Genomic DNA, 72,089 nt, shown 5'->3' with positions numbered 1-72,089 from the left:
GCTCTTTTCTACTGTTTTTCTTTCAATCAACCGTTGTTCATAAGCCGTAAGTGAGTTTTGCAGTTCTTCAATTTTCAATGTCTCCAGGTCTTTACTCTCTTCAATGGCCACAACAATGTGATCATACTGAGACGTTAACGTTCTCAAAATTTTATGCACGATCTTCTTATCCTTTACAATCTTGTCACAGCCCCGCATTGCATTTACCACAACCTGAATTCTCCCGATATAATCCTCAATCGTTTCTTGCTCTTCCATACTAAGAAGCTCATATTGCCTTTTTAGTGACTGTAACCTGACTTTCTTTATTTTCCCAGAATTTCCATATCCTTCTTTTAGTATGTCCCACGCTTCCTTAGCTGTGGCTGCCTTCGAAATCTTTTGGAAAATTGCCGGAGAGACGCATTGATGTATCAGCATGCGGGCTTTGCAATCAAGTTTCTTGTTTTCTTTATAGATCTTTTTTATTTCCTCTGAATCTCCTTTTGTAGGTTCTTTAAGACCTTTCTTGACAACTTCATCTACCTCTTGATAACCCAAGATGGCATCCATCTTTACACACCAATCATCGTAAAGCTTACCATCAAACACTGGTAAGGTGCCTTGTACCATTCCTGCCATTGTCTTTCAGAACCTTGCTTTAGTCAACGAAACAACACCAGGTGATCGGAACCTGTTGCTTCTGATACCACTGATAGTTCAGAGGATGTATTTACAGAATGCAGAGAAGGGTGTAAAAGTACTCAGAGAATGAAAGAGGGAGAGCACAAGAATATGAGAGAATGAGTTAATTCTCATTAAGGAAATACTGCCTTATATAGGCAAAGTACAGAAAAGTATATATCTAAAACGACATAGTTTTGGTTTATTTACAACAATACGGTACTGATATGATAAATTTATTTTGTATTTTCGGTCTATAAGATAAAAGTTTAAGATTAGAAAATGTTTAAATAGAATTTTAGAAAAATTCTTTCTAAAAGATTATAGAGTGAGGTATAAAAATATTTAAAAAATGTTTATTTATAAAAAGTCTCTAAATAGGTTCACACAATGTCTAGAATCATAAGAATATTTTAGACACCTCTTAAGAATGAATTATAGCTCTTAGATTATTGTTGTGGTGGCGACATCCTAATCATTGATTGAGGATGTTGTCACTAGTATCAAGCCAAATATTAGAAGCACTCAAGATTACAACAACTTTTTTCCTTTTTCAAAATCTTTTGCATCTCTCAATTTTTAAACACTTCCTTCAAGCCTATAAAGTTTTCTCCCAACAAAGTGGTCTCGAGAGCCATAAGATCATCATAGAAATGGCAAATACCAAAGTCCCCTTTCAAGTACGTCTCAATACTCACAAAAAGAAACTATAACAATTGGACCTTAAGGATGATAGCTCTTCTTAGTTCATATAATGTGTGAGAGGTGGTCGAGAAGGGTCACACCGAGCCAGAGAATATAGACCGTCTTTCTCAAGCTCAAAAGAAGAGTTTGAAAGACTCAAGGAAGAGAGACAAAAAAGCTCTATGTCTAATCTATCAAGGATTATACGAAGATACTTTCAGAAGATTTATGGAGTCAAGTTAGCCAAAGAAACATGGGAGAAGCTTAAAATCTCTTACAAGGAAGTTGATCAAGTAAAAAAGGTATGTCTTCAAACTTTAAAAGGAAAGTTTGAAACTTTGCATATGAAGAAAGATGAACTTGTCTCTGATTACTTTTCAAGATTTTTAACGGTTACTAATAAACTAAAAAGAAATGGTGAGAAGTTAAATGATGTAAGAATTATGGAGAAAATTCTTAGATCATTGATCCAAAGTTTGAATATGTTGTCATCGTTACCAAAAAAACCAAAAACTTAAAGGCAATGTCAATAGAGCAACTTCTTGGTTCGTTGCAAGCTTATGAAGAAAAGAAAAAGAAGAAGGAAGAGATCGTGGAGCAAGGCCTCAAGGCACAAGTTGATTCAAGAAAAGAAGAAAATGTAAGCAACCAATCAAGACGAACTTATAGACAGGAACAAGGACAAACACAAGGATATATACGAGGACAAGACGGAGGCCTAACAACAAAAACCAAAAAGGAGAAAGCTCTATAAGAGATTGTGGGAGAGAAAATCTTATTTTAAGGTATGACAAGTCACTCATCAAGTGTTACAATGGTGATAAATTTGGACACTATGCTTCTGAGTGTATAACTCGTAGAAGAAATAAAGTCGAAGAAAAAGCCAATTATGTTGAAGAGTCGTGGGGGAAGGATGGATGGGAAGATGGTTGGAAATTATCCAACGTAATGTGATGAGTGCATATTTATGCCCACATTTATGCTTTAAAATTAAATTTTTGATGAAATTCATGTGCTTGAATGATTGATTTAAAGAGGATTTGTGATGATTGGAATTTTTGGGTTTGGGAATAAAAAGAGACTTAAAAAAGTGATTTTTAGTTGCATAAATTATTCTTGGATGTTCTAATATTTATTTGTGCAGCTGAAATTGAAACTTTATTGGTCCAAATTGCAAATTAAGGCCAAAATAGGATTTTATTTGAAATCCTAATTGGGTGAGAAAGAGGGTTGCCATGTGGCAAACTCTCATTGGTCGCGCCCCTCCTCGGTCAAAGCTGGTAAAAGTTGGTCAAACAGAGGTTTTGGTGCAATTTTGGAAAATTATGAAGGGGCTAAAGTGCAAATAGAGAAAATTTCAGGGTATTTGTGCAATTTTGGAAAGTCAGAAAATCTAAAAGATAAAATTCAGTTGTTGAATTTAATTTGGGAATATCAACAGAAAATATCTTCCAAATAATTTTATCATTATCTAAATCTTTTAGTTATTTGGAAGATATAGGATATAAGATAATTGAGTTAATATCTATCAAATATTCTTTAAAACTGATTTAATCTAATGAATATTTGAAAGATATAATATATCAACAAAAAATATCTTATCAACAAACTATTCAGAGTCCAAGCCCAATCAAGCCTATATAAAGAGACCCAAGGGAGGCAGAAAAGGGGACTTGACTTCATTCATTCATTCACCACTTCTCTCTCTCTTATTTCATCTTGTATTCAACTCCATTCATGGAGAGCTAAGCATCTAGGGCTATTCTGCCGTAATTCCATTATGGATTTTGAGGTTAGATTGAGTTAATGCAATTGTTTATTTTGATTATTGCTTTAAGTTGTTCTCTCTCTATGTCTTTCATCTCTCTATCAAATTAAAAGCAAAGATTCTTGCATCATAATGTGTTTGAATCTACATGCATATTGATTATATGAGTTCTAGGGTTTATAGGTTTAATTGAGAATCTACTTTGATTTAATTTAGGAACTTTCATATGATTAATTGGTTTTTACTATCCATTGAGAATGTACTTTGATTGGTAGTAATAATTTCAATTATAATCAATTGAGAATTTACTTTGATTGATTAGTTTTTAATTTGGTTAGGCGATTTTAGAATAGACATGATTAAACACAATAGGATTTGATTAAGAATGTACTTTGGTTGAATTCATTGTGAATAATCTAGAAAGGTTTTGCATTTGATTGAGAATTTACTTTGGTTAAATGCATGATCGCCCTCAAATTAATTAAGAATGTACTTTAATTAATTTGAAACTTAAATAATAATCAATTGAACAATTATCTATGAATAACCAATGATGAATCGATCTTGGAAAAGTAGTGGAATTAGCCTATTTCATTATAATCGTTTTTAAGTTTCTTATTTGTTCTTTAAACCTTCTCCAAACATTATTTTTATTCTTGAACATTGCATTGCATTCATAAGATTCAAATATTAAAAGGCAATTCCGTATTCGTTGGGAGACGACTCAAGGTTACTTTAACCCTATCTACTTTCTTTAATACTACTTGACAATACTGAAGTTGCCTTGAAAAGTAGTATTAATTTGATAGTTTCAGCGACAGCCTATCATAATGGTTGTAATCACACCTTATATATGCATCTACGATATTTTACAAGCATAAAAATCTTAAGCATTTATTTTATACCTAGCCATGCATATGTGAAAAGTGCAATTGCTTAACCATTTTTATTATCAAGTGTCATTTGTTATTGTTATGATTTTTGAGTTTTATTGGTCAACTTCTACAATTCACCTTTCAAAAAATAACATGCTTACACTAGGCTTTAGTAGTTAATTTAGTAGTTAAGATAATAATTAAATTCGCACATATTAACTAAGAAGAGATTTTCTTTCTTTATAGTTTTCAAATGCTAAAGTGTTGGAGTTTTTTCAGTAATGCTCAACATGTAGAAACTTAAACCACAGTAGCAACATTTTAAATTTGTATTTGAATCTTTGAATGTTAATTGGTTGCATCGGAATTCACCACAAAATAATGCAAAAATCAGTGGAAAGAAAAAGAAAGGTAAAAAAGAAAGTTTAATAATTCAGATAGTCCATATTTTAGGTGATTTTCCTCAAATAGGTCCATCACTTTTTTTTGTCTCAATTGGATCCTTATTTTTAAAATTTTGAAGCAATTAGGTCTTTGCCATTAGTTTTATACTAACATCGTTAAAAAGGTGCCACGTGTCAGCTCGTAGTTTTTTTTAAATTTTTTAAATATTTTTTTTAATTATTTTTATTTTTATTTTTTAAAACAATTATCACTATCAGGCCACATGTCACTACATTTGTTTCAATTTGGTCCCATATTTTTATTTTGTTTTAATTTGGTTCCTGTATTTTTTATTTTATCTCAATTTAGTCCTAATTTTTTAAAAAATTAAACAATTTTGTCCCTTTTCAAATTTAAACAAAATTTAATTTGTATATAAATATATACAAGTATTTTTATTAAAAATAATATTTTTATTAAATATTTTTAACAAAATTAAGTTCATTTAAATTTATATTTAGTTAATTATATAAATGTTAATTATGTTTTTTAAATATATATGAGTTAAAAAAAAACAATGAACAAATTAATGACGTGAAATTTCACTTTATTAAATTTTGTTTGAATTTAGAGAGGAACAAAACTGGTTAATTTAAAAATAATTAAATAAAATACAAGGAACAAATTGAGACAAAATAAAAATATAGAAATCAAATCAAGACAAATACAATGACACATGGCTCCTGACAGTGACACATAGCACTATTACTGTCATGTCACATTGTCATTGCTACACGTCACAATGTGAGCTTTACACATGGCACCCTCTTTATCGGTGTTAGTACAAAACTAACAACAAAGACTTAATTGATTCAATTTTTCAAAAATAAAGATCCATTTGAGACAAAAAAAAATGAGGGACCTATTTGAAAAAAGGCCACTAAAAATAGGGACTATCTGAATAATTAAATCAAAAAGGAATTTGAAGAAAGACAAAGAAAGCCACATGTAATAAGTCATAACATAATCTGCATATATCGAATTACATGATCCAGGATATGAAAATTTTCTTTGGATTAAATCATATTAAATAATCCAAAAAATATGTTTATGTGTTGGAATGTTTAATTCAAAATGTCTTACATATCCGATAATATAGTTTGGATTTAGGTTGAGCAACAATTAGGTAGGTTCATGTCATTTCAGATCTAGTTAAATGTGAATGGATGAAAGGTTATCTATAATGAGAAATATTTGAGACAAACATGGAGAAAGATGAGAAAATCTATCACACTACAACCATGGCTTCCTCCAACTTCTCCATTGTCCTTGCTTCTCTCCATCATCACGTCACTATGGAGACCACTACCATGCCACCACCTACGACATAGATCAAAGCATATCTATCACGTGCGACACAAATCAGAGCAGATATATTCACCGTCACAGCTATCCATCGCGCACACTCATCTGAGACGTAAAATCAGGCAGGAAGACGCTAATTCCATTTATTAGAGTAATTTCCATTAAAGATAAAGGAACTATTGCTCTTAAGGTAAAGGTTTAGTTTGAGTAGAAACGAAAACACTATGATGGCCATAGAAGAAAGTAAAGGTTGGGAGAAAAGAAAAGTGGTACGTCGAGAAAGTAGGGTTTAGAGAATATTTTACTTTTATAAGTAGTGATATTGCCCAGGTTGGATACCCACAAAAAAATAATTTGATATTCATACTCAATCCGTTTATAATTGTTTATTTATATAAGTTGATTCTTTTAATCTAAATTCGAAAACAATTATCCGAATCGATTTTATCTTTTTGGGTTTTATGGTTTCGGACTAGTTGAAAGTTTCTCCTCACCTTATTCCATATTACTTGGTCCAAAATGAATGCTTTAAAGATGTTCCAGAATTCAAACATATTTTCAAATCCAAAAATACATTTTGAATTGTACCATTCGTGTCGTACTTATAGTTCTCAAACCTTACACCCCACCCCACCACAAAAGGGTAAAGAAAGATAGGTTTGGGGACACAGTAAGGTGACAAAATTACCTTATCATATTTTATATAAATTTATGAGTAAAATTGGAATATACAATTTTTAGGGGTGAGGGAAGAAACAATGGGGGTGCAGGAAACAATTCCGGATTATTTGTTTCACGAACTAATGGGCTTTTTGGTTCAATTAATGGTTTAACTTGTTCACAAAGGCAAGGAGCGAGTATACGTATATATTTCATTCTAACTTTTTCTCTTGCTTTCTCGTATTGCGAAATTGGGAAGACATGGGTCAGGGAACACCCGGCGGTTTGAACAGGCAAGGTCTTCCGGGGGACCGGAAGCCGGACGGCGGTGACAAGAAGGAGAAGAAGTTTGAGCCAGCGGCGCCGCCGGCTCGAGTAGGGCGGAAGCAGCGAAAGCAGAAGGGGCCGGAGGCGGCGGCACGGTTGCCGACGGTGACGCCGCTTTCCAAGTGCAAGCTGCGGCTGCTAAAGCTGGAGCGCATAAAGGACTACCTTTTGATGGAGGAGGAGTTCGTGGCGAACCAGGAGAGGCTGAAGCCGCAGGAGGAGAAGGCCGAGGAAGACAGATCCAAGGTCGACGATCTCAGGGGTTCGCCTATGAGTGTTGGCAACCTCGAGGAACTCATCGACGAGAATCACGCCATTGTTTCGTCCTCGGTGGGTCCTGAGTACTACGTTGGTATCTTGTCTTTCGTCGATAAGGATCAGCTCGAGCCTGGATGCGCCATTCTGATGCATAACAAGGTAGGGTTAGGGTGTGATAGGGTTTTGTTTGTTTACTCCTGATTGGTTAAATTTTTATGGCCTTTTGATTGAATGTTGTTTCTTTTTGTGATGGATTTGGGGGATAGGGTTTAGTGGTTAGATTGTGTGTTTCAGGTAGGCGAAGTGGGGGTTTGTTGCGTGGAAATGGTGTGTGTTGTAGGTGAATAGAAGAATCTGGTGGTGAATAAAGGTTAAGATCTTTGAACTGCTCTTCATGGCAGAGCAGTCTTCTTTCAAAGAATCTCTGTCCTTATTCCGTACACAACCTTCGGGATGTTCGGAATTCTGAACATATAATTGCGTCTTTAATTGGGATAGAACTGTTACATTTCACCTCTGGCTGAAAACTTGTTTGGGTGTATGTTTGAATTTGATTATGTTTTTGGCGAAAACCCCCTTTCAATGGGGTTTCTATTCTGGTTTATAATCTGTTTTAAAAATATATTTAGTTAATCAAGGAATACACTAGGTCAGTTAATACATTTAAATTAATCATGTTTTGAGTACTTGGAACACGAATAGTATTCGGAAGGACTAAAAGTTTCATAGATAATGCTTGTTGAAGTAGTTAATGGGCATGCTATCATATTAAGAGCTGTTGAAGGTTTTTCTGTTCTTGTGGACAACATTTTGAGGAGTTATTATGTGTTGCTGTTGCCTGGTATAATCTAGTCATGGCAAGTTGTAATCCATGACACCGGAAACTATAAAGAGGTGAGAAAAGTTGTGAAAAGGTATTTTTGTTGGACTGTCTGTCTTTTTGGAAGAAATGGACATGGGAGGTTGACATGACTTTTTTTATGTTTCAATCAGTTATCTTTTCTTACACATTTGATATTTGATTGGATTCAAGAATGGTAATGCTTCTTCTGATCTTATCATGTATGGTTCTTTACCAGGTTCTCTCTGTCGTTGGGCTTCTTCAAGATGAAGTTGATCCTATGGTCTCTGTCATGAAGGTTGAGAAGGCACCTTTGGAATCATATGCTGACATTGGTGGTTTAGATGCCCAGATACAGGAAATTAAAGAAGCAGTTGAGCTTCCACTGACACATCCTGAACTGTATGAAGACATTGGTATCAAGCCTCCTAAGGGAGTCATTTTATATGGAGAACCTGGAACTGGGAAGACATTACTTGCAAAGGTGTGCATTTTTTTGTCTTATAGGGTGATATCTAAACATCTTTTCAACTTCTCATTTTATCTGTTTAATTACCGGGTTTGAAATTCTGTTCATCTCTACTTTCTGAAAATGAGGTTTTATTGATTATCTGGTTTATATGGTTTATTATAGAGTGTTTTTTAATGTCTGTCCGCAAAATTTATTTATTCATTATTTTTCTGTTTTCTTAAATTCTGTTATTTGTTCTTTATTAGTCAGCGGTTTTACAGATAATGGAGGACAACGTGTAAATGTCTTGTTTTAGACCCTTCAGCTTTTCATAATCATTTTGCAGAAGACTTGTCTTTTTTTAATGTTTAATTATTAATCCGTGATTGATGAACTTGATAGAATTTAAGTTCTAGGAATTAAGGGAGGAAATTGAGAGAATAGAAACTGAATAATATTTTCCAAGCATTTTGATGTATTATGTCACAAGATATGAACCACTGGCATGTTTTTGTCTAGATCATAATCCTAGGTAAACGAGGAAATATGGAAACTAATCCTGAAAGATATAAAGTACGTTTTTTCAAAGTTTTCTTCATTCAAAAAATAGTCACTTTTTAAACGTTTTTTTATTAGGCTAAAGTTAAATTGATATTGTGTTAGAATTTAATAGTCCTATGTCAAGTTGTTTATTCTTTGTTGCGTCAAACATCATTTAATTAAATCAAAAGTTGGTTAATAAGTAGCAGCTTGCTGTTCGCTTATGGAAACAGAAACTAACAAAATTTGAAGTAAATTTTATCTGTTAAATATTTTTGATGTTTTGCATAATGTTTACTGTAATTATAGTTTTATCAGTATGCAATTATGATGCATTTGTTGATCCTTGTATCAGTGTCAACTTTGATATTGTTATTCAGTTTGGTCTAACAAAGCCTTTTTACTTTCAGGCCGTGGCAAACTCAACATCAGCAACCTTCTTACGTGTTGTTGGTAGTGAATTAATACAAAAATACTTGGGAGATGGTCCAAAACTTGTAAGGGAACTTTTCCGGGTTGCTGATGATCTTTCCCCATCTATTGTTTTCATTGATGAAATTGATGCTGTTGGTACGAAGAGGTAAGTTATTGAATATTAGCTTCAGGAATCACTACTGATACATTATCTATCCTCGATTCTCTTGAGTTTTTTTCTTTTATACTTATCTTTGGAGAGGGGGTGTAGGGTGTGGGACAGGTAGAAGAGTGATATCTTAGACAATTCTTAGTATGTCTCTTGTATGCTTTGCAGGTATGATGCCCACTCAGGTGGAGAACGTGAGATTCAGAGGACTATGTTGGAGTTGCTGAACCAGTTAGATGGTTTTGATTCAAGAGGAGATGTGAAAGTGATTCTTGCAACCAACAGAATTGAAAGCCTTGATCCAGCCCTGCTGCGTCCTGGTCGAATAGACAGGAAGATTGAGTTTCCTCTCCCTGATATCAAAACCAGAAGACGCATTTTCCAGGTAGGTGTGCTAGTATTGTGAAAACGTAATTTCAGGTTTCACTGTTATATCTTAAATATGCATATTTTACTTTAATGACTAACAGTTCTTATACCTGTGAAATTTAGATTCACACATCAAGGATGACATTAGCTGATGATGTCAACTTAGAAGAATTTGTTATGACTAAGGATGAGTTCTCTGGAGCTGATATAAAAGCTATATGTACTGAAGCTGGCTTACTTGCATTACGGGAACGCCGAATGAAGGTTAGAATTATCTTTATATTTGTATAGTTATGGCCAAAACAATGTGACCCTGTCGAAATATATTATGACACTCTGTTGCTGTTAGGAATTACTAAGTTATTAGTATGGATAAGCTCATTTGATGGCTCAAATTCATATATTAACATAAGAAAATATATTGCATTGGTTGGTTGGATATTGTAAGTTTAGACACACCATTAAAGAAATTGCAAGAAAAATTGGAGGGAGTTGAGGTGGGAATATTGAGAAAATGGAACTGGAAAACAATCTTCCTTAAATATATTTCTTGTAATTTAGAGAGATTGCTTATTCTCATCCCAAGCCTATGTGGAGGGAGGGGAGATCACTGTAATTCTGGACCTAATTGTATTGTATTTTGAAGTGTTTCCTATTTTACAGGTTGAGGTCTTCTGCTTATCTATATTCAATTTTCTGTTTTGTTTTTGTTTACCCTCATGACCATTTTGTTTGATCTTCAGGTGACGCATGCCGACTTTAAGAAGGCTAAGGATAAAGTTATGTTTAAGAAGAAAGAAGGGGTGCCAGAAGGACTCTATATGTGAAGCATCTTTTATCATATACCCGGCCTTTATTATAGTCTTTTGTGCTGTGAACGATTTGTTTGAATTACGGTCGATTATGGATCGAAGTTGTCATGGGATTTCATCTCACCGAACTATAGTCACGTATAGTTTTCTTTTATTTAGAACAAATGGGAAAATTTCCCGCCATTTCTTCCTCGTCAATGTATGCTTTTCTGCAATATGTGCTGCTACCTTAAGTAAGAGTTGCTCAATCCAGTCGAGTAACACGATCAAGCTCCTGGTTATTGGGAATTGCACCTGATGAACAAATCCAATCCTCATATTATTCACTTAACTTTGCGTTCCAATTGTCGGTCCTAGCTACAGAGCAATCCCCATCACGGATTACGTAGTGCATGATGAGGGTTTTGAATCTACTAAAACAGCCATCCTCACGCAAGGAGATAAAGAAAAAACGAAATATTTTCTTAAAAAATTAAAGAATTTACTGTATCTTTTTTATCAGCAAATGTTAGTATTTTTTTTAGTGGGGTAATGAACTCAACCTTTCTTATTTTTCTTTTCATGCTCTTTAAACCAACATCCGAATGTTGAAGAGTTGAATCTACGACCTTATCTATTCTTATTCATTCTTATATATCTAATCATGATTTCTTTATTTTTCTTCAATCCAATTTCATTTTATTTATATCCAGTTTTCGTTATGTAACTATTAATCAGAGTGGATAAATAAGACCATCATTAATTGCACATCATTAATTGCACTGTCTATGCAAGATCATACTAGACTTTCCACTAAACGTGAACTCCCTTTATTCCTTAATTCTCTGTTAAGAGTTCAATAGTTTTTAAAAATTGATTACATTTACGTTTTTTTTTCTTAATTGACTTTCAAAAGTTGATGAACTCTTAACAAATTTTTGAAAACTAACAATCTTTTAATTGGATATTAGAAACAGATTATTTCTTAATCAACTTTAAGAATTGATTAGTTCTTAATTGACTGTAAAAACTGATGATTTCTTAATCGACTTTCAAAAATTGATTACAAATGTGCTTCAAAATACAAATCAAAATAAAATAAACAAAACAGAAAAAAAAAACAATTAACAAAATTTAACAAAATTTCAAATAAAAAATAATAACAAAATACAATTGCAATATCTAAAAAAAAACTAAAATTAAATTAAACAATTACGAACAAAATAACAAAAATCAATACAATTTCAAAATAAATAAATAAATGATTAAATATTGCAAATTTATTAAAATAAATAAAACATAAAATTAAAAATTAAAATTAAATAATAAAAAACATACAATTTAAAATAATAAATTGTTATTTTAAATGTTCTTTTTAAACAATTTAAAGTAATTTTTTAGTGTTATTTTAAATTGTATGTTTTTTTATTTAATTTTAATTATTAATTTTATGTTTTGTTTGTTTTAATAAATTTTCAATATTTAATAATTGTTATTAAAATAATTTTTTTGTTGTTTGAAATTATATTGATTTTTGTTATTTGTTTATAATTGTTTAATTTAATTTTTTATTCTCAGAAGTTATATTTGTAATTTTGGAGATTTACGAAGAAAAAAGGGAGACATGGAAAGAAACACCAACGTGAAATTAGTCTATTTCTATGTAGCCAAATTTTTTTAACATAACTAAATAAATGTGAACAGCCATATTAAGAAAATGCAGGGGCAGTATAGTCGGGGAGTGAAAGTCTAGGGAGTGAGTCTACACCTGAGAAGACTAGCACACAGTTTCTTGGGCCTAATTTATTACTAAAGCATTTCTTGGGCCTAAGAACATTCCAACATGTTACACTACCAAATTCTTCAGAGCATTAATACGATGGAAAAAAAAAATCCTGTGGTAAGCATCAAGGGAAGTACAGAAAGCAACAAATTCCCATTGTTAGAGTGGAGCATTTGTTGATTTCTTGCGACGCGACTTAATCCAGAACGCTATTCGGCTTAATTGTACGGAAGCAACGAGAGCGAGTAACAGAGACCAGGTACCAACTAATAGATAGCCCAGTTTACGAATTCTGTAGTAAATATGATTGGGACTAACCAAGCCCAATGCCCACATGTAGGTGAGGAGCATGCAGGAAGCTGCAGCGATCATCAAAATGGCCAAGATCCACATGACCACCCTGTTTTCAAGCGGAAAGCCGCTCATGAGAAGCAGCATCACACACAGTGACGAAAAGAAAGAACAAGAGTTGAAGAAAATGAACTTCATAAAATCTGGTGACCAAGCATAACCCACAACCGCCGTGCCTGCTTCGCAGAAACCGTAATCAGGGCATGTAAACCCATCTTCGGTTGTATCGCCTTGCCATACACCACCGGGTGGGCTTATCACTGACTGAAACGTCATCGTTGCAATCACAGTTGCTGCCACCATCAATTGCTCCCTCGTCTTTTTGTCTATCCAATTCCCTTCGTCTAGCAGGTATGTTCTACAGAATCTCTCCAATCTGCTCCACCTGTCCTCTCCTTGTTCGCTACTCATGTTCATTTTTGGTGATGGCACTGGGGCCGCTGATGCTTCTGGAAGATCGTTTCTGGGTAGTGAGGGTGCTGCTGATGTTTGTGGAGTATCATTGTTGGTTAGTGAGGATGATGATGATGATGATGCTTGGGGAGGATCTTCTTGCACAATCACAACACCTATGCTTTGTGAGGATGCTTCTTCCTGTCTAGATATTGACAGAGTCCTAAAATCTCTTGGATACTGCTCCAATGTCTCCATAGCTATTAAACTCTCCCTATTCAAATTTCTTGTTTCTGGACTCATTTCAGATACTGCAAGCAGGTATTTAATTATCTGCATAAGTCACACATTCACAAATGTTAAATATCTTTTCTCAATCTATCTCTCCCTTCTTGGCATTACATTTACGTTCCTTTAGAATTTTGTTTGCATTGAATTCCTTTAGAAATTCACTCAACTTTTTTTGTGTGTGAATAAAAAGTACCTTGATTTGTCTGTGCTTGACTGCTAAGCACAGAAGACTGTTATCTTCTCTGTCTTTGACTGATAGAAACCGACTGTCACCTCTCAGTGATTCCACTAGCAATTTCAAGGCCTCAAAATGGTTATAGCGAACGCACAATCGCAGAGCAGAGCCATCTTCATCACCACTCTCCACCATCTCAATGGAATCTGGCTTGGCTTTGATCAACTCTTTCATTGCTTCCACGCGCCCTCTCATTGAAGCAAAGTGGAGAGGAAGCATGTCATCTTTGTCACGAACCAAACACATTTCTGGGTTTGTAATCAACAGCTCTTTCACAACCTCAGTGTGGCCTTTGGCTGAAGCCAAATGAAGAGGGCAACGTCCTTCTGAGTCCAATTCAGTGGCTAAACTGGGACTATTCCGAAGCAGAACCTGACAGAACTCCAAATATCCAAGCAAAGAGGCTATGTGTAATGGGGTTTCAGTGAAGGGGCAGAGTGACACTCTGCTCAGAATAAGAGGGTCTTTCTGGACCAGTTGATTTAAGGTACTGACACATCCTTTCATTGATGCATCATAAAGTTTTCTCATTGCATCATCATCCTCTACTTTTTTGTCTTCCAAAATATCCATTGAAGACTGTTGTTGCAAGTCAATGTTCTTGGTATCTCAAAGGTTAGTATATCCAACAAATATTGATGAATGGGAGATGATAGAAAAACGCCTCATCTTTTAGTCTTCATCCATTCAACTTCAATAACATAATATTTTTATTTTAAAATATAAAATAATTTAATCAACTACAAAATTAAAAGTATTTTTTCTTACTAGGTGTTTCATTGGTGTAGGAAAATTTAAGATTGTCCACCTAAAATTTTTCTAATGAATGACCTCATAAAAGAAAAAAGACAAGAAAATTATGCTTTGAGCATTGTATGAAGAGCCTATACAATGTTAGAATGATTGAATGATTCAACAAATATTTTAATTAATAATGTATATTCCCGACGGCCACGGTGATTATTTTAATTCCAGCCGGCATGGTAATTGTTTTATTTTGTGGTGCTACGTGTTTGAATTTTCTTATAAATTGTAAAATGAAAAAGAGAAAAAAAATGGACAAAATTGATCATGAGATACTTTTATACTCATTTGATATATTAAGTTTGTTTTTCTATTACAAAAAATATGTTAAATAAGTGTAAGTATGTCAAACTACTATTTTTTTAAAAAATATTATTATAAAAATCAAGAGTTGATTTAAGAGGGATTATCATAATTTAATATCAATGTAATGTATGTGTAACTTGGAGAGTTATGTGTTATTGGAGTTTTTGTAATTTTTACTGATGAAAAGAGTTTGTAATTTTATTGAATAAAAAATTGCACTAGAAAGGTTTGTAATTTTGTCAACAAAAAATTACATAAGAATTAACAAATTTTTACTTTAATTTATGAATGTAGCTTCGCTTGAATAAATTATTTTCATATTATTTAGTAACATAATGCATTGTCCGGTCTTTTTCTTTACTTCTTGTAATGGAAAAATGATGTCTGAACAAAATTAAGACTAAAAAAGTAGAGTGAAAGATATTATTGATAGTAACATATTTCTTTTATCGAATTAGGGACTAGAAAAGGAAATGAGTGATTGGTAATTTCATTTTGACCATTTGAAATTTGTGCTGAGCAGAGACAAATAATTCAAGGATGAGTTGTTAAGCCCTGTGGTTTCATGCAGATTTTGACCAAATATTTATGGAGGTTTCTTCTTGCACCCCATATTTGTTTTTCTGCACCCTAACTTTTTGAAAAGGTCATTACTAACCTTTGACTTTGACTATGATAAAAAGGTTAAGTAGGGTAAAACCTCTTCTCTCTTTCATAACTTTCATCTCTTGCATGGCACCTGTAAATTGTGCACACCTAGTCTTCTCTTACTCTCTTGCACCCTTCTTTCATTCTCACTTTCAGTAATCTTCATCAACACCCTACACTCTCACGTCTTGCACTTTTTTGCATTCTCATCGTTGCACCTCCTTCTTCATCTTTCTTTGTGATATTTCTCGTCATTTGTCACCATTGTTAAGGTAAGCATGCCCTTAATTGATGTTCGTGAGGGGTAAGAACTTGAAATTCAGTTAAGTTTGTGGCGTGGACGCATCGAATTTCAAAATCTTGATTTAGGATATATACCAGATTGCGAAATTTAATGAGGGTATATACTATATTTCAAAATCGAGTTGAAGATACGTATAGAATTTTGAAATCCGGTTTTGTTTTATTTATTGGGAATATTTAATATGTCCTGCTTTTGTTATTTTTTTTTTTAATTTTAGTTATTTGATGTGTTTTGTTTTTTTTTTTTTCTAAGTTTAGTTATTTGATGTGTTGTTTTTAATGTCTGTTGGAATTTATTTATTAAAAAAATGACAAGAAAACAAGGTATCTTTACATACTGGATTGATAAGCTAAAATGACACCCATACTCGTAGAAAAGATCATGACATCTGCTTGTAGAAAAGGTGATCCTGAGTAGAGATGCTGCACTAGTTGATCTATAAAAAATTAATTTCAATTTACTTATATATTTTTTATCTAAATAATATATTTTGTTATAAAATATTTTAAATTTTCTACAAAAATAAATATCTCATAAATATTTTTCCTTCAAATTGTATTAATTTTTACAAATAATTAAAACTTCACTAATTTAAGAGAGAAAATAGATGATACAGTTTTTTTATAAACAAATATTAGTCATTAACATTATATTATTAGAATAAACCAAAAATCTCTCTCTCTCTCTCTTTTTTTTTTTTTTAATTCTTACAAACTAATCTTATAACTTTTAAGTGTTAATTTGAGAGTTCAACTCACAAATTCTAGGATGCTTTCAAATCATATAACTGTGCATGGTGACAGAATCTTTATCTGGGTTATGTAGATAAGTGATTCAATTTCACTTTCATAAATAATAGTAACGAAGTTCACATGCTCCTGTAACGTTTAACAAGAGAAAATGGTACTACATAATGAATCTGAAACACAAGACTAAAAGTAGGAAGGTATGATGTGGGCTAAAATGCAACTTCATCTGTTCTGCCATCTATCGAGTTCCTCGTCTCATATCAAACACTCTCTAAAAATGAAAGTTGAAGACAGGGAAAACTTCGTTGCAATAATTTACATGTTAGCTGTGTATAGAATAGATTAGCTTGCTACTGAGAACAGCTAAAAAGTTCGTTCTCTTGAAACTACAAAACTTTTGCACCTGTAATTTAGGTGTCGGAAAATCTAACCTGCAATGCACACGGTCGATTGTTAATTATGGTTGTCCCTGTTTTTGTGAAATATATTCAGGACTTTCAATTCACACTACCATTGTGACTGCTAGTGGAAAAAGCTATACAACTATATGCCGCACCATTTGAATAGTCACCCCCTTCATTGTAACTATAACAATAATTTTTCCCCTGATGAATGATAAAAACATTGAAATATTTAGAAGTAGCCATGTTTGCATTATATATTTAGAATTTTTAATACGTAGAAAGCTGCCGGAAATTATCATGCTCCGGAAGCTTATGACGCAAGAACACAGTAAGCAAAAATTAAAATTTAAGAACCAGATTGCATGGCAAACTATACTTTTTCAGTATGTTAATAAGGCTCGTAGAATAAATTCTCACCTGACTAACGGCTTTCTGGATTATCCCTACTGGTACTGGGCTTGCCAACATTTGGTTGGTTCATTGCCTGATTCTGCACACGCAAATACAGCTCAATTCATAAACGTTCATACTCTGCTCGATTAGACAATAAAAAATATAAGCAACTTTGCTAAACTTGAGTTTTCTTTAGTTAGACTTTTTCTTCCCAATTAAGAGGGAGCTATAAGTAAAATCAGAATTCAATATCTGATGTATGAGTTATCAGGAACATAAGACATACTTTTTAGCACACAATCAGAACATCATTTGCAGTGATCTCTAAGATGGGTACTACAAGATGCACAGAAGTAAAATAGTTTGTCATGGTGGCAGGAAATCTAATGGACGACCTCACGTGCAACAAATTACTTCACACGTAGTTTAAGAAAAAAATTCAAGTCAGAAATAGTATTAGAGGACAAAGTACCTGAATTACTTGAAACTGCATCTGGTGGGGACCAAGATATTGTTGATAAGGATCCGTGAAGTTTGGGAGACGTGAGTGGTTTGGATCAGGTGGACCAGCTGCAACCATATTTTTATCTGACTGATTTTCTGCTTGCATTCTGGAAGAATCGGGAGCAGGAACACGCGGCATGTGGAAAGGAGGCATTGGAAACCTTGGTCCCAAATGAGCCGCTGCTGTTGCTGCTGGCAAAGCAGAACCAGGTAACATATTGGGAAACGGCATCACAGGTCTGTTCATTCCCATTTCCATTCCCATACCCATTCCAACCCCCATCCCCATTGCTGGCATGTACTGCTGGATTCCAGGAAACATCATAGGTACCATGCCACATCCCATGGACATCATCTGTGTAAGACATGAAAGTACATAACATGGAAGGAATAACTTGATACACTATGTATAGAATACGAACATTGTAATACTAGTGTGCACTTCAATGAAAAATATTAAAGCCCTTCATCTAAATTGTATGTGACCTAGCACTGGAAGACGGTGCATTCAAAGCAAAACATGTTGCATAAAAGTAAAACATGAACTGAGCACAGATTAAACAGTCTAAGAAAATTATTGTCTCACACAATACAGTATCCATGGAAATGAATTAAAACAAACTCCATCTACAAAAAAACGAAGAGTCTACCTGCACTTGTAACTGCAATGATTTCAAGTACGAAATTGCTTCATCCAACATTGAAGCTTTGTCCGACTATGAATTCAAAATAGGGACCAGAATTAGAAAGAAATTATTAAGGAAATAAAATCTAAATTCTGCCCATTCTTGAGAAGTTAAAAATTTTACAAGTCCGTTTACCTTATTACATCGAGGTATAAGTTCTTGCAGAGCTCTCATCTTTTCATTAATCCGATCACGACGCCTCTGTGTGCAAATGCCAAGTGAAAGCTTTTATGTTCTGAGAAAGAAAGGCGTATAAAAGATGTGAACTCAAAAAAGAAATGAAAGTACATACCCTCTCAGAGAGATTATGGACCTCCGCTGCACGTGATCTCTTTGTAGATGTTGATCCTCGAGCTTGTTTCTTTGCTTCCGATTCAAAATCAACATCCTTTTTTTCCAGCAGGACAAAATGAAATAAGAATATAGAAGAAGAAATTAGTTAAATTTAAATATATCGTAGAATAACAGTTGGAGAGAAAAAACTGCTAGTGAGCTATTGACCTGTGTCATCCCCAATTGGTTGAAACAGACTATCTTATTAGGGATATTAGAACTTAGTTTTAGTTTAAGAAAACAATAAATTTGAAGAGGGAAAGGTTAACAATTTCATAGTTTTCCACAAAGTCATTACACATGTCATGGGTAATAAACGAAATCATCTCACACCACCAGGTCAGGAAACTTAAAAATGATAATAGGATATGCATATAAGCTTAGCTAATAGTCATAGCTGCATCTGTTATAGTTGGATTACTCAAATCAAACTTATATTTTACGATCACAAGATCATCCATTCATAGATATGGTAATTTCTGCTTTGTTGAACTACTAACATCTACGAAATCAAAGAGAAAGGGTGAGAAAATGTCTCTCCAGCACAAGCCATGTATAAACTGTGTGAAATCATGCCTCAGCACATTATTAATTGATTATTTACCTTTGACAATGACAACTTAAAACGCTGGAACTTAGTTACTATTTTTAGCACACACTTGAAAATCACTCCCTAACTTTAAACCAAAAAGGTTACTCCCTAACTAAAGTACTCATCAACCATACTTAAATTCGACCAAATGCATTCGACGAGTCACTTCAATCGTCATAATAATCTTGAAATTTGATTTAATGTCGTAGTGTTGATACCTTTACTCCTCCATTTGCATGCGTACCCTTCCAAGGCCCCTTCAGAACGAAAGCATAAAAGTAAAAGAAAACACTGAGGTTTAAGTGTTTCACAAGCAAATAGCTATTTATGTTGAATTGAAGTGTATCGCTTTGAATTTAATAAGTAATGACACGGTCATATATATTTACATTTATTTACTATATTATAAAAATAAAATAATTATAAAAACTAAAGTTTTATATATTTAAAAAAACATTAAAAAAAACAATATCAAATAAATGTAAAGAATTTAGTGTCAAAATATTATTTTTTAATACAAGTCATTGAGTCATTGATTCATGATAAATTAATATACATTTAACGTAGAAGTAAAATAGTCATAAAAAATAAATTTTTATACTTTTAAAAAAGAAAAAAAATAATATTAAAATGTAAAAAAAGAATTATGGGTCTAAAAGTATCATTTCTTCCGTCATTACTATGACAATTTTTTTACCATCTATGCCAAAATTATCAGCAGTCATTTTTATACAGAAAAATTATAGATTTTAATTAAACTTAACATATTTTTAACCATATCAATCCTAAATTGTTAAAAAAATCGCCGATTCTTTTTGTAATTCCTCAAAACTCATACTTAAATACTGGTTGTCAGTGTAAATTACGTGTCAAAATTAAACTTAAAGAATTTAGTTAAAATATATCAAAAGTATAAAAAATTGATTAAGGTATTTTAATTAATCATTGAAAAGAAAATTATTATAAAGAGTTATTTGTATGCATTATTAGTATAGACAATTACATTAATAAATATATTCCTTTAAATATAAATTTTAAAATAACTATTCAAATAAAAAAATTTTATGATTAGATATTAATGTTAAAAAGATTAGTATTGCGAATCTATTTAAATTTAATCCAATTTTAAAATATCTTCAATCATTTCCATGAACACGAAAGTTAGACATTCATGCCATCCATACACGTGTCGTGGACATGCGCAGCCACGACGGTGAAAGTGACGGTATCAGAAGTGCGCACGGCCACAGCACCGAAATGAATGCAGCAGGAAGGGGAGTGCTCACGTAAACCCACGTCACCCACCCGGCGCACGATAGCAAATGCCAACGCACACGAAATTTGTAAACTGTAACTATGATTTGATGTGAGAGCCAAAGAAACAACTGAGTCAATTCAATTCACTCACCTCGCTCTGAGAATCCCATTCCTCCGCCTCCCGACCCTTCCGCTTCCGCTCTTCCGCCTGCGCCACCTGAACTGGCTCGCCGCTAGTACTCGAACTGCCCGGCGACGATGCCATAGTCACGTCGCACATCATCGTGCTCCTTCCGTCACCGGCACTCGTCGAAGGCACCGGACCGCCGGCGCCTCCTTCTGTCGGTTCCGCCGCGTTCCTCACAGTTTCCGAAACTCTCGAAACCGCCGCTGCCGTTGCGGCCGGCGTCTCGCAGGAATCCACCCTGTGGATTCCTTCGCGGATGCCTTCACGCTCTCCTCGGCGGCTCTCGTGTTGTGCCGCGCGAAGTACGCGAAGTTCGGCGTCTTCGGTTCCAGCCGTCTCGGCAGCGGAATTGGAGGTCGAGGCGGTGCGGACATGGGGCGGTGGTCTGTAAGCTGAGACGTGGCGAGAGTTTGCATGGCGGTGCTGTTGTTAACGGTGGGCGGTGAGTAGAGGAAATCGGCGCAGAAAGCCTGATCCAACGGAGGTACGTCGTCGACGTCGATTGGATAGTGTAGCCAGGAAGCCATTTCGCCTTCTTGCATGAAGAGATGTTGATTGAAATTGTCGAGCTGCGGTCGAATCTCCCTGGCCTCGGAGGGACCGGCGGCGGAGGCATCGTGGGAGTTTCTGGGCGGCGGCATCGGTTTTCTTAGAGAACGGTGGTTCTGACTCTGCATCACAACCTGGCCGTTATGCCATAGCAGCTCCATGACGTCGTCCTCTGCACTGTTTCAATTTTCATGGGTGAATTAATTAATTAATTAAAGAAAAAATGGAAAAAGAAATTGTGAAGAGCGAAGAGATAAGTTAGATACATAGAGGGTTTGTTTTGGCGAGGTAATCCTGAAGGCGTGAGAATGGGGTATTGGTTATTGTCGTCCATTTGAATATCGAAATCTTGAACGGAGTAATTGTGATCGGTGATATTGAAAGTGAGAAGAGAAGTGAAAATATAAAGAGTGAAGGGAAGTCGGTGAAGGTGAAAGAGGAGAAAGAAGTTACAGTTGTAGCTTAGTTGGAGGTTGTGATATTTTAGTTATTTAGGGTTGGTTGCAGAAGAACATGGTGTGGTTGGTGTCTTGGCTGCCTCCTACCTGCTCTTCTCTCTGTGGCTTTAGCAACACTTCACAAATACATACCCACACCAGAGATAAGATGCGAAGCTAAAGGACGAAAGGGATTTTTCACTGTTATTCACTTCTGCTTTTTCTTTTTATCATCACAGACAAAAAACTATTTTTATATATCCTCACCAATTTCTTTTTCATAAATTCTTTATACTGAGTGAGATCCTTTGGCTTCTTGATTTTTAATTTTTTGTAATGTGTGCTAATTAATAATGAAGGTGAGTATGGAATTAGAGTGTAGTAAATGTCTGTATTTATAAGTAAGTCATAAATTTTATATTAATTGGAAGGGACAGGGAGAGAACGACTCTTGGCCAGTTTAGTGTACTGGTTTCTCTGCTTATTCATGATAATTTGTCCTCATTAAACATGATTCATAATAATGATAATAATCTGTTTCCATTGATGACTATGCTGCAAAGAAAGCAGCCAAATCCAACATGCAATTGCTGGCTTTCTTATATTCCGTTGTCATTTTATTATGAAAACAAATTTTAAAAGAAAATTTGAGTTTGAAAATTCGTTTCAAATTGATAGGATTTTACAAATAACTAGTAAACACAAATAAACAAAGTGTACTTTGATTCTGTAATAAATTTAGAGTTAGATAAAAATATTTGTCATGAATACAACGGATAAAATTCGAAATGCATAATTAAAATTAACGATTAATAGATACATGTAGATAATAGATAATAAATATGTTAATGTCTAATTATAAGGTTATTATTCATATATGTTGATATTTTTTAAATAAATATTCTAATAATACCGATTTAGAATCTTTTTACAGATTGAATAACGAGTAGGTATATTAATTTATGTTTGATGCAACCCATTGTAATCCAACCCATATTAGCTTTTATACTCACTGCATTATTTAGTCTGCTATCAAAACGTAATATATGAAGTAAATACTAATAATAGAAAAAACACGGTTAAAAACGGTTTTAGAGACATGGTTAAAGTATCTTACTCAAAGCACTTCAAATTGTCTTATAAACTGGACGAGTTCTCTAGTGGTTATCCATCTTTTAAGTTACGTTATTCGTTCTCCCTTTTCCTTGTCCAATCAATGTGGGTGAGTTCCTGTTAAATGTACTTTGATGCTCAAGTTAGTAATGTAACCGAACGGTTGACACAACAAGTGATACATATGTTGTGCATCGTCCTCTTAAAGTCATACCTGAGACCTTTATTTATACTAGTTGTGATGGACTCTTATCTTTCGTTGGTCTAATGACGGTCCAATCACACTTTAATATGCATTAGAGACTTAATGAGTCATTACCACTAGACACAACCTAGGAGGAAGACCTGGTTGGAGGGACTTGGAAAGACGACCTATGAGGACGGCTTGGGTAGACGGACTTTGAAGGACGACTTGGGAGGACAGTCTGGATGGACGACTTTAGGAGGATGGTCTGGGAGGATTTCCTGGGAGGACAACCTGGTTGGAAGGATGTCCTGGGAGGACGACATGGTTGAACGAACTTGGGAGGATGGCATGAGAGGATGACTTGGGAGGACGACATGGGTGGATGGCCTGGATGGTGCTTGTTACCATGGCAGACTGTACAGTACACACCAGTGTGGTGGATCGTACGGTACACAAGCCCCCAAGCCCGAGCATGATGTTATTTTGCGAAGGGATTCTGTACATGACCTTCCTGATAAGGACAAGTTCTCTGGTTGACTTTTGCCTCTATGTCCTCTTTGTTCGTTAATTAAGATGATTGGTTGTAAGACTAAAATAGGTTGTGCCTTTGTTGGCCGAGCTGAATAGGCTACTGATCCTGCTTAAGTGACATGTCGTGGAGATTTATGGTCATTAAATTTCGATGAGGCCAATCGGGAGTCCTAACATGAAGATCCACGGTCATTGTCCTTCAATGAAGCCGGTCGAGATTTCCTTGTTGAAGATCCATGGTAGCCAACCTTCGGTGAGGTTGACCGGGATTCCTTTGGTGTAGATTCAGGTCGCCGACCTTCGATGAGGCCAGCTATGATTTCTTTGGTGCATATCCACTATCGTCGACCTTTGGTGAGGCCAATCAGGATTTATTTGGTGAAGATTCACGGTCGCCGACCTTCAATGAAGTCAGCCGAGATTCTTTTAGTGAAGATCCACGATCGTCGATCATCGATGAGTCTGACCAAGATTTCTTTGGTGAAGATTCGTGATTACTAACCTTTAATGAGACCGGCAAAATTCCTTTAATGAAGATCTACTGCCATAATTCCTTTAGTGAAAATCTAATGATAATAAAGAGTAAAAAGCTTTCATGGTTAATTGAATTGGTATACTTTTTTGTGTCATTTTCTTTCTTGTGATGACGAGGCTTATTATTAGCCATAACCTTTTACTTCAAACACAGGCTGTGATTTCACCTATTGGATGAAGAATATGCCAAGCCAATTCAGCCATTATTTTTGGATACCGGTTTCTTGTGGTTCATTGTAAGGAAAAAAGAAGGTATCTTCTTCTTAGTGATTACTCAGTACTATATTATAACACGTCATGGAATAAAAATATCTATGATTTATGGTTGTGGTTCTGGAGGATTTAAAAGTGAATGATTTTGTTCTATGGATAAGAAAAGAAATGGAACAGAGGATCCTAAATACAAAATATTTTCTAATTACGAGAAAAATATATGAAACTACTTTTTAAAACTATTTTATCCTTTTCTATTTCTCATAACATGCAATGTGAAATCTGTAATTTCTTCTTCTTTCATATTATTAAGTTCCAAAGAAAAACACTCCAAAATTAGATTGTTAATGAATATTTAACTTAAGTTATATTATATTAGATTTTTTGAGTGAAAACAGTATTACTTATTTAAAGAACTCACCCAAGTAATAGAATGTAACATTATTTTACTTCGATAAAAGCAGTATTACGTACTTAACTTAATACATCTAAGCACTTGAGTTGGAAGTGTTATCAAATCAATTAATTTCAGATGTATTTATTTATTAATATATTCATTTCCAAGTTGAAAATATATAGAATTTAGAATATCAATTAACTTGTTCTTAATAAATTTTGATATTTTTAATTGAAGTATTGTTAAATTCTTTATGTATTGAGTATTCCAAATTTTTATATTTTTAATTAGTTTTTGTTATTATTATTTTTTTCAATAACTAAGTTACGTGATTGTTATCTTATTCGTCATTTTACTTTATCCACATGTTAAAAAATGTATTCATGTGTTAAAAGATAAGAAGTTTTGTAGTTAATATCAGACCATATTGTTGTTAATGTAAAATAATAAATGACTTTTATTATTGTTATAAATTGTGTTGGACAATTATTGTCATACTTTTCAATAACCTCTAAGAGATCATTATTATAGATTGATTCTTTCTTATTTATCACTTATCGCGACTAAAATTAGACTATTTTTGTTATATAACCTGAAAACAATAAAAATCACTTATTATTTTATATTACTCATAATATCATTTTATATTATTTACAAAATCTTAAAATATGAAAACAAGTAAGTAAAATAATAATATAAAATAATAGTCACATTATCTTGTTAAAAAAAATTAAATGATATAAAAGTTTTAAGTGTTCAATAAAAAAATTTAATTAAAAAATTAAAAATAAAATTTTTTTTTATTAACTTTAATTAAACAAAAAATATATTTAACTTGTTTTTATTTATTTTTTTGTATTTACAATTATATAACTTTGTATCATTTCCTTTTTTTTTTCTTCTTTAACTAAAACATCAAATACTTTTTATATGTTTCTTTCTGCTTTCTCAGTGCTTCCAATTAATGAAAAAACATGAGCATGATACAAATTCATAAAATTTTAAGATTTTAGAAAAAAATTGGCATTGGATCACGAGGAGTGGTGCATATGAGAGTGCTATGATTAATATATGAATAATAATAATTTTACATACACACATTTTTTTATACATTATTTTTTTATGTTTTTTATTTTATAAATATTTTTTTTATCATTAGTTTATTCTTTTAATGTTGCAAATGAATTTCAATCATAATAGCATTACTCTGTATATTATAGTAAGAGGTGTGTAAGCATGGGATGTTGGCCAATTGACCAACATTTGGGGTTCCCCATTTTCCATTCCACTTCTTAATCCCAACATGGAATATATTGTCATAGATTATGCTCTTTTAAAGCACGTTACTCATAAATATTCCTTTTATTCAAATGGATATAATAAAATAATATAATTACTGTTCTTTAATTTACATTTTTGTTTTTTTAGTGTTTTTTTTTTGTTAACGTCACAGAAATTGAATGACACAAAATTTTCAGTGTTCATTGAAATTATTTGCAAGTCATAATTAAGTTGAAAAGTTACGGGAAATAGTAAAATAAATATTATATTTAAGTAAATGTTTTTTAAGTATGTATATTTAATTTTTGTAGTTATATCTAGGTTTAATGTCTCATATCCCTATTTTCCTCCAGAATCTCAAATAGATCCTTTTCTTTTTCGGCGTCTCAATTGGGTCCTTATTTTTGTAAAATTGAATCAAATAGGGACTTTCCGTTAAATTGAGAAGATGGCGTTAATTAGGACGTTACGTGACATGCTGACTGTGTCTTTTTAAATGATGTGGCATTAAAAATATATGTGAAATGTATTTTTTTAATTTTTTAATTAAAAAATATAGTAGAAAGAAGGAAAATAAAATTTAAATGAGGACAAAATGGTCATCTTATTTCATAGAATACATGGAAAGGTAAAAAAACACTGTCAACATCAAACATTATTCCTGGAATAGTATCCTTCATCTTCTCCGGTAACCAAATTATTTCTGGAATGGTATCCTTCATCTTCTCCGATAACCAAATCAAGCATCCATGGCAGAAAAAAAAGAGCAGCTTTTAGAATCATTCAACTAATAAAAAAGGAGTATAAAAGTTCTCTATTATCTTCAAGATTTGATGATCAACAAATATATATTTTAAATACTCACTGTCTACTGTCTAGGCATGAAAACCTTCCATCTCCAAAAACTTTTCCAGAATCTGAAACGAAGAACAACCAACTTCTCAAAAATTAAACTCTTATACCTACCACAACAAAAATTCAAAACCCCAACTTTTTACTTCTTTCGAAAGAAAAACATTTTATCAGACAAACAGAGCATGAATGCAATGAGGACGAGATGCGACGTCCATAACAAAATTTTAGCACAACACAGAACCAGATCCATAAATATTTCATCATCTGAAAACCCTTGAGAGAAGAAAAAAACTCATACCTTAAAGGAAGAAAACCTGAAAACCTAACAAAGGGGAAGGATAGGATTGTCAACGTCGTCAGCGTGAGACGCCTTGCCTTTGCCTCGCCGTCGTGAACTCGACAGAGGAGATCATATGAGCTTGCGGCGGCGGGAAGAGAGATTAGAGATGAGCTTCGTTACTCTTGAGAGGGGAGGCAATTCGTTCCTGTGGTTGGGTTGTGTTTGCTGCAATGCCCGACCCGCGTAACATTGTTGTTTCATGCCTTCCACCTCCTTCGCCAGCGGCTACCACGTCTGCGTCTTCCAGGGCACCACCGACCCCTGCCACACACTCCTCAAGACCTTCTACCTCAACCTCCTCGCCTCCAAGCACGCCTCCTTCATCCTGCTCTTCCGCAACAACATCTCATAATACTCGCTGACCTCGAGAACCAGCTTGCTGGAAGATCCTCCAAGGCGAACTTCAACTCCTCCGTCGGCTCCGCCTCCTTCAACTTTCTCTCACGAACCCTAATTTCATTCCTCAATTGCAGAAAGAGTCATTGCCTTTAATTTTCTTTTCCCAATTTACCCTTAATTTTTTAATTTAGAAATTATAAAATACACGTTAATCATATATAAACTGCCACATCATTTAAAATAATACATTGACTATGCCACGTACTCCAAACTTAAACGGCGTTTGTCCAATTTAACGGAAAGTCCCTATTTGATTCAATTTTACAAAAATAAGGACCCAATTGAGACGCCGAAAAAGAAAAGGATCTATTTGAGATTCTGGACGAAAATAGGGATCTGCAGAGACATTAAACCTTATATCTAATAAATGGATGTAATACCAAAATAAAAAATTTCATGATTTGAAGAATTAATTAAATAGTTATATAATTATATCATTTATAATATTTTTATATGTATATATTTTATATTAATGTATAATAATAATTAAATTAGTGTATAATTAAGATGTTACGTATTATTATTCTCTAAATTTATTATTTTTATTAATATTAGTAATTTTATTATTATTATGGTGTAAATTAAATTAAATGTATATTTCTGAAACTCAATTTAGACTTAATTTTAGTTAATATAAATATCTTTACATATTTATTTAAAACATCAAGTTATAATTTGTTATGTAATATAACTCTTGTAAATAACTTTATGTAATCAAAATAGAATTAAAAACATGAATAAAACAAAATTTGCAACGCAAGTAATCATTATAAGACCTAAAACCTTTCTGATACAATAAATACACTAAAAGTATTGTTACAAAACAAAAATTACTTATTTACAAGTCACAAAACAACTTCAAGAGTAGTTGACCTTTTGTAATGTCTTCTTAACCTTGTTTTTTTATAGTTTGAAACTCGTGCGTCTATACGAGCCAATTTTTGTTTATATGTTTTTCTAGATAGTAAACATATTATATTAAAAGGGATTTAGAGATTGAGGAAAAAAAAATTAATAAATATTTTTAATAATAAAAATGTTTGACAATTTAAGAAAATGTAAAAAATAGAGGAGTTAAAAATACAAAACTTAGGCAATCTAAAAGAGTAGAAGCTTAAATGTAGAAATATTATTTATGCCTAGTTTAAAAAACTCACGTGTACCCACGATTCAATGTTTGTTTATGTGTATTTTAGGCAATAAATAGATATTATATTAGAAGAGATTCAGAGATAAGAGAATAAACAATAAATATTTTTAATAATAGAAATGTTGGACAATATAGAGATATGTAAGAAATAAATGATCTAAAAATATATAATTTAAACGATGAAAAAATATAAAGAGTAAAAGATCTAAAAATAGAAATATTACATGCTAGAATGTTAAATAAAAAATGTGTATTATTAGATTTTTTTATTATGAACAAAGTCATCTAATATATTTTTTTGGAATCTCACATAAATTTTTTGTTATATTTATTTATTTAGTATATGGATATAATTATCTAATTTATATTGAAAGATTCATATAATTAAAGAATTAAAGAATGCACGTACTCAAATAATGTATAAATATAAATTCAAAAGGTCATTATTACAAAAGAAAAAGAAAACTTATTTGGTCTACAAAATTTACGGATAGATCTACACCTATTTACCTTGTCTAAAAAATTCTATCGCATTACATTTGGAAACACATTCCTAAATAATATACGTGAATGATTTTTTTTTTAGTTTTAAAAAATTTTATGTAAAAATAACTTTTAAAATATAAACTCAAATGAAAATTTGATAGTAAAATATTAGTATAAATAAATAGAATTGCAAAAAATATATTTTTTTAATAACTTTAATTTCATAAATTTAAATAAGAAAGTTAATTAACAACAATTATCCCAAAGAGAAAGCATTATTTATTTAATATTTAAATAATCACTCTAGAAGTAATATAATTGTACTTCAATAGTCAATTTTTTTAAGACTTTATCACGTTAACATTACTAGAAAAAAAATTGTTTGAAATCGTATGCTAAAGTTTTAAAAAATACAAATTCTTTTAAAACACAACGGCATATTTTGAAAATTTTGTACAATTATATACTTTAGATTTTGTAAATAATTTCAAAAATGCTACTAGTGACATTTTTAAAAATATTTGCACAAATATATGCTTCAGTTTTAAAAAAAAACTATATCTATTTGTTTGATAGGATTAAAATTACATTCCATCAAAGTTTTTTCATTTATATCATCACATCAATTCTCAACTACAAGAATCATTTTGCTCTCTTTCTCATAATCAAATGCGAACCACATTGTCTTTTTTGCTGTCTCCTCCACTCTTCTTCCTTCCCTTCTTTGTGGCGAATACAAAGTGTGTTGTCACGTCATTACGAGCATTCATTTTCCTCTCATTTCGAAAGTAGGTAGATGTTTATTCTTTTGTTTTGTATTTTTTGTTTCATAATTCCTTTTTCCTAATGTTAATATTTTTTAATCTCTTTTATTCAATGTGGATGTGGGAAAGGTAACGATGACTCTGTTTGTTTATGAGAAGCACAATAAATATACAATGATTCTTTGATGAAAAATGATGAGAATGAAAAAAATTTAATTTGAAAATGAAATATAAAAATAGGCTTCAATTAAAAAAGAACCAAAACATATATAATAATAAATAGACTTTAGTTTCAGCGAAGTCCAAAATTATATATTTTTTATCTCATCTAAATATACTTCAATTAAAAAATGAAACATAATCTTAAAATAACCAGTAAAAAAGCCTTTACCTACATTAATATAATAAGTCATTTTATTCTAAAAATTATATGATTGAGCATAACTTATACATGGTTATATAAAATAATTACTTTTTCTCTTTATTTGCTCATAAAGTTTCTAAGAAAAAAAAGTATTAATATAATTTATTTGAACTATGGGAAAAATGGGAAAATTAGTAGTAGTGTTAATGACTGATTTCATTGTAATACTTATATGATTGAGTATAATATAAAATAATTAGTAGTTACCTTTTAAATAAAAGTTTTTTCAAATTAAAATAATAATTTTTTAATTAATTTTCTTTCTAAGTGATCATTTAATTAAAAATATTTATAATAAAATTATATATAATTTTATAATTATAATAACAACAATAATAGTAATTTTATTATTTTTTACTATTATAAAAAAGGAAACACATATGCATAAGAGATGTTTTCACGATCTAATAGAAAATAATTTTTTTATAAATTTTTCATCGAATAAGAAAAAAAAAATTTCTCTCTACTGTGATTATTTTCATATAGTAACGTTACTCTAAACTTATTTTCAAACAACATGATCCTGAAACTGAGAGTGGGGGCATGAGGGGATGGGCTCACCGACAGAAAGGCCATATCAATTAAGGTTATCGTAGTGGGACAAAAAAAAGATGGCTTATAATTACTAACAATCATAAAAATAATGGAAAAAGAATCTTTGCCATTGATTTCCCAACATGTTTTTGTTGACCTTGTATCATTTTCATTTACCTTTGTACGTGGTCTGTCTATAAGGAAAACAGAATAAATAAATAAATAAAAGAGTAAGTGGTTTAAAATAAAATACCAACATGCTGGTGAAGATTTTTCTTCATCCAATTCTTCCATGCATACCATTGTTTTCCTCTGATTTGTCCTTCCAAACCCTTATTTCTACCACGCTTTCAGTTGTCATCATCAATGCAGAATTCACTGCATAAACAAGATTCTATAGGAATAAAAGAAAAAGTTTCAAGAATTTCTACTTTTGTCGTGCATAAAAAAACTGCAGAATAAATTTTAGAGTTCTACAATAAAATATTTATACTTTAAGTCGGTTGGCTTCTTTATTTGTCATAAAGAAAATGTAAGAAAGAAAAGAAACAAAGAAAACTACCCTATCACCAAGCAGATGCGCGGTTTCTTTGTGCAGCTCGCATGTGATGGCTTAACTTTATTCCTCTTTCTATGTTTGGTTTCTTTTCAACTTCCATTCACACGCTCTCCAACAACACTCGCTCCCCACCTTTCTATTATTCATACTTCCACAAAATAAATGCATCAAATTTTTTATTACATATCATATTTTTTGACATATTCAGTTACCGACATCTGAGTAGTCCGATAATAAATACTAGAATAAAAGATGAATGAATTTAGAATAAAAAAAAGTAACACTTAAATTTGAAGAATACCACAGAAGTCAACTTCTTTACAAATTGGTCTTCGAGGCTGCCACCTTGCAACAAAGCAAACTTCTTCTGTAAGAGAAGAAAACTAAAAATATTCAACTTATCATTTTGCACAAAAGGCAGAGTTTATAACAGAAAGAAACTACGGAGATGTATAGTTATAGATGAATACAAACACTAAAAATCCCTCCAAAAGTTAACAAAAGAACCATCCCAAAAACCCAGCCAATGTTATCACGAATCTCATAAAGAAGCTTTGCAAAAAAATACCCCAAAAATGATTTAAACTATTTAAAAGGATCCTTATCATGAAAAAACTTACATACAAGTTGAATGCGCATATTTTGAAAAAATGGAATAGTTTATCAGTAATTTACAAAAAATAGAGTTCTTGACATTTTTTACAAATTTAAAATAAATTATTGAGTGCTGAAGTCATCGTAAGTGTTTATGACTTTTTCATAAAACTTTAGAAAAGTAAAATTATAACTCATGGTAAATTTGTTTAACTAAAATCGTAAGCACTTATGTTTATGTAAACTAAAATTGTTTAGACTGATGATAACTTTTGATTTATAATGAATCAAAATCGTTATAATATTTCAATAACTCATGACAATTTCGGTTTATTATAAATCGAAAGTTGTCATTAATCCTGACAATTTAAGTTCAGATTAGAACGATCTAAGTTTAAATTAAAAATTGTCAAAAAGACTTTTGTTATAAAGAAGTTCAATAAATCATGAAGATTTCATCTTTTATAAAAAAAAGTCACAAGAACTTATGACAAGTTTAATCGAAAAATCATCGAGATTTATGACATCTTGTCTTAAATTTGTAAAAAATTGTTAACTAGTATAACATATTTAAAATATAAGACTGGAAGCTCTAATTATAAAGTCAGATATTGAAACAAAGTTAAGAGTCCAGACTCTAAATCTTTGTCCAAAGGAACTGATTGAACGTGATTAGAAGAACCCCGTTTTGACCAAAAGCTTGTTTGAAGTTGTGAATATACTCTACAAAACTGCAAGATATCATCAACATATAAAATGAGTGGGAGTTTCAATACCTTTTGGAACAGAGATCGGAAGATTTTTCTTATGATCCTTCTTCAAAGGCGAAATATCTCCGCTAAGAAATGCAAAGGTGACAGAAAAATCTCCTTATCTGACATCCCTTTTACAAACCAGATATTAATGGAGAAATAGTCTGGTAGAACTCAGAAGAACCTCTATCCATGAACAAATAACATCACAAAATCACAAGTTTTGAGAGCAGAGAAGAGACAACACAAATCCAAACATGTTTATAGCTCTGAAGCTATGCTGATGATGCCAGCCCACCCTTAATAAAACAAATATAGTGAGGAGAGACAATTTTCCCAGCAACACAAGCTAATCGATTCATGAATAATTTTAAAACAACATTAGCAATAATAAAATAGGCCTTAAATCTTAAACTTTAATGCACCATCAAATTTAGTTATGAAAGAGACAGAGCTAGAAATAAATGATATTTGGTAAAAGTTAAGAGAAGTTACCTTGTTGATGCACAATTATCTACGGAGTTGTTATAACAGTCGAGGGAGAGGAGAAAATAGAGTGATGATCTCTGAAGGACACTTTGGACATAACAGACATATTATAGGAAACATATTATAGTATACATTTTCATCATTGTTTTGGAATATGTTCCTAGCTAGGAAATATCTTCATCAATACTTTCTAAATAACTGTTCTTCCTGAACAATATATCTTCGTCGATATTGGTAACATGACTTACTGATTGTGACAACTTGAAATTTACACCGCAGATTTGGAAAAGACTATAATGATAAATTCCACGAATATTTTCGGTTTTTAAGGCGTGGAAACTGGAGAACATTCTGAATTATCTGCATAGTGCATGTACATGCCAATCTTTTGGTTGAAGTTTGGGATATGTATATATGACTTTTCCAGAACATAATTTAGTGCAACTTGCAGTTGAAAAAGGCCGGAATTTTAACAGGTATTGATTGATGTTAGTCCAAAACCTCAAACTTGTGTACTGAACTATACTCCAACTGATACTAGTACAAAAGAATGCCACAATTCCTTCTACCTACAGCAGCCTTGGAGGCATTTAGAGCATCTTTCAGTTCAGTACATTCAAATATATACAGAAGAAGATATGCCATTAAAAATAATACTTTAGTACCTTATTATATATACAGAAAGTTTGAACTTCATTAGTCCAGCATTAGCTATTCTATAATAATTAATGGTAAGATCTTTTTTTTTTTTTTAATTTGCTGGATTTTAACAAACCGCTAAACATGCAGATAATTGTAAAATTTAAACTTGGAATATATCAGAAGTGAACTCTTCGTTGTTTATTTTGTTTGGGTTGCATGTGAAAGGCTCACTCTTCGAATTGGGCCTCATTTTATATTGAAATGAGTCCAATGATTGCTTTTTGGACATTTTCTCCATTTTTTCAAGGCCTTATGCTTCTTTCTTTTAATGTCATTTCATGACCAGGATGACAACGGATCATCTTTATGCATTATCTAATCCATAATAAAATATTTATTTGTTATTATTCTTTTATCTCAAATATTCATTTAAAAAATATTCATAACTATATCATAATTACAAAATTTATCTACAAGTTATCAATCTTCATTGATGGGAGTGTCTTTGTGGCCCTACACAAACATCTAAAGTCAATAAGGTCATTATAATCAATTATCAACATTTCTTTTATTAGTTTTTTAATCCTGTCTCTTATTTCTTATAAACAATAAGCACAATGCATATTGTAATAATGAATAGAGAAAATATTACAAATTTATAAGGTTAAAAATAGTATTATTATAATTCTGTCATAAATTATATTTTTTACAGCTGAATTTCCATATTTTGTCACTTCAGTTTTATCTTCAACACTCTTGAGCATCTTTCGATTAAGTGTTCTTAATTTCATTCCTTGAAATGGTTATTCACCAATCTTTTCCTTTAATATTTCCTATAACACAAGAAATGCAATATATATATATATATATATATATATATATATATATATATATATATATATATATATATATATATATATATATATACTGTGCAAAGATAACTTAACCTAAAGGTTGATTTGATCGATAGCATAAATTTTTGAAACAATTAAAAATTATACATATCCACAAGTGGCCAGTGGTGATATTAAAAATAGAAATAAACATAAATATGATGTGATAGGCATATGTTTAGTTCTTTCTCCCTTCATACGTTAATGAAGTGTTTATATGATCATTATAATGAAAAAGTTATATTTATCCAAAAGCCACACTAAGAGGAGTGAAAAGATAGGTAAGTGACACCCAAGTTGGGGTATTTATATGTACTCATTCCACGTGGTTTGAAAAAAGAAAGAAAAAAACATGTGGTTTTAAGCATCAACAAAATCTCAAAATCTCAAAATCTCTAGTACTCTAATCTTTTTCCTAAAATGGCTCGATTCTTATCTTTATTAAACTTTTGAAGCATCTTTCCCATTTTCAACAAGACAGCAAGACAAAATAATTTCAATTTTTTTTTTCATTCAATGAGAAGAAGGTGGGTACTCACTCCTTTCAATTCCTTTTCTTCTCATTAGTACAAGTAACAACTAAGCCTAACATTTTTTCTTCTTCTTAGGCCATCCAATCAACTCTATCTATATAGTACAATAATTCCAAAACAAATTAAATCAGTAATAGTTATTTCATTTTTACCCTAAAATATTCTATTTTATGTTAAATCTCTGTCCTGCTAAAACCATTCTTAGATTCTTACTTTTAGTTAATGGATGTACACTTTTTTCTTCAACTTTTTTCATTTTTGCCTTGTGTATCTATATTTGTTTAGTCGACTTCATTTACATCAACGTTACTTAAATTGAGTTTTTTTTTACTGAATTTTAATATTAGGTTTTTTAAATCGAGCTTTTTTTACTGAATTTTAAGAACTTTTTTTAAGTCAAACTTTTTCATATTGAGTTTTAAGAACATGTTTTTCTAAATCACTCTTAAATAAAACTTCTTTGATCATCCACTGTTATAACATGAACATGGTCGATCGATCACACCATGATCAAATTAATAATATAATAACAAATGACCATAACTTACTCAATCTATAACAAAACCTATCCATATGTAATAACTACAAACCCAATAAATTTTTTTCTAAAAACACGTGGGTATGGATATCTTTTACAAGTTAAATCATTAGTTCTAGATTGTTTTTTTTTCCTTTAATGACTACATTAATCGGAAGTGAAAGTTATGCAATATATATGGATTATTTTATATTTAAAACTTTCCTTTCGACAGAATTTTGCATTTAAAACTTTATAAATACAGAATCCAAAATGGTTTTAGAAACTAATTTTTTTATACCCCTGCTCTTCATTTAAAAGATTACTTTTTGAAAAAAAAGTTTTTCTATTTTAGGTACGAACTTTGACTATTTAGGTTCTATATATAAGTTTTACTATCTTGATCAAACTAGAAAGTGTGAATTTATTCTTATACAGTTTTGATTATTTGGAGAACTGAATTTAATTTTCAGCAGAACAAATAGGCAAAAAATAAAAAATAAATTTTGTATATTTTGCCCAATATGTATGTCACCGTATTTCCCCATTTCTGATGTCATATATGTTAAAATTTTTTTCATTAAATGGTGCAGAAAACACTTCTGTATTAGCAATAAGAGTATATGCTGGAAGCACGAGATTACGAACCTGGTCGGAAACCTGAACTTTTCGCTCGTAGGTTTTTGGCTGGTTTTGTCTTCCTAGAATGGTCCTAATTTAACTTTTGAGGAGGTGGGTTATGTCGTTTAAAAAAAAAAGGACAACATATTTTCATATTCGAAAAATGTTTACTTCACTTAATACTATTTAAAAAAATAATCATAAATCTAAATATGTAAATCAAATTATTAATTAAATATAAAATTTATTTAAAAAATCATCGTCTCAAATATTTTATCTGTTATTTTAATTTAACAAATAAATGTTTTATCTATATAAATTTGATTTGATTTTCTATTTTTCTTAAATAATTCAAAGTTTTGGAATTGTGCACAAATTAATTTTAAAATAATCAAAATATTTGAAATAATAATAAGTAGTACACGCAGAATTTATAATATAAAAATCATATAAAATAATTTAATTCTCTTTATTATAATATTTGCGTATTTCATAAGTTTTATAAATATACTACTTAAAGAGAATAACAAGATTTCTTTTAGTTTGCGTTTACTATGATAGTGTAATTTATGATATGAATTTCTTTCTTATCTATACAACTCATATATAGTTTTATGAAAAAATAGTGAAAGAAAAAAAAAATAATGTGTCTGATTTAAAAAAAAAAAGAGACAAATATAAGATACGGAATATATATATATATATATATATATATATATATATATATATATATATATATATATATATATATATATATATATATAAACAGAGAAAAATATTTATAATTAATTGAACAACATAAAATAAAACAGCACATAAATAACTCAGCAATATTAACAGTTTATTAATTGCCGAACAACACCCTATCAACATCTCAACTTTGACAATATAATAAAGATATTATCACAATTTTAAGAGTCAGATATACACTCTTCGTCTTTTTAAGAGATATTTAAATTGGTGCAATATTCTTTATTTTTATTTAAAACTAACATTTTACTTATGTTACTTTCTATGTGTTTAAAGTGTTATATTTGACATATGCATAAACGTAATGTATCATACGGTTTAGTATGTACCGCACGATCTGATCGAGGGATCAAGCATCACTTAGACTGTCTTCTCAGGCTATCCTTTCAGGTTGTTCACTTATCTAGATTATTATTTCAGACTATTTATTCAGGTCGTCCTCCCAGACTGTCTACTAGGTTATCCTTCCAGTTCGTCTTCCCGAATTCATCCAAGCCTAGGTCATGTTCAATATGACCTAACAATATGGTAAGATTATCAATAGTAATGACTCATTAAATCTCTAATGAAAATTAAAGTGCTATTGAACTGTCATTAGACCTGCCAAAGGTAAAAACTCATTATAACTAGAATAAATAAAGGTTCAAAGTATGACTTTAATAAATTATGTGCATTATATACATCACCTGTTGTGATAACCGATCAGTTATAGTACTAAAGCACTAAAGCGTTAGAGTGTCCTTAACATATATTCACTTACATGACTTCAACAAACAAGAAAAAAAACAAACAACATATAAATAATAATTAAGAAGTCCATTTGATCTTCAAAATAAATTTAAAATAATTTGAGTAAAAGAGCCGATCCCATGTCCCAACACGTAAATTATATTAGCCTTTTGCTTAAAACTTAAAGTTTGTTTAATTAAAAATAAAAGTAAATGCGTATATTTATTAATCTTAAAAAGTGTAATGATGGGAGAAGCATCTGGGTTGGATGATGGGACAATTTAGGATAACATAAATCTTAGATTAGATTTTGTGTAGTTTTAGACAATGTTGAGTTCTGGTAAATGAAAATCTAACTGAAAATAGATTTTGGAGGGTTGGTTAATTGGTAGGCAACAAATATTGGAAAGCTTAAAAAGGTGTAAAGTTAAGAAAAAGTTGAGACAAAAATCTTTTCTTCTTTAACTTCGAGGTTCTCTGGACCACAAACTCCATTTTCAGGAGTTCCTAATCAATCTGAACTAAAATAAACTTTCACGAAAAGCAACACAAACAATTCAATAATTTATTAATCACTTTCATCTTTTCTGATCTACAATATAGGTGGCCTTCCTTTATTTCAATTTCATCCGACACTTTAAAGCCACTAATATCCATCCAAAGAATCTTTTCACAGCCGTTGGAAGCTTTGAGGCACAGAGGTAATTAGTGGAATTTTATTCAATAGAATTATTAATCTAAAATTCAACTCATTCAAAAGTATCATCATCATCATAAACAATTATCCAATCTTCGAAGAATTTATAAAACTACATAAAACGAGCACCACATTAACAAGAGGAGACACGTATATTTTTAATATAGAAATACTTTTATTATGTAAAAAATAAATAAAAAAGTGATCAAGGCAAATTAATTAATCAAGTTTTACTAAGATCTAATAAAAATTCAACAGGGTTACGTCAAATGGATAAATAACATTTGCAACAACTCAAAAAATGACAAGTTTTCTAATTTAAAGAAGAAAAAAGAATTTAAAATAGATTAATTGTGTAAAATTGATTTCTTCCATCATACTTTTGATTCCTGCTCCCAACGGTTAAAAAAAAACCATACTAAAAACTTAATGTTCAATTTTCAACTTGATTCAACTGTGAATGTAAAGAGAATTACAATTTTTCTTCTCTTGACTTAAAAAACCTTTTTTGCACTTTACATAGTTGAAAGTTCAAACCAAACAATATTCTTAAGCGAAAAGGAAGTGAAAATAAAAGAAAAAGTCCTTTTAGGTTAAGTGGAAAATGCAAATCAGAAAAAAAAAATCTCAAATGATTTGAGTAGCCTTTATAAAAATGAAGATGGAGGCTATTAAAAGATATATAGAGGTTCCAAATTAAAGTATGGGAAAACAAATCTCCAATACATGGATATTCAGTCTGGGATTTTGGAGAAAAATCTGAATATAGGAAAATAAAATAAGATGTTTAAGTCTTTTAGCCCGAAAAAAAGAAAAAAAGTGGAAACAAAATCATCTCTTTTCGAAGATATGTTTGGTTCAAAAGCTTCCCTTTGAAAGATTCCTTTCCTACAGAGTGTTCATAATATGGGAGGACAGGAATAAGGTTTCAGAATTGGAATCTTGGGCTGAAATAGTCACTAAAAGTAGAGAAAAAAAAAAGAATAAAATTAACTTTGGTAATTAATTAGTAGAAATGCTAAACTCGATTATCCATGAAAAGAAGAAGGATAAGAGTATATTCCTTGAGAGATTTGACGGAAAATTGTGTGAAAATACGTAGCATAAAATTCGATAGTTTTAAAGGTTCTTTAGAAGTCTTTGGCCATTCCAAAAATATTAGCATTCTTTTGATGGCAAGTCTTGCTGGATTGAATTTCAACTAGACAGAATTTATAAATGTAAGAGGAAGGTGCTTTCTTGCTAGTTTCTACCCGGCAAGCTCCTTTCTTTCTGTTTTATTCTCTGCATGTATAAATTTTTCCTACATATAATGTTTTTTCTACCTGGCTCCCTAGTGTTCCTGCCGACCTTTATAAACCTTCAACCAAGATGTTTTTATGTCAGAAAAATAAAAAAGAGACCATAAAATAATGTTTTTTTATATGGTTCTTTTGATCCTTTCCTTATGTGTAATGATGTTATAGTTGATTTTGATAGGATGGTAGATTTAATCAAGGATTAAACTTTGATAGGAAATTAAAATTCGTTTCTCTTTTATATTTTAACTTAATTATATTAACTTCTTCTACACGTTAATGTTTAAACTTTAACTACATTGATTTAAGAAAACTATATGTTTTCAATTTTAGAATTCAAGGATCAAACAAAAATATATAAAAGATTATCAATTTTGAGTTCCAATTACAAATATATTTAATCCTTTAATTAATTAAAGTTTTGTTAGGTTGAAAATTTTCTTGGATCTATAAATTTCTTTCACTCACCAGAATAATAATTGAGACTAACAAAATTAATAATACATTCTCTATTAAACATGCCTGTGAAAATAATAGCAGAATACTATTTTATAATTAATTATAATTTATTAAAATTAAACAAATATACTTTTTGTTTTGACAGACATACAAGCGACTTACATTTTTTCACTAAATAAAGAAGTATGTTAAACAATATTAAGACATTAAAAAACCAAATACTTTTTTATTACAATTTTTAAGGATATTTAGTTTTCTCATAATGTGACATCATCTTTTTTTACAATCAATTTGAACTCACTAAAGTTTTTTCATGACCCACAATACGCCAAGTTCTTTTATATTTTATATCATCAATCTTAATGGCATATATATTAGATAGTATATAAATGTATACGATGTTTCTAAGTTTAAACTAATAAAACAAATATAGAGATTGCATTAACAATGACGTTTAAAAATAAAAAATATCATTGTAAATAAAAAGAAGGGTGATGTAAAGCAGTGTAAATTTTGCAGTGTTGCAAATGTTACTTTAAAATAGATGTTGGGCACTTTAGAGAAAAAAGGAACGGTTCCAAAGAAGAGAGAGTGAATATTTGATGTGGTTTCCAATCATCTAGAATTTCACTCTGCAATTCGTTTACTTTGAAGATGCTCTTTAAAATATATTTCTTTAGGTACTGTAACAACTCTCTTATCAAAATCCCCATGTCAACTTGATAATATTAATTAATCAAGTATAAGATGTACTATTTTTTTAATTATCTTTTTTAATAACTTATTTTTAAAAGTGAGTTTACAATTAATATCTAGATGCCAACGTAGCTATCTTTTAAGCTCTGCATTTTCCAATTGATTTGGGTGCTATTTTTTTATGATTAAATTTGTAGTGAAACATTGACTTTTTATAATGCATTTTAGACATTTGTTTGATCAATTTTCTCCTTTTAAGCCAAAGGAAACCTAAAAACTTGAAGGACTTTTGCCAGTTTTGTTGTGATGAAAATTGAATAGGTCAGTCTTCAAGTGGTGTGTCTATTTATTTTTTATAAATAAAATACTTTTGTTTTTCAATAAAAGATCAATACTATTTGGGTGTAAAATGTAAACAAACACTTTAAAATAATTCACTCACTTTTTTCCCGATATTCTTTCGGTCATTATAAATTATATAAACCCATAAAATCTTTTCCTTCTTAAAAAAAATAATGTGCCCATAAAATATTTGTATATTATTGAAAGAAAAATATAAAACTTTTAATTCCTACAAAAAATATTTTAATTTAGTTCTTCGTCAAAGAAAAAAGAAATCAAAATTTTCAATTTTTAAATATTAAAAACGAAGAAAGATGTTACCTAATTCAAATTAAAAATCTTTACATTTAAAAAATATTTAATTTTTTTCTATTATACACCCACCCACTGTTTAGATTAAAAACTTATATCTCGCCTAATCATATTATTATTAGTGATAGTAAATATAGTAGTACTCCTGTTATTAGTTTTTTTTCTCATTCAATTGTCTTGAATACAATTGAAATAATTGTTCATCTCGTTCAAGTTGAACATGACGTTATTTATCAGTACTTTTCTTTAGGGTGAGTTTAAATGCATGAGCAGAAGTGTGTAACAACATGCATCTTCTATGATAATGACGTCAGACATAAGACTTGAACTAATCATGTGGCAGTATTGATCATGGATTGAACAAGAGTTATTTCTCAACTCTTTTCCTTATTTTCTGTAACATTGATACAGTGATATCACACAGTCACATATTTGACCATAGTAAGAGAAAGTACAACAGAATAACCAAAAGAGAGAAAAAAAAACATGACAACATGGAAATAACAAGGAAGTGGTAAGGTTAAGGTTTTTATTCATCCATGCATTAGCCGGTTGGATCTTCGCTCATTTATTAGTAAAATTAGGGTTCATCTTATCAAGAATTGAATTAAGCTTTGCAGTGTTCAATGGTTTCTCATGGTAGTCATTCAACCCTGATTCCATAAATTTTCGTATTTCTGTTTCCGTACAACGTGATGACACACCAACGATCATGCTCCCAATGCCCATCGAACGAAGTTCCTTTGTTGCCTAAAAAAATTTAAGAATAGAAATTTAGAAAAAATAGAAATAATAATGGTAAAGTTGCATGGGATGTAACGTGAGGACCTGAATGCCATTCATTATTGGCATGTCCATGTCCATGAGAATGAGGTCGAATCTTCGTCCATGGCAATGAATATCCACTGCTATTTTCCCATTTTCCACTCCCTCGTGATTTCTCACTCCAGCACTCTCCAACAGCTTTTCATGAATCCTTCTGTTCAGTACATTGTCATCTACAACAAGTGCTGTTATCTGGCTTCCAAAGTTTCTACGTGCCATATTCACTTTTTTTTCTTTCCACTAGTTTAAAAAAACAAAAATTCTCTTAGCAAACGATGTTATATACGTATATAAATATATTAAAAAAATTGTTTAAATTTAGCTATATATAATGTGTTTTGAAAGTGAGTCTATCTGATATGTCAAAGTATATAAATAATATTGAAATATATAATGCAGCATTGCAATAGCACTGACCTGAATGAGAATGAGTTGGAGGGGAGAATTAATGAAGATGGATGATGTATATGATGAAGCTAACTGGGGTGGTATATATAGAGATAAATGAAGATATAGAAAGACTCAAGTATCCTTTGAATGTGGATAATTGAGAAAGATTGAAAGAAAAATGGGAAAAAAATGATGAAGAGTAAATATGTAGAAGTGTTATTTGGATTTGGTTTAAAATCTAAAAATCTTGGGGATAGTGATATGTTTTCCAAAAATGGAGATGATTCCTATCTTGAATAAATTCGTAGGGCACGTTTTTGCCATATTTTGGTAGACAAGAAGACAATCATATTTTGAAGTATATTTTTGGGGTCCTTTGGGCAATTGGGTGGCATGAAAAACGAGAAAGTATGCCAAACTTGTAAGTTAAAACTTCAATGTAATTGAGGCATGGTGAGAGAGTGTGAGAATAAAAAGAACATGTCCACACAAACTTGTTTAGCAGGACGTTCAGAATAACTCATTACGTGGTCTCTACAACTGTTATTCTACCTAGTTTGTCCTCCTAAAAATAGAATTAGATTCTTATGTCATCTTCCTCTACCTCTACCTAGTATATATCTCTTCAAATTACTTCTTTCCATATTTTTTTCTTGTTTTCCTTTGTTCTATCAATTTTCCTTCTACCTCAAATTTATATTATGAAATTCTCAATTTCACCAATGCATGATACATCCATTTCTTTCAAAGCTTTCAAGTATATGTTGTTGAGACTTAATATCTATTTTGATCTTTATATTCGTTATTTTTGTTCAAAGTGATTTTCAAGTTTTTTCGGTGTTTAAATTGGTTTCGTATTTTGTAAAATTTGTCCATTTTGATATTTTTTACTCACGACATTTAAATTGTTAACAGTGTAATATCCACCTAAGTCGATATTGAATGAGTGTGAGTTTTGAATATATGTGACAAGTTAAGGGAAAGTGACCTGATAATGGTAAGTTAAATTGTTTATGTAAAACAAAATTAACATTGGTTTCGAAGGGATTGTTCAATTTGGGTTGAAGAATTTGTTTGATTGTTGTTCAATTTGAGTTTGTTGTTCGTTCAAATTACAATTGGAGGAGTCAGGTGAGTGTTCTTAATCTGATGTTGTGTTTTCTGTGCAGGTGCGTGGAGATGAAGGTCTGATGATGTGCGAATCAAACTGGCGATTTGGGGGTTCTATCGTGGTAGTTTCGTGGTGCAAAGGGATTTTGGTTATGTAATTTGGATGTTTTTGAAGGTTTTATGGAGGCGCTTTGCTTCGCGGTGAGATTGGGGATTTAAGTGGTTCGAATTCGTAGATTTGTGACTGGGTTTCTCTATGGTGGTGCAAAGATGGTTGACGGAGGAAGATGGGGTTATGCTAATTAGGGTTTTAGGGTTTGCAATTGGAGTTTTTGCAACGGTGAAGATCGCAATCGGTTTTCGTATTTCACGATTTGGGTCTGGTTCTGGTGGCTGCTTTTAGGTTGAGTTCATGGCGGTGCTGGTGGAGGATGATGATGATTGAAAACAATTTCACCAATTTTTTCAACCCAAATTCAACCGTCAAAACCAATGTTAATTTTGTTTTATAGAAACAATTTTAACTTATCATTGTTAGGTCATTTCCACCTAACTTACCATGTATTTTTAAAATTGAAAGTTCATTCAATATTGGCTAGGATGCCCTCGGCGAAAAGGATTAAATTGAATAAATTTTACAAAAAAAAACTTTGGACATCAAAAAATTTGAAGACCACTTTAAACAAAAATGATAAATATAAAAATCAAAATAGGTATTTATTAATGATTAATTTGTTAATCAACCTAAAAGTAGATAAGGAAGAAGAAAAACAAATAAGTGAGATATTATAAACAATTTGAATATTTTTTCATCTTAAAACATGATATCAATATATATTATTTATCGTAAAAAAAAATTATATATATATATATATATATATATATATATATATATATAATTTGTTTAAAAAGTTACATAAAATTATTCTAACCTTTATTTAAAATAAAATTTCGAATAAGGATAATTCTACAAATTGAATACAATTTAATTAAAATTAAGTAAAATAAATATATTGTAACTTCTATTTTATATTTTTAGTGAATTTAATATAATTTATGTATTTAAATAATTGAGTTTAGAATTTTTGTAAATATGTTTTTAATTTTTATGACTAGTTGAATTGTATGTTTATGTCTAAAATATGTTATAAGAATGTTATTTTTATCTACTAAATTACCCTTATATTTGTTATGTTTTGTTGTACTTCTTTTTTAGTAACACTAATTTTGGTGTGAGCATACGAGGAAGCCGAGACATTTGTGAATGAAAATGTTGTCACTGTTTAGTTCTTATTTTCCCTTTAATTTTTCTTTATTTATTTCTTTTTAGAAACTCTTGTAAAGTTTAATTATATTTTCTAAAGTGAAGTTTTTGAGAATATCCTGATATTATATTTATACTTTTAGATAACTGTAATAGGAATTCTTAATATTTGGTTTATCTGTTTGAATTAATAAATTTATGCTATTTTATTTGAATAGAAATATTTTATTAAAATGAGATATTATAACCATTATCTATAAATTTTTAATATAGACTTATCGATAAATCTAAATCTATAAATAATTACTACAATATTTTTTTATTATATAGCATGTTTTCACTCAAATATTCAAACTTCCAAAGAACACAAGTTTGAAATAAGAACTCTATATATGTATACTTCCTAAATTTATTAAGTTATCACTATGTATACTAAAATTCAACCATAAGTAATTCATAATAAATCCCATAATACATAAACAAATAATTATAGTATCTTCATTGAGTAAACTAGTGATGTGCGTATGTTCACTTCTTTTTAATGATAATAAAAAATAATAAAATTATTATTATTATAATTATAAAATTAAGTATAAATAATTTTTATAATTGTATAGTAAATAGTTTTACTTAATTTGTAGATCATTTTTAATTAAAAAAGTATTGTTTAAAAAACAATCAAATATGATATAAGATTTTATCTTTCATCAAGTTACATGTGATATTAACATGTAAAAGCTGAAAATAAAGTGAATTTTTTATTTATCATACAAGTTTCACTTTGATAATTATCCAACTATATGGTCAAAGATACTAGTGGCTATAGTGCAATGCAAGCTTACGGTAAAAAAAAAAGACAATAAATTTCTACCACTTTAAGATTATTTTTTCGTGTATACATTTTCTCGATTTTATTTTCTAACTAACCTTTATTTTAAATTAAAATAATTATATTTCTGTTACTGCTATCTAGATTTAATTATTTTATAAATTAAAACAATTATTTTACCATTTTATCTTTTTAATAACTATTTTTATAATTTATAAAGTTATTTAAAATAAAAAAAACTATTTTAATAAAAAATATATAAGTTATTTATTTTTATAATTATTTTCAATAAAAAATGTTTTATAGTTTAAGAAATTGTTGTTTGATTCTAAACTCAGACAATGTATTCTATAAAACTCATAAGATATTATAAAATATTTTACGACATAGAGGAGATATACAACTAGAGTTGGTACATAGAAACATTCTATGAGGATTTTAAAACAAGGGTCATTATACAGAATCGTTAAACAAAAGTTTAACATTAATACTCCTTTGGAGAATGATTAAAATCACTATCTTAATTATATGCACAGGTTATTTTGAAACTGTTAAATACATCCTTAAATTTTAAAATTTTATTATTGAATTGTTAAACTTATAAATCGTTTTTATTATCTTTCTGGAACAAATTGTCCTTCAAATTACATTGAAACTTATCACAAATTATATAAATAAAGAAAGAAAATATAAGAAATATAGTTCATGTTCTATAGTCAATAACAAAACTTAGTTTCCCTATCTTAATTAAAACTGTTTGAGAATTTCCAATAAAGTTCTGCGCTTTTAAAACTTAAATAGAGATTAAAACTATTTTTTCCAACTTTGATAGAATCATAAACCTAGAGACTCGGTTAAAAGTGATTTATAAGTTCAAGGTGTAAATTACAAGCTTTTAAAGTGTAAAAAATTTAATTAAATTGTAACTTTGATTCCTTTTATTTCTGCAGTTCTGATCACTTATTTAAAAAATTTTAGTTTTTTAATTGAACTTAAAGTTAATATATGTATGTCATGTACCATCAAGAAATATTCAATTAAATAAAATATAAAAACAAAAGAAGAAAAACCTATGTGAAATTGAAAATTGAATCAAAATTACAGATTTTATAAAATCTGAAAACAAACTTCACCGAATAAAAAATAAAGGATCAAACTCGCATATAAGAAATTAAAGAGATGCCAACATTATAATTTTAGCAAAATTCATTTAACAAGTTTTAAATAATACAGATACTAGTAAATTAATATGACTTTTTTTAATATTAATACTTAATCTAAGAAATGACTATCTAATATTTTATAACTGGAAAAATAATTTTCATATTTAAAAACACATTTCAAATATAAAATTAAAAATTTATTTCAAATGATATAATTTAAAATATATTTTTAAATTATATAATTCAAAAACATATTTCTAATTTTACAAACCAAAATATATTTTAAAATTATACTATAAATAACATAACATTCCAGTTTTACATGTAAAAGAACAAATAATTCACGAATATAAAGTTATTTTAATTATTCAAAATATAACTGTAATAATTATAAATGTTTTATATTTTTGATAGAATAGAAATATTTATTTTAACTAAACTTATGTTTGACTAAATTTTCTCATCATTATGTTGGTGATCTTTTTTTCCTTGCACTGAATTATTTGCTCATATTATTAAGGTGATTCATTGCAAACAAATAAACATATAGACAAAAAAATAATTATAAAAGTAAGGATGAACTAACATACAAAAGATCATTTATAAAGCATGCATAGGCCTATTACTATACATAATCCATTTGAATTAATAATTATATCATAGTCATACGAGACTCCACCTTCCGACTAAAGTATTGATGTGAAATCTCAGGGAGTCATGCACTTATGGTGGCTTTCACTCCTTTTACAGAGTCATTGTCAATTCAATACACCATGTCATCCACAATGTTAGCCTGTTAACGTCTATGATCAAAGCAAGACTCGTAAACTAAGACCTCCTGCTCCTCTCATCACATACTTCATCTTTTTCTACTTGAGACTTGATAGTTATTAGAATGTTAGGATAATCTTCAACGTCAGGGCTTCCACATCAACGTGTACACTAATGAATTACCACCAACGAACCTCTCCACAAGATCCCTTGCCAAACTCATACAATAAAAAGCATTCATCATAGATTCTCATACATTTTCTTAAGTATATTTCACAACAACTTAACAACATATGTATGAACTATTTGAAACTTTAGAAAAATAATTGCAGCTTCCACAAAATTCAAAAACGTATGTTTTTGCATTCAAATTAAATTTAATTGAAAGAGTAACATAGTGTAAAAAGAATAAACTCAATTGGATAATTGTGAAAAACGTTATGCACCATACAAACAACAAAGGTCAAAGTTATCAACAACCTAAACTACTGAAATATTACGTGAAATATTATTCTAACTATATACCTCCAATTACAAATCTGACCAATCAAAGTAAATAATGATATATCTAGAACCCACTGTAAAAATTTCAACTAGATCTAACAGTTAATGAAGTATGATTCTTAATTTCACTAAGATGACTCTGAAACAGAACAAAGATGGTGATCAACTTCCACAAAAATGTGAAACTAATTTTTCTAAACACAAGCACCCATTTAATAATTCGTGTTAAAGTGAATCAATATATCTTATAAAGTATATATAAAAGTTTCATATTAATCTAACGGTTAACAAAGTGACAATTGAGATTTTACAAAGACAACTTAGAAACATATAAATAAAGTGGTAATCAGCTTCCTAAAAAAGTGTAAAGTGTAAAATTAATCTATCTAAGCACAAACATCCAATTAATAATCTGAATGTTCAAAGTTAATTAATATGTTTTAGAAATCATATAAATTTAGGTTAATCTAAATGAAATAGGAATTAAGATTTTATTAAGATAACTCATAAAATAAGCATAAACAAAAAAATCAAAACCCCACAAAATCAAAACTCTAGACATGATAATTATCCTTACTAAAACTCATGCTCATATCTCATATAAATTCATATTCTTCTTCTAAAACATACAATTATCATGTACAATTAGCTCCTCCTACCTCTTTCCGTATAGTTTCCTTCGGATCCCTTCTTTCCTTGTTCTTTTCCTTTTTTGCACTAAGTATAGTCTATCCAAGAAGACTCCTTCTCCAAAACTCACGTTACCTCATTCTCCCCAAAACTTACGTTGCTGCCTCTTCATTTATAGATAGAATTCCATTTGTATTTAATTTTCCTGATCCCAATTTTTCTCATTTTATGTATGAATTTCTAGAAAGACAACCATCAAACATAATTTTCTATAAGAGGTCTAGAAAATGTGATGTTGATTCCCAAGGTGTTCTCCATTTCTTGGGTCTTACAAATAATGTTTATGAATCTCACAATATATTTTAAATTGTCATTTTAATATATTTTAATAATGTATCAAAATGCATTTCTAAATATATTTCGAGTTTATGTGATTACAAATAAATTTTAGTTATACAATTTAAAATATTACCGATCTATAAATAATTTAGACTTTTTATTTTTACCCTTAGAAAATAATGCAAAACGAAAGTATTACAAACACACTAAACTGCCTCAACCGTGCATCTCAACCTGTCCAGTCCGCAAAGACACCCATCCACCATTTTCCACCCTCTTCCTCACCATAGTCAGTCCATTCGAAATAGCAGTCCTAGTGTCGGTCCGCTACTACTCTCGATCTCCATCCATTCAACCCCAATCCACTGCATGTCCAGAGGGATGTCAAACCGGAATTTGGAATGTAAAATTTTATATTCTGAATTTTCTAATTCACACTGTATAATATAAATTCTTAATGTCAATTTTTATTTTAGATTTTATAATCCATAATGTAGGTATAATTAGAATTTTAGAAAGTATGGGTGCAGGAAGAAAACATGGAATGCAGGAAGAAATTCACGTAAAAGAACCAGAAGGCCGTCTTCATTAGTTTTTCTTTGTAGAGTCTAAATTACTAAAAATATTTGAGAAAAAGAAAAAATTGAGTTATATTAAATTTTAAAGTTGAAAAGCGTACTTTTATTATTTAGTTCGTTTTTTTAAACATAACATTTTCAGAAAATACTTGACTAAACATTTCACAGCAATATTATATATAAAACGTACAAATCTATTTTTCTCCACATTTAAAAAAATTATTGAAAAATAAACCATAACACTATTAAATCATTTTATTAAACAACGTACTAGCAATATAATTTTAATTGAAACAACACATTACTTCCTAAAAATCTACATAATGTTTTCAGCAAACATTCTTACCAACCAAACAATTTAATCATTTCTACGAATCTAGATTCTTAGGATTCACGATTGTGTAAACAATGATCTTCTAGCACAATATATTCTGATAAGTAGCCAACGGCGTTTAGCATGCTCACATATAATTAATTGCTCAGGTTTCATCGAGTAAAGGAAAGGAAATTCATTTTTTGCAGTAACAAGTAAGCGTGAAAACAAGCTTTGCTAAAATTTAACCAAAATCCAAAATATTAAACTGAATCAATTAGACTTTTTTCAAAAACCATTTACTAAAATCAATAATGTTTACTCAATGTAGATTACAATTTGCGCGTATTTCAACACTAGCACTCTCCAAATTCCAACCTTGGCAGGGAAAAAGGAAAGACCAAAAAACCTATATATTTAAAGAGAACCAATGAGAAGGAAAGACGATGAAACCCACATCTAAATTCATGCACGCAGATATACAAAATACGCAACAATGACTTGACAACACCCATAATCCACAAATTGTTTTCTTCCCAATGAACACTAATCTTGAACGGTATCAATTGTTTTGCCTGTCCTGGCTTGTGAGATTCGATTTGCATAAATGGTGACCAACTTCAACTGCGTGCTGTTAAGCCCTTGCAAATACGGCAAGAATGCTTTCCCAAGCATGATATAAATATCCACAAGGCAGAAAACAACGGTCTGCAATGCAATCATCCGCCATTTACATAAAATGAGAATAACGCAACCGAATAATATATAAAGGAACAACAAATACAGACAAAAAGTACAATTATTAGTGGTAAATGATACCCCAACCCTTACATTCAAAGAAAATATTTTATAGATCATAGAACCAGTCAAACTTTCTTTGAACCAAGTCAACTTGGCACTCTTTTATAATGTGTTCTTAGTTAATCACAAAATTAATGTTTAAACCTTATAAAGAATTAAGAGAACAGACAACTAACTAACCTACGTATGCCGCTTTACAGCGTCTTTTAACTTAAAAGTTTTTTACCATATGACAATTTTGAAGATGTAAGAAGTTATGGAAAAATTACTCCAGATAAAAGACCTCAAGTACCTTACGAACATCTGCACTCTGGTTACCAAAGGCTTCAAAAAGAGCGGGCAGAAACGAGGGTAACTGAGCCATCAGTTCCTCCTGAGAAAGCCGCCCTACAAGCTGAACAAAAGCAATAGTACGATGTTAATTGTTAAACAAGATAAATATTTATAAAGCATTAACAGTTTATGCATAAAAATGAACCACTTCCTATGAACTAATGGTATGATATGGTGCAGGTACGTACGATAGTCATAAACACAAGGATACAGTGAAATTCATAAAAACAAGGGGTATGATACAAATAGAATACATTCAAGAGAAAAAGAAAAAGGAAAAAGAAATGTTCCAATGTGAAGAATGCAATAACGTATAGTCCTATGAAGTAGCAGTCAATGGGCAAAAGAGTAACCAAGAGATACAGGATAATCTCCGGGATATGTTTTAGGGTCTCGTTAAGTGCCCTAAACACACTAGTTGAGGAGAATTTAATAACCCCCTATTAAATTCTCTTATGAAAAAAAGTAAATACTTAAATGGCTTTGGTATTTTTATTTTTAATTTAATAACTACTTTTTTTTTTTAATAAATACATAGTTTTGCTACCTTAACAAGTGGCCTAAGTACACTAGTTAGCATTTACATTATATTTTAAAGGTACAAGAAGCAAATAAGACAATACGGACACAAATACTCCTTCCATTTTAAATATCATCGATTCGTACTTCTTTCAAGATAACCAAAAAAGTTTATTCAAAAGACACACTTACCTTTGTTAAGCAATTTATGCAAATGACAAGTGTTTTCTCATCCTCAGTAACCAGCAGAGGGACAATGACCTGAAATGGTTTAAATTCAGAGCATTAGCTTCTAAAATTAGTCAAACCTCATTCCCTTTCTCAAACATTTTAGAGTAAACGGGGCACAAAGTAGAAAATCAAGAAATACATACACTTAAACATCTGAATGGATCATACTGAGATAAAACAATGGTCAAGCAGTGCTCTGCTTCATTGGAGACCTAAATATTGAATGGGAAGAAGCTGAGAGTAGGGAAAGAAAGCAAATGCAGAAAAGACAGTAAAATTGACCAACTTTTGCTACCTTAGGAATGATATCTTTAGTAACGTGAAGCAGCTTCTCAATTACAATCTCAACAGAATTCTCCATGTCGCCTTTCTGAACAATAATAGTACAAGTTAAATTTTAAAATCAGAAAAATCATGTTTTATTAAATTAAGGTCTCAATATATACAATTGACATGATAGACGAGATCAATAGCATAATCCCCAAATTAAAATGAGATAAAAGGAGTAGGAACCTGATTTTTAAGCATCTCAACTATCAGTGAAAGAGCAAGCTCTTTGACCGAGGAATCTGAATCATCCAGTACCTCAAGCACAACTGTCAAAATCTGATTGAAGTACTGCAAGTACACCATGAAAAGGTCATTACATAGAGAGAAGGGGGACAAAAACCTCTACAACAAGTAACATACATTGTTATTTAACAAAATTGGATAAATTGTAATTATCTAACAAACAGAATTTACATAATTAATAATTGATTGCGCATCAACCACAATGAAAACTACCCAAATGATCAAGCAAAAATATTTCCTCACTAGATGAAGGGGGCATATACATACATACACACACACACACACACACACACACACATATATATATATATGCAGAGTTTAGATTCAGGGTTAAGGGTTTCTTTTATTTATTGAAGTTTTTAAGATTAATTTAAGAGTTATTAGTGTAGAAAATAAGCTTCCATTGTTTCTGTAAGCTTATGCGTTTTGCTTGATATCAAGAACTGTAACAGACAGTAACTACTTGGTAATAACAGACTGTCGGCCTGGCAATATCATACTGAACTAGTGATTAATTCAGAGCTTGTTAGTCGAATCATATAGTATCACGTTAGTGTTAAAACAAATCATAAGTACTTCTTTTTCGATATTTTATCTATGTTTCCCGTTTATCTCACTTTATATGACTGACACCCATATAACTAGGGAACAGGAAAAAAAAAACTTAATCAAATCAAGCATACCTTGGTCCAAATAGAATGATCATTTGATATAGAAGCATCAACTAATTGTTGAAGTGCAGTTCGTTTACTTGAAACAGGGCTTCCATCACCCCCACTGCATACCTACAAAAACAACATTTATACGTATAAAGTGATATATTCTAAAGATATACTTCTATTAGATAAACCTAAATACCATGATCCCCTAGAAGGAAATGAACCAAGTAAAGATGTCACTCATTTGTCTTTAAAATGTAATATAACAGGAAATTCACAATAAGCTCATCACCGATTGTCAAGAATAGTCATTATTCCTATAGTTTTCTGATGCATTTTTTTGTTCTAGGAGTATGCTTTATCACCTATTTTTTTTCCACTATCCTCTTCTCTTTCTAACAAATCCCATTCTTTTCCAAGCAAAAAACTTAAAAAACCAACTCATCCGTACTAGTTGCATCACTCACCATATGAAGAATTTGAGGAATGCTTGGTCCTGTTTCTGTTATGGAGTTAATCTTTACATCTTCGGCTGTGTGATGATTAAGTGCCAATTCAGAAGAATGTTCTTTGTCATTTACATAGCCTTCCGCAACATTTAAATGCTCAGATAACATCAAACCATTTACATCTAGACGAGGAGTTGAAAGACCATCCAAGTTTATGCTACTGTCCACATTTCTATGTTGGCTAGATTGAGAGGCAAGGTTTTGACCCATTGGATTGACTGCATATGCAAGATCTTTAGTTTTTGAAGCAAGACTGCCAGTATTAGGATCAGTTTCAAAATTTTGATACAGATGTTCCTGAGTTTCACCAGATGATGCTTGACCAAGACTAGCTTTCACTAGTATTGAATCCTGGGAACTCCATTTCCTGCCACCATCACCATCAAGGGATCCAGCAGAATACCTTCCAAGGTAATGAGCCTTCCTAGAGTAACCAACATATCCATCTTCAGAGGATGTTCCCACCACATCAGATGAATCATAGGAAGACTTAGAACGTTGTCTTTCTTTCTTGTTCTGCAGATAGTTTATTAGGTCTACTTCAATGCGAGGGGTATATTGTTTTAAAGCTCGTCTCAAAGAATTTTGTTCTTCAACTGACAAACTCAGAATGAAATTAAGAACAGCAATCGAATCAAAGTGTGAATACACTGATATAATGCATGTAATGGCTGCTTCTTTAAGCTTCGTATTTTTGTCATGAACCAAAGGGGTTAACTTAGCAAGCCATAATTTTAGGATGCCAATATTAGCAGCACCTTCTGGATTCATAGCATGTTTGTTAAAGGAATTGATTGCAAATTCAATAACAGCCAATTTAGCCTTTGGAGACCTCTGTTCATCTAGCGAGCGTAATAATGCCGGTAAAAGAGAATCTATACTGTAAGTTTTGCTCACAACTTCCAAAGTTGTTGAACATGGCTGCCTGACAAGTTCTTTAGGATCAATTAACCGAGAAAACACATGGGGTAATATTCTCTCCATGTAACCTTCAAAAGGCTTTCGGCATGCTGGAACAATATCTGCAAGTGTTGAAAGAGCAGCTTGTGCAACTTTATGATGGGGATCATCCAAGTGCTGGAAAAACAACTTCATTACCTTCTCAAAATTCTGAACAACTTCAATAACTCCCTTGGGCCCTTGCTGCAACAAAGAATGAAGATAATTAAAGGCAGCAACCCTAGCAGACCAGTCAGAACCTGAACTAAGTCCTTCACTCAAAGCTTCGTGAAGAGATGAGGGTCCTTCTGCATAGTTTGGCATCTCTCCAAGAGATAGCTGATTATCATCAAAACTCCTCCTCCTGCCAGCAGACATGCGTCCAGCCACATTCTTTCTCAAAAGCGGTCTCTGGAAATTAGGAACATAACTATTATGTGATTCCCTAAAGTTCCCATCTCTATAAGGGGCATCCAAATACTGCTTATCGTGGTTGGGTTTTATAAATCTCTTAGTCTCCCTAATATCACTGTTATCATCAAGTGAACTTCTTTCTTGTAATCTGTCAGAGGCCCTTTTACTCGAATATGATGATATTGATGATAAAGGTTCAATACCAACATTGCTATGATAGGACAACTTGGCAGAATCCTTTGAAGCTTGAATCTGGGTGATTATGTCAGACAAACCAAGACCACCATTTCGGTTACTACCTTTATTGATGCCAGAAGTAGTTGATTCTGTTGTTAAAGAGCTTGTCAGATGATTAGATGCGGAGACAGCAGCAGGGAAAGGTGGATCACGAGATGATGGAGGGTCAACTCCTGCACTAGGGGCAATAAAAGAAAAATTTACCGCTCAGATAGTTTAAAACATCAACCATTGAATGACATCTCGTCCTGTAAATTGAGGTAAATAAAAGCATTTGACAGGAAAAGTTATGTGGTACCTAGATCCAAACTCGATGACCGGAAAGATGAATTATGCTTATCAGACAAATCCAAGCCTCTAAGCATGCTTTCAATAGCAGAAACCTTCTGCTTGCTTGCATGTAACATGCTCTCCAAACTACGTTCTGTACCCTTACCAAGTGACTTAGCTTGTGATAGAAGTATACCAGAGGAGATAGATGTCCCTGATGATATACTTGAACTTCTATCCATCGCAACAATAGCAGAAGTTCCATAACCAGGTAGATTAGAGGGAGCCGATGTCTGACTAGCCAATGACGTCAGTGCCCCTCTATCTCGAATGGAAGGTGAAGCATGTCGCCGATGTATTCCTCCATCCTCTTCATTTATTAACTGCAGTTTACATTCCCGTTAAAAGATGACTTGAACAACAAAAATAAATAGCATTCACAAGATCACAAGTGTACCCTTTGAATGGCAGGGTCAAAGGATGCAAATAAACGACGCGATCGCTCTGGCCAAGTTTTTGCAAACATTCTGTAGCACATCCTTGCAGTAGATCGAACCTATCAATTTTCATATGAAATCATTTTCAAGTTCATAGATCTTCAAGAATCAATGACAATACTAATAAGTTTGTCCTAAATCAGTCAAAAATGATAAATAAAAAGGTTTGCCAGAAAAAAAAAAAAGTAAATGAGCATATTCAGCATAAATTCTAATACACAAGGTTTGAGAATCTTAATAATTCCTTACCATACAAAAACACTTTGTAATTATGACTACTAATTTATCTTTATGCATTTAAAACGGAACTTTCACCAAACGAGAACCTTTTACACTCTCCACAACTCCAACACAACTATCAAGGTGATAAAATTTCCCGCTGGCTCAGAAAGAAGAGATGCCGGATGGGAAAGCTATTTAAAGTTTACAAATTTGACAGTATATTTAACACATCAAAATTAAAAAGCTACCTCACTCATTGCATCTGAAACACAACACTTTATCATATCCTCATATAAATCAGCGGATCGATGTATTTCTGGTGCATCAGGCCAATGTTCCAGGACCAAAAGAGCATATTCACAACACCTACAAGCACATATCTCAGGTGGCATTAATAAAAGACCAAAACCCTTGACTGTCTTTTAAGTAGTTGAGAATATATACCTTGCACGAAGTACAGCATTGCGATCATTTTTTGCACAATCAGCTATACGGGGAAGAACCCGAGAAACTTTGCAGTTGCGCAACATCTGCAAAGTAGAAAACAAAGGTGAAAATGATACATAGCAAGAAGATGCAGACAATTAAATGAGCATATTATATTACCGTTTTTATGCAGTTATCTGCAGACTCTGCAATTACAAGCACAGTAATCACAACCAGCTTGAAAAGGACCTGAGTTATCAGATCAAGAATTAATAATTTCAAAATCATCAAAATTGTGATAAATCCAACATAACTAGGCCAACTTACTGGTATAAACATTTCGGCACATGCTTCAAAATCACCCAAGAGATCCTTTGACAAAAAGCACAATAGATGGCAGGCCTAGAAGAAATCAAACAGACCAAAAACTGGAGGATATAAGAACCTAAGTTATGGTCAAGGTCTTTGAATGTAACTATAATGAGACAAAAACAACAAACATATAAGGGAAGGAATTCATCAAAAATAAAGGATTGCTTCAAGAGAGATCCAATCTCTTAACTTCCAAAAACAGCCCCTTGAGACAATTTTTTGTTTTACAAATTAATAAAGGAGAATATACAAGAATAAAAATTTTAGAGTACCTGCTTCACAATGCTAGATCTTCGGTCTGACAATTGTGTGTTTAAAGGTCCAACAAGTTGCTTCAAGAGCCCACGAAAACATGGATAATCAGTAGCACCTGATGAAGAAAGCACTCAGAATGTATTCAACAGTCGAGCCACACAGGAAAGGAAATTGTATTACATTTAATTTAATAGCCAAATGAAAATTACAATTAACCAAACATAAAAACAATTTATCCTTAAACAATAGGCAAAATAAAATATTACAATAAGAAAAACAACACAGATAATTCAAATAAGGTATGCGGCCTTTCATACAAAGTCCCTTTTTATCTCTAAAATCTACACAAAATCTTCTCATTATATAAATACACCACACCTAACTCCAAAGCCTTTAATTTGGTGTAAAATTGACAAGAGAATATTCATGCCAAAGATTTTGGAACATTACAAATATTGTCTTTAATTTTAAAAATATACTACAGTTAAATCTCTCTAGTATAGTAACAAGAATTATTTTCAAATTGTTATCATAAAAATTTAGTCAAACGAATTATTCATAGATAAAACTGAAAAAAAAAAGGATTTTTTATTATTATTTTTATAAAATGATTTAAAAATAGTTTTATTCTATCTTATTACTGATTCATGCTAGTAGGCTTTTGATACAATCATTACCTCAACATGTTTAAAAAAAATTATTGTTATTTAATATTTGAAATTATAATTTTTATTATTTATTCTTTTGCACAGTGAAAATGTCATCATAAAATTTATCATCTAAGTAATTAATAATTTCAAACTTTTACTATCATACAAAGATTTAGTGAAAATATAATCATTAAGTAGAATAGGTTTCTGTAACGCTTTAAGAAATGGTAATGAGTCAAATATGTAAATGCAGTATATCCATAAACACACAGGTACACACATATACATACATACATATATATATATATATATATATATAAATTACACCCAAAAAAATTGTTTTTGCTGTAACATTTATAAATTCATAAAATAGAAGGGATTTTGTGCAAGTTTTAGAAATAGAAATAATTAACTAAGTATGTAGAGCAAGAAAAGGTTGGAGTAATTTACTCTCCAAATAAATAATACACCACAGTAAAAATGTTGGTCCAGATCATTTACTTTATGCTTATTAAGAAGAAAAAGGTGAAATAAATTTACCCATAAGATAAACTGGTTTACGCATATATTTAAAATCTAATTTTGGATAAGCTAGATAAGAGAGGTTTTACAAATTACCTTGTGCAAATACTGGTTTTGGCTTATGGAGAAATTCATTCCATCTTTTCTTTTCTAGTTTCTTCCCCTACAAATGTTTATGGATAGAAGTTCATCCAAACAGACCTTAAGTCACCCCAATCCCACAATTTTGCGGAACTAAGATTCTAAACACTATACATGGTTGACTGGCATCTCTCAAGTGCTGCAGCTAATAGTCCAATCAGTATTAACTTTCCTTTTTATTGTTTGATAAAAATACAATCGTTGTTTATCCTATAATGTCTTACCTCGGCTAACTATGACTTTTGTGTTGAATAAAAATCAACATATAAAATCCAATAAAATATTCATAAAAGATTCCCACAAACTTCCTTCATGATAGTCTACAACATTTTAGACTTAAAATAGCAAAGAAGCTCTTAATATTGCACTATAAGCACAAATATTTCTGAACAGGAATTTGGAACCACCTACCTCCTATAACAAGACCTTCAACTCTCTGCATAGCAGCAATTCGAATTGACCAGTCTTTTTCAGGCACAAGAGTAGATGCAATCTTCTCAATTTCCCTGGTTAACTCCTTATCTGAATATACCTTCACAGGGTCTATGGGTTTCTCAGTGATGTCACCTTCCCCTGCTCATGTTTCAACAAACAAAACGTATGTTTAAACAATCAATATTATATCAAACTATACAGTGTGTTACCAATAAGTTATACAGAATACTACAAAAAATTACAATTTTAAAACATGCAATACTACTTATCTCTTTGAATCAAATTATTTTATCTTCCTTCAACCATTTTGCCTCCCCCATCAAAATCAATCAATTTTTCCACAATTTGCACTTGCATCTCAAGTAAATTTTATCATTGACGAAATGCAGAAGAAAATATCCCCCAAATGACAATGAAAAGCATATCCAAGGACCAAAATGTAATTTAAGTTAGAATCCCGAATACCAAGTAGGTTTAACTTCTGGAATTACCCAAGGATACACATTAGCTACAATGTCAAAAAATCTGAATATAAGATTGACATACAAAAAAAAGCATAATCACAATTAGTGATAACTGATAGTATTTCTTATAATTAAAAGCTAGAAGTCCTAACACTGATACAAAAGCTTGGCTAACAAATATAAACTCAATCTAAAAAAGGTGGTGTCAAAGATAAACACGCCCATACATACTCCATGGTGTCCATGACTCCACACTACTTAACAATTCAAAGCAAGTTTCAACACAGCCACAACTATGCATCTTAAATTAGAAAATTATAAGAAAAAATAGACAATTACAGTGCCAGTATGAGAAAGAAATCATAAGATAAGATATAAAGCACAACTCCATGTATACAATTGCATCAATGCTAAACAAAAATAGAAACATTTATGACTGAAGAATTACAAAGGTACTAACCTCCGAAAAGAGAGGTCTCCCTGGAGGAACTTTTAGCCTTTGGACTACTTTTCTTGGGATTAACACTCAAATGCTTAATTTCCCCAGTAATATATCCACCTGGAATACCATCTGAAGAGCGAACTTTTGGCTGAATTCCTTCAAGCCTGGCATTAATATCTTTCACCTGAAATCAACATTATGAGGTGCAAATTCATTAGCTTAAAAGTGTTATACATACATAAACACAAAACCACACATATTAAATAACAAGGAATTAGGAAAGTGATTTCTGCTTATAATTACCAAAGATGAAGGAAGATTGTGACGGTGAAGTTCATCACGAAATTGAGGCCCAGCTTGTGTATACATTTCCTGCAAAAGGATAATGTCAAAGAAATCTACTAACAACAACATTCATATTATCTTAAACCCATAATCAATATCCCCTGGTATGACTTACAAATACATTGATAAATAACCTTTGTTAATGGCATCAAGATATTAATTAATGAAACTGTTCAATAACCATTATGATTAACTTAACCCGGTTATCTCAAATTTAGAGCCATGAAATTCACAAGCCTCCCGCATTTAAATATAACATCAAATCATGTCCTCTTTAGACAATAAACCTACTTCCATTTTCATATTCGTCAATATTTGTCATTCTTTGTTCCTTAAGCTAAAACAACATAAAATATTAGCAATTTTTTATGTTTAGTTCAGAAATTTAGGAATTGAAATTAGGTATTGATATGACATAAACCCCTTTTGTAGTAACTAACTTGGTAATGTAATTTGAGTCCTTTAGCCAATATACATTATACAATACTAAATGATTGTAAGATAAAGCATACTTACTTCAATGCACAAAATAGCTGCTTCCCTAACAGCAGGATTTGGATCGTTAAGCAAATGCAAAACCTGTCAACCATGCATGTTTTGGAAGGAATCAGCATTTCATCCCAAATATATTTAAATGTACGAATGATATGTACTGCTTATTTGTAAAAGTATATACAGGGGGAAGGATAGCCCGTTGAAGTGGGAGCTCAGTAGACGCAAATAAATTAATTGCAGCTGTGACAGTTCGCGTAAACTCCTCTCTAACTCTCCAGCTTTTATGTGCCCAAGCAAAGGATCCTGCCCTTTCAACAATTATAGTTGGAGAAGAAACCTGCAAATGGTAATCCAAAATAAATTCAAAATGTAGGGTACTCAAATAATATCACTTTGAAAGTTTCAATGATACATATTTACTTCACTTTTAGGCACATATAACATAAACACCCAAAACACATGTGTAAACATTATCCAATCAGAGTGTGTTTGGATGGAATGAACTGGCCTGGAATGCAGTTAGCATCTTCCGTTGTTTATATACATTTCATGATGAAACAAAAAATAAATAAACTAGTTCTATCACATACTATATTCCGCAAATTGGAGGGACAGAAAAGAGTAGTATTGGATACAATGGAATGAAATACATTTCATCAGGTTCCATTCCATTCCCAAACAATTTGAAAACTGGAGTCTGCATCATGCCATGTTATTCCACCCGTTTCCACAAGTCCAAATATAGCCTTGGGTAAAGATACAGAACGAAAGTGTGAGAGAAATACTACACCTATAATAAGGTCATATAGATAAATAAATCCAATCACAAATTAGCATTGTGAAACTCCACTCATATGTAGTATTAAATCACAAGCTTGTGCCAACATTTACGTTATGAAATAAACCAAATGCAATCTATATCGCTTAGCAGTAATCTAATCGCTGAGAGCTAAAATAGTTTCTATCTTAAACTATTCATGGATCACATCCATCCACGGGCCATTTAGAAAGGACGATGCACCTACAAAGCCTATGACTACACAATTATCAACTTAACAGATTGCATAAGTCAGTTACAATTAACTGCTAGCAGAGATAAATCTTATTTGACTCTCAAATGAGACAACCAGAAAAACTATATATTTTCACGGACATTGAGACTATCGGAAAAAGAAATTCCAGAGCCTGTTCTTCAGCAGAAACTAGTAGTAGACACTATGCCACATGTTTTTTGACGACCCTCCGGAATGTAGGTTAATTAAAAAAACCAAACGACGCCATATTAATTCATTGGACTTGAAGACACCACAATTTAAAACACGGCATCTAAAAGGCTTTAGGTTCATGAGTTCATCTATCCTAATAACATACACAAGGATCCAATCACACCAGCAAGAGATCCTACGGCTAAGCCGTTAACTAAGACTAAAGATCTAGCTATATAACTCAGTTTTTCATTCTCCAGAATCATAACGGCGATCATGCAAAAGCGAAACAGTTACAATTCAGATTTCACTGCCGCACAGTTTCCGCTCGATACATCAAAGTCGCTCATTATTATCCTAATAATTCCTAATCGGCACCCTACCGTTACCAGTTAGTTACCACCACACTCGATCATTGTCTAGTCTAGTCAGCATCGAGTATCCAGGTATAATACCTCCATGAGAGTGAGCAAGAGGCGCCTGGCGGCGTCTCGAACAGGCTGTTTGGCGTCGCCGAGACGGTCGACGACGGCGGGGAGGAGTGCGTTGAAGTGAAGCTTGAAGTGGTCGCCGGAGAGGACGGCGGCGGAGGCGAGCGCCTGCAGCGCGCCCTGCGAGACGCGGAAGTTATTGTCCTTCAAGAGATCCATACAAGTGTCGACGAGCGAAGTCACCTCGGAAGACGAGAGGCTCTTTCTGGAAGCTTCCAGAAGTTGGTGGAGGCGCTCCACGCCCGCCATCCTCTCCTTCGTGTCCTTAGCGCGTGACAGTTCCAGCGCTTCCTCCATTTCGATCCGCAACCAATCAGATCTGAAGAGCGAGCGAGTTAGTGAGTCACTCAGTGAGTGAATGAGTGAGTGACTGAGCGAACGGGTGAGACTTCCACACCAATGAAGATGAAGAATCGGATGAGATGACTCGGCGGGACCGTATAATTTCTCAGAGAGAGAGACAGAGAGAGAGAGGCTGGATTGACGGAGAAGAAGAAGACGAAGGTTGAAGTTGAAATTGAAATGAAACGAAATGAAATGAAAACTTGCTTATGTGGTTGTGGGCGAGGTGGTTGAAATTTTAACAATCCTTTTGTTTACATTTCCGTTCTTTTAGAAAATAAATAAATAATCCGACAATAATAATAAACAAAATCCAAACATATTTTAAATTATCCTTTTTCTCCGTGACCTAATTTCTAAACCATTACTGTTTATTAAATATTTATTTGATGATTCCATTGTATATACACAGTCTTCACTTTTTATGTCATGTTTGTATTTTAACTACGTAACGTGGCTCAATTTCTTTTTACAGTTTTCTTCAAAGCAATGTATAGCTTTTGGAAAAACTTAACTCACAAACAAGCACTTAAAATTTATACTTAAAAAATCTTTGATTTAATTTTCATAGTTTATTTTATTTCCTATAATTTTAAATTTTAGATAAAGAAAATAAAAAAATGATTTTTTTTCATTTGGTTGTCCTTTGGGGCTGTAAATCATATATAAATTACCCTTATGTGTTTGCTTATTTTAAAAGCTATTTTAGTTTAACTAGAGAGTGAATTACCGCAAAAAATAAAATAGAAAAAAGTATCTGAGCAGCAGCTGCTGTTGTTGTTTTTAAACGCTGTTTGCTCAAGGCACCCTGAAAGGAACCACTTATATAAAAGACAGTATAAAGTTAAATGATTTTTGTAATGATAGTGATTGATTACAAGATTTTGATACAACGGAACCACACTGCATTATTGGTGTGTGTATGATCAGGTAATAAAGTTTAGAGCATTATAAAATATTACATAGTGAAGTCAGAAAATATGAAACAAAAATACAAAAGTAAATAAAAAATAGGATACAACACTGAAAAGTGTCATTTTATAAACTCTTGTTGAAATTTGGCATAAGTTATGAGATGTAACGGCGAGGAGTGGGGTCGAAAATGAGTAGGTCAATGTAACAACCTTCAAAGAAAATGAGGTAAAAGGTGCAAAAATGGGTTGGAATTTGAAATGAGTCGATAAATTTTATATATTTTTTAAAGCAGTGGGTATTTATTTGTGGAAAATTTAAGTGCTGTAAATGTGGTTCTCCAATGGTATTTAAAGTTATATTTAATAATGATACATTTAATGAGATGTATAGTACTAAAGGAAAAAGTTAAACGTAGTTAAGTAAGACTTAGAACAGCACGATTTATTTATTTTTTGGGTAATGTAATGTAAGAATGGTGTTAAGTTTTCTAAAATTGGTAAACACAAATTGCTGTATATGTTTTGTTTCAAAGGCTGGGAGTCAACAGAAAAAAAATAAAATAAAAGATAAAGTAAGTGATGTGGTTTTTAAGATTCGGTATGTTTTAGTGTTTCAGAAACTGATGGAAGAGAGAGAAAAATACGGGTCTTGTTGGTATTTAGAATTTCATGCTAGGTTCGACAAAAATAAAAGTCAAGGATGTTTAGGATCGGGTTAAAGGTTAAGAAGACAAAGTACTAATTTTAGATTTTTAAAAACATCTAAAAAAATTGATACTAAATTCTTTTTATTAAATTAATTATAAAATTAGGTTTAAGAAAAATAAAATCTAAAAAAAACTAGTATCATTTATTAAATTAATTATAAAATTATGTTTAAGGAAAAAAACTTCAAAAGTTTGTTTTAGTACTAATATATTTTTATTAAATTAATTTTAATGTTTGATAACGAAATTTAATTAAATTATTATCAGTATAACATAATTTTTGGTGATACTATAAATGATATTTAATGAACTAAAATAATTTTTTAAAATAATTATAATAATTTAATAAATAATTTTGTATAAGAAAAGGGAAATAAATTTAAAATAAAATATTTTACTTTTAAACTTTGTTTTAAACTTTTCAAAATTCTTGAATCGTTGTAATAATATTTAATTTGTATAGTTTCAAACATAGCTATCAGTATTGAGAGGAAATTTAAAAAATTAAATCAATTAAAAGAAATAGAATTCTAATTTAATTAATACAATTAACTATGAGTTGTAAATTAATAATATATTAATACAATACTTTCAAAATATTATTTATATATATTTGGTTAAATATGTTTTTATCTCTTAATTTTAATTTTAAGTAAAAATTATAATTGTGTTCTTTTCAAAATTTTGATTTAATTTAGTTCATTGATTTTAAAAATATGTAAATTTAATTTTTTTAATTAAATTTTATTTGTTTGATTTGATATTTTAAACATAGTAAATATTAAAGTGAAAATGTGTAAAATGATATAAATAATTTTAATATTATTATGAAACATGTTTAAAAAGTTAACTAAATTTAATAAAAATTTAGTTAAAATAACTAAATTCATACTTTTATAAAATTAAAGTTTTGAAGAATGAAAAATTTCAATTTTTACTTAATAAAAATTATTTTACATCAATAAAAATATATATTTTGTGAAAAAATAACATTTAACTTAATTTTAGAATAAAAAATCTTTATATTTTAAGTTAAGATAAGATAATTTATAGACCTGTTTTATAATAATTTGATATATAAATTTTATTTACTTTGTCATATTACTAGTTAAATATATATAATATTTATTTTAATAAGTTTTTTGTTTGATAGTGTGAGACTTTTAAAATTATAAATATTTTGTTTTGATATTTCATCACACTTATGAAAGTATTACACTCGCATGTAATAGTACAAGTGTAAAGATAATGTAATATATATATATATATATATATATATATATATATATATATATATATATATATATATATATATATTATTAAGTATGTATAACAATTAACTCAAAAAATGGTGTACTCTACAACTTTCTTAATATAGTATTAAAAATCAAATACATTAATTAGAAGTTTCAAGCATTAAATCACCGTCCAATAATATCTCTCATCTACAAAACACTCCACCAGAAAACAAAGTAAAATCCTTCATAAAAGAAATCAACAACCTACTTAAATGAATATTATAGTCAATTCATTTAAATCACCTTGCTATCTATATATATAAGGAAAAGTTGATAGAAAATAATATTTCATTTCCATTTAATTTTAAGTTTTTTTTTTTACAGAAATATGAAAGGATTATCATGTACAACAGAAAAATATATATTAAATATATTTGCCATTGCTTGTAAGATATTTTAATGCATATATCTATCTCAGAACTATATGTAATTAATGTCTTTTAATTATTGTTTCGCAAAAACTAAATTGATGTTTTTGTCAAACCGAGCTTGCTTTCATTATCGATCCATGTAGTTGCTCAGTTTCGTTATTTATAAATCCAAACACAGGAAACATTAAGTGTATTTATTTCAAAACAATTTATGAAGAAAATCGTAAAAGGAAATATTTTTAAAATAAATTTAAACAAATCATATGTGTTGTAGTTCTTTTAAAGTCGGTTTTATTTATTATATAATGTATTTAATTAAATCATTTGATTCAAATGTTGGTGTAGAAAGATAATGAGAAAAAAAATGATTTTTTATGGAAATCGATCTTTTCAATTTATAAAAAAGTAAGATGATTTAATTGATGTATTCTGATTTTAAATAATTGTATAATTACAACTGACATGTGTTTTAATTAAAATAAGTAGTATTTGTGAGACCCGTAAATTTTGGGAATGGTGGGGACATGGTGGGCACCATATTTTCATTTATTGGGCTGCACACATCAAAGTGGAGGGTCCTCCTTTTGTTGGCTATGATTGAAGGAAGTGTTGAAAGAAGTTGATGGAAGGAGCACATCATACAACTCTCGGCATCCAGCAGATGGAGAAATCACATTTCAATTATTTCTCTTAAGTGGAGACAACATAATGAAGAGAAGGGACCACCACCCCACTTGGAGAAGCACCTCACGGTTTTTCTCTCTAGCTGCACCGAAGTGTCTTCTCTTCCTTTCTATTGATGAGCTTCAAGTAAAGACACCAAGGCAACCATGAGAGACCAACAAGCATACGTAGCTGCCACAAAAGAAGTCCAGCCATTACAACCATGGAAGAAAAAGGGGAGAGAGTTGCTGGAAAAATCTGGAAGAGTTGCTGCAAGATCTGGGAGAGGTGAAACGGAGAGCGTCCGGAGCTGCAGCTACAAACCTTGGGAAGATTGATTCAAGAGGGGTGTTGGATGCTGCATCCAGAGAAGTGGAGAGCTCGTGGATTTGGAAGGTGATCCGCACACTGTATTTCAAGAATTTCAAGGAGGTCTTCAAGAGGTAAGGGGAGCTAACTCAACTTGGTTTCTAGATTTTTTTGTGGATGTGACTATGATTCCAATTGCTTGATTTTGATGTGGGGAGCTGTATGGAAATTGATTTTTGGTTAAATGAGTGGAATGATTTCAAGAAAATGATTCAAGTGGGTTGTTACTATGGTTTTGACCTATGAAATTTTGGTATGAACTCTATGATGCAAAATTGTTGAATATATAATGGATTAATAGTGGATTTTCGTTCTAGCATGATAATCTATATGTGTATGAAGTTTTTGGTGGATTTGAATGTGAAATGAGATGGAAACCATGATAGTTTACCCTACTTTTTCATCAAGTGCGAAAATGGTTTGTTTTGGATGATTGATGAAATTTAGATGGATAAATTGATGATTATGGAAAGAATGGTGTGGTGTGAATGATTAATTGGTTAAAGTCTAATACAAAGTGGAATGATATTGTTTGAAGGTATTTTGGAGTTGATTTTGAGATCAAATCTATGGGGGTTTAAGAATTGACTTAATGAAGTATTGGTTTTAAGTGAGAATCTGTAATGAATATCAATTGATTGGATATTTACAAAGTTGTTTATGATGGAAGTTAGCTAATAGGTGGTGAAGGTTGAATTAGTAGTTGTTATAGTGTGTTTGCCATGTGGATTCAAAGGTATTTTAGGGGTATTGATAAGTGAAAATCTAAAGAAGGTAAATCTGAGGTAAACTAAACATTTTAAGCTTGATAGTGAGTGATTCAAAACTGGTTTGAACGTTGAAAGTGGTAGAAAATGGAAGTTAGGTTCCTTGGTAGTTTATATGTTGAAGTTGGATTGATTTTGGACTATTTTTAGGGGTTTTAACAAGTGATATTTTGAATTATATGTTCTGGGCTGTAGGTGTTGATTTGAAATCTGTTATAGAGCCAATTAGAACTTGTCCAAGTGGTTAGTTTGCATAAAACAAGAGTATAAGGTGTAAATTTGAGTTTAGGTGTTTTTGGAGTGTCAAACATGATGTGAGATACCAAGTTTCGGGTTTGATGATCAATAGATGTTTGATTCGAGTTATAAATATGTTTTCTCATCAATCCTAATGTTTAGGAGGTCACTTTGATCATTAGAATAAGTCTCAAGTGCATAAAAAGCCAAATCTGCACTTGCTGTCAACTGATACGGCGCTCCAGCGCCCTCGGGACGCTCTCCAGCGCGCTTAAACTGGTGCAGGTCGCGCTCCAGCGCCCTTTGGTCGCGCTCCAGCGCGCCTAAACGCAGCAGCAAGGTACAGAATTTGTGTTTGATAGTTTTTGGGGTTCCGGGTGTCCGTTTTAGACGTTTCTTGAGTCGTTTTGGAGGTTTTGAACCCTTCCGGAACTGTTGGTGATGGTTTCAAAGCCATTTTCTTTGTCTAAGTATGAGTTACGGGGTTTTGTGTTGTTTAGTGGTTCTTTTAGGATTGTTATCGTCAGGTAAGGTGTATTGGATTGATTATTGTTGTTTGCTTAACAGATTGTCATGTATGAGGAATGTTTGGAATGCATGATATGATATGATTTATGTGAGAAGTATGTGAATAGTGTTCGGATGAATAGTGTTCTGTATAATGTTGAATTTTAAGTTCCTTTGCTTTTGGATTGAATTATGTGTACCAATGTTTGGAATATTATTTATGACATGAATTATGTGAATGTATGAAATATGTCGGATTTGTTGTGTTAATATGGCGGTATTTGATTATTCATAGTTGTGGTTAAGTTTCAAAGTAACAATATGATTCATGGACGTAATTCCATGATCCTCAAGGAGAGGATACATGGTGGTGTTTTGGGGTTGTATAGAATGATTACATGGTAGCTCAGTTTTGGGGGTCATCCTGAAACTCCAATGGTCTTTCTTCTCATGTAGAGAGGATTGAACATGTGGTGAGGAGTAGCAGGAGGTCCTAGTCTTGGATGCTTCCATATGATCCAAGGTGAGTGATAACGGATTAACCTCGTGATTGTGGTCGGGCGGGAGTGCCCAAAGTTTCACCAGGCGGGAGTGCCAGAGCGGGAGTGCTCAAGTTCCATAAAGCCACCACGAGTGCAAGACCCGCCATAGCTCGGTAATCATTCTGGTCCGGACGAGTCGGGATAAAAAGTAACAAGTCAGGGTTTAATGTAATAAGTCTGGTGATATTGATTTACCATGTATGATTGACTTTTGTATATCACGTTAAATTGTATAACATGCTTTTTATATCTAGCTCACCCTTGCATTGTTTGTGTTGTGTGCTGTTTGGGTATGATTCGTTGGCGATGATCATCCACTTGGATGGGAGCAGATGTTGTCGAGGAGAGTCCTTTAGAGCAGGAGCTGGAGGATACTAAGGTTGCGGAGTAGTCTTCTTAGGAGTTTCCCATATGGACACGTGTAGTGTTCGACTCTTTAAGCTATTTAAGTTCGAATTTTCGTTTTCTTTTATTTCTGGATGACTGTAATTTTACATTTAATTACACGTCATGATCCGACTGTTCTCTTTATTGGAATGTTGACGTCTTGATTATGTAATATTGGTTATTATATAATCGGGATGTTACAGTATTACTCTGAATTAATTAGGATAATCACTGCTAATGTATTATTTTATTACTTTGATAACTCAACAATAAATTTGGCAATTAAAGTTGTGGTGAATGAAGACTTGTTTAATTAGAGTAACTAGATTAATTTTAATTGAGGTAAATACAACTAATGGATGTATTTTCATAGCTGAATGTGTAGACATTGAGAATGGAAAACTATCTTTTCCTGTAAACGGTCCGAAGGCAGTATGTCAGTTCTTGTATTTTTTATAATAATACTAACTTATTTTATTGAGATACAATTTAACTATTATTATAATTTTTGTTATTATTATTATTATTATTATTATATATATATTATTAGCATATTTTTAATATAGATTTATTTATTTTTAATATCATATTTTTAAAAAAAATTGAGATATAACTTAAGAGATTTAAAATCTAAGATAAAAATATTTGATACTATTAATACGTAAGAAAAAAAATTGGATGAGACTCTGAGGAAGAAAATTGACTCAGAAAACGTATAAATGTTTTCCTTTAGAAGAGCAGGAGGGAAGTAAAAGAAAAGGAATGAGTAGTCCTATGCAAGTTAAGGAGTAAAATATATTACTTTTAACTGTTTTTATTAAACTCTTTTAGTATATTTCAAAATTAACATATATTTTTTTATTAAGTTTTTAGTAGGAGATGTGACTGCTATTTTATTCAATTATTATAATAATGATATTGGAGATCATATAAATAACAAGTAATTTTTATTATTTATTTTAAAAACTGTCTTATCAATAATAATAACAAATATAGTTATATTTTGATAGATTTTTTTATAATATTTTGAAACATTTGATTAATTTATTATTGTGCTTATATATTATAAATTCAATAAAACATGACAATATATTGTGTTAAAATGTTATTAAAAAATTCGATAAAAAAAGTGACGCGTGTACTCTATTAAAATGTTACTAAAAAAGTGACGTTGAAACCATTGAAAAGCATAACTACCTCATTATGGATTATATCATTTATTATTTTATTAACATGAAATTTAAGTTTGTATTTCATAATTATAGTTAAATTTAATATTTGATGAAACTTAATTTTACCATTTTTTACTTAATTAGTATTTATAAGCATTTTGAATGTGTTACTATTATATATTTTTTATTAATTCACTCTTTATTAAGTGAGAACTAAAATTTCATTTGAAAAATATTATAGAACAATCAAAGGAGGAAGAAAGTTTATTAACACAATAAATCATAAGCATTCATTCCATGAAACTTGTAAAAGTTCATTTTATTTTTCCATAAAATAATCTATTGATGTTATTTATCCCTCTGGCTGGCTGAAAATTAAACAACAAAACATACAGTGAAAAGAATTACGAAGTACTCAACCATTCATTAATTTGAAATTGAAAAGACAAGCTTGTAAAATATTTTTGTGGATTTTTATGGAATGAAAAATGATATTTCACCTAATAAAATTAATTATCTCCATTTTAACATATCTTATTCCAGATAAGATGTTTGTTCACAGTTGTACCTTTAACCAAATCTGACAGTGCAGAGGCTGTGTCGGTTGATATAACATTTTCTTTTGAGACGAAGAATTTCCATAAGAAGCACCAATTCCAAAAGTGTTACAGACACAAAACAGAGTTCACTCTTGAAATTGCTTTCAGAAGACTTTTAAAATTATTACACAATCACAATAATTGTTATGCTGATGGGAAGTAAGAGTTGTGATGACAATAGTTGACATAAATTTA

The 72,089-nt window shown here is 31.0% G+C and overlaps 5 protein-coding genes and 3 long non-coding RNA genes across 13 annotated transcripts; 3 read left to right on the top strand and 5 right to left on the bottom strand.

Annotated features, from left to right (window-relative positions):
- Nucleotides 1-6,594: 6,594 nt before the first annotated feature.
- LOC108323007 (26S proteasome regulatory subunit 4 homolog A) lies at nucleotides 6,595-10,795 on the top strand. The gene is made up of 6 exons (XM_017555334.2): nucleotides 6,595-7,143; nucleotides 8,064-8,309; nucleotides 9,227-9,396; nucleotides 9,568-9,784; nucleotides 9,892-10,032; nucleotides 10,512-10,795. The coding sequence occupies exons 1-6, from the start codon at nucleotides 6,661-6,663 to the stop codon at nucleotides 10,593-10,595; spliced, it is 1,341 nt and encodes a 446-aa protein (XP_017410823.1). The 5' UTR covers nucleotides 6,595-6,660; the 3' UTR covers nucleotides 10,596-10,795.
- A 1,423-nt stretch (nucleotides 10,796-12,218) lies between these two features.
- LOC128195413 (uncharacterized) lies at nucleotides 12,219-13,711 on the top strand. Of its 2 annotated transcripts, XR_008246862.1 has the most exons (4): nucleotides 12,219-12,601; nucleotides 12,683-13,044; nucleotides 13,150-13,407; nucleotides 13,658-13,711. XR_008246862.1 is itself a non-coding variant. In XM_052872813.1 (3 exons), exons 2-3 carry the CDS (start codon nucleotides 13,103-13,105, stop codon nucleotides 13,695-13,697), a joined length of 345 nt encoding a protein of 114 aa, XP_052728773.1. In that variant the 5' UTR covers nucleotides 12,219-12,601; nucleotides 12,683-13,102; the 3' UTR covers nucleotides 13,698-13,711. The 2 variants fall into 2 exon arrangements, 1 of the variants encoding a protein (XP_052728773.1); XM_052872813.1 differs by having other exon boundaries at nucleotides 12,683-13,407.
- A 2,779-nt stretch (nucleotides 13,712-16,490) lies between these two features.
- Nucleotides 16,491-21,942, bottom strand: LOC108323013 (transcription factor PIF1). Its single transcript, XM_052872812.1, is given in 9 exon segments — nucleotides 16,491-16,854; nucleotides 17,245-17,317; nucleotides 17,693-18,079; nucleotides 18,375-18,440; nucleotides 18,546-18,611; nucleotides 18,703-18,798; nucleotides 20,744-21,018; nucleotides 21,021-21,505; nucleotides 21,595-21,942. Coding segments are annotated over 8 exon segments (1,512 nt in total). The 5' UTR covers nucleotides 21,663-21,942; the 3' UTR covers nucleotides 16,491-16,854; nucleotides 17,245-17,248.
- Nucleotides 21,943-26,610: 4,668 nt separating this feature from the next.
- Nucleotides 26,611-27,924, bottom strand: LOC128195576 (uncharacterized). The gene is made up of 3 exons (XR_008247227.1): nucleotides 27,175-27,924; nucleotides 26,887-26,938; nucleotides 26,611-26,743 (listed from the first exon to the last, which is right to left on the bottom strand). It is a non-coding gene; the product is annotated as an uncharacterized LOC128195576 (long non-coding RNA).
- Nucleotides 27,925-30,826: 2,902 nt separating this feature from the next.
- LOC128195652 (uncharacterized) lies at nucleotides 30,827-33,922 on the bottom strand. 4 transcript variants are annotated; one of them, XR_008247438.1, is made up of 3 exons: nucleotides 33,374-33,922; nucleotides 31,536-33,177; nucleotides 30,827-31,351 (listed from the first exon to the last, which is right to left on the bottom strand). It is a non-coding gene; the product is annotated as an uncharacterized LOC128195652 (long non-coding RNA). The 4 variants fall into 4 exon arrangements; XR_008247440.1 differs by having other exon boundaries at nucleotides 31,536-31,915; nucleotides 32,903-33,904; XR_008247439.1 differs by having other exon boundaries at nucleotides 31,536-31,877; nucleotides 32,903-33,903.
- Nucleotides 33,923-42,201: 8,279 nt separating this feature from the next.
- Nucleotides 42,202-43,167, bottom strand: LOC108322994 (two-component response regulator 24). The gene is made up of 3 exons (XM_017555315.2): nucleotides 43,099-43,167; nucleotides 42,685-42,921; nucleotides 42,202-42,606 (listed from the first exon to the last, which is right to left on the bottom strand). The coding sequence occupies exons 2-3, from the start codon at nucleotides 42,898-42,900 to the stop codon at nucleotides 42,421-42,423; spliced, it is 402 nt and encodes a 133-aa protein (XP_017410804.1). The 5' UTR covers nucleotides 42,901-42,921; nucleotides 43,099-43,167; the 3' UTR covers nucleotides 42,202-42,420.
- A 7,682-nt stretch (nucleotides 43,168-50,849) lies between these two features.
- On the bottom strand, nucleotides 50,850-63,593 carry LOC108322996 (CLIP-associated protein). 2 transcript variants are annotated; one of them, XM_017555318.2, is made up of 21 exons: nucleotides 62,984-63,593; nucleotides 61,505-61,660; nucleotides 61,345-61,407; nucleotides 60,787-60,855; nucleotides 60,502-60,667; nucleotides 59,554-59,715; nucleotides 57,847-57,944; nucleotides 57,530-57,604; nucleotides 57,383-57,451; nucleotides 57,221-57,306; nucleotides 57,025-57,142; nucleotides 56,515-56,613; nucleotides 56,086-56,440; nucleotides 54,156-55,960; nucleotides 53,713-53,814; nucleotides 52,970-53,074; nucleotides 52,752-52,826; nucleotides 52,600-52,668; nucleotides 52,418-52,486; nucleotides 51,666-51,767; nucleotides 50,850-51,280 (listed from the first exon to the last, which is right to left on the bottom strand). In XM_017555318.2, the coding sequence occupies exons 1-21, from the start codon at nucleotides 63,314-63,316 to the stop codon at nucleotides 51,119-51,121; spliced, it is 4,338 nt and encodes a 1,445-aa protein (XP_017410807.1). In that variant the 5' UTR covers nucleotides 63,317-63,593; the 3' UTR covers nucleotides 50,850-51,118. The 2 variants fall into 2 exon arrangements, with proteins under 2 accessions (XP_017410807.1, XP_017410806.1); XM_017555317.2 differs by having other exon boundaries at nucleotides 57,383-57,604.
- A 3,564-nt stretch (nucleotides 63,594-67,157) lies between these two features.
- Nucleotides 67,158-70,357, top strand: LOC128195164 (uncharacterized). The gene is made up of 2 exons (XR_008246728.1): nucleotides 67,158-67,757; nucleotides 70,069-70,357. It is a non-coding gene; the product is annotated as an uncharacterized LOC128195164 (long non-coding RNA).
- Nucleotides 70,358-72,089: the final 1,732 nt, after the last annotated feature.

Source organism: Vigna angularis, chromosome 2, assembly GCF_016808095.1.
Source record: "Vigna angularis cultivar LongXiaoDou No.4 chromosome 2, ASM1680809v1, whole genome shotgun sequence".
Classification (NCBI taxonomy): domain Eukaryota; kingdom Viridiplantae; phylum Streptophyta; class Magnoliopsida; order Fabales; family Fabaceae; genus Vigna; species Vigna angularis.
Note: the sequence above shows the minus strand (reverse complement) of the source record. Positions and strands in the feature narration are given on the sequence as shown.

Coding starts and splice junctions, on each gene's coding strand:
- LOC108323007 (XM_017555334.2), top strand. CDS start 6,661: ATGGGTCAGGGAACACCCGGCGGTTTGAACAGGCAAGGTCTTCCGGGG. Junction 7,144..8,063: donor CCATTCTGATGCATAACAAG/GTAGGGTTAGGG, acceptor GTTCTTTACCAG/GTTCTCTCTGTCGTTGGGCT. Junction 10,033..10,511: donor TACGGGAACGCCGAATGAAG/GTTAGAATTATC, acceptor TTTGATCTTCAG/GTGACGCATGCCGACTTTAA.
- LOC128195413 (XM_052872813.1), top strand. CDS start 13,103: ATGTTCATTTTTGGTGATGGCACTGGGGCCGCTGATGCTTCTGGAAGA. Junction 13,408..13,657: donor ATTTCAGATACTGCAAGCAG/GTATTTAATTAT, acceptor GTCACCTCTCAG/TGATTCCACTAGCAATTTCA.
- LOC108322994 (XM_017555315.2), bottom strand. CDS start 42,900: ATGGCACGTAGAAACTTTGGAAGCCAGATAACAGCACTTGTTGTAGAT. Junction 42,607..42,684: donor CAATAATGAATGGCATTCAG/GTCCTCACGTTA, acceptor AAATTTTTTTAG/GCAACAAAGGAACTTCGTTC.
- LOC108322996 (XM_017555317.2), bottom strand. CDS start 63,316: ATGGAGGAAGCGCTGGAACTGTCACGCGCTAAGGACACGAAGGAGAGG. Junction 57,605..57,846: donor GATCTAGCATTGTGAAGCAG/GTACTCTAAAAT, acceptor GATTTCTTCTAG/GCCTGCCATCTATTGTGCTT. Junction 52,827..52,969: donor TTGAGATGCTTAAAAATCAG/GTTCCTACTCCT, acceptor ATTATTGTTCAG/AAAGGCGACATGGAGAATTC.